Source organism: Miscanthus floridulus, chromosome 2, assembly GCF_019320115.1.
Source record: "Miscanthus floridulus cultivar M001 chromosome 2, ASM1932011v1, whole genome shotgun sequence".
NCBI classification, from domain to species: Eukaryota; Viridiplantae; Streptophyta; class Magnoliopsida; order Poales; family Poaceae; genus Miscanthus; species Miscanthus floridulus.
Genome location: NC_089581.1, coordinates 28,866,108 through 28,937,675, shown reverse-complemented (window position 1 = coordinate 28,937,675; position 71,568 = coordinate 28,866,108). Strand labels below are relative to the sequence as shown.

The window sequence follows — 71,568 nt, the reverse complement described above, 5'->3', positions numbered from 1 at the left end:
TGGATTCCTCCTGGTGGGCTCAGCGAGAATTTCCTTTATGCTGCGATCGTAGTTGTTATTTATAACTCTCACCAAATACTTTTATAAATGGAAGTTTAATAATCTGTTGTCGTAGTTTATATATCAATACTTCATCATGTCATTAATAGAGGTTTATTTCTGCTGTAACTCTGATCACATATTTATATTCCGCTATTCAAGTAAATTGTTTATAACTCTGATAATATGATTTCATTCCGCTGTCATATTAATAAATATTATACTCTGATGTTGTATTAAAAGTGATGTAAGAAATGGTTACGAATGATGTAAGCTTTATTCTCTCAGTTGTGATCCTGATGGCAAAAATGTGGATTTTCGGGTTCTCCCCTAGGGTGTGTCCGACGGAATCGAGTAATTTAGCGTTCTCCCTCGAGTGCTTAGTGTCTAATAGAAGACAAGCACTCCTGTGAGACATTAAATTAGGCGGTTCTGCCACAAAGGTGGACCGGACGCGTCCGGTCGAGGAAAACCAGGTTTCAACCCTTACTGTACTCGACCGGACGCTGAGGTTCCAGCGTCCGGTCAGTTTTAACCGGAGCGTCCGGTCAGCGTCATAGCCGTTGGAATCTGACGAACAGCGTTTGAAGGCGATGACACGTGGCGTCCATCTGTGGACCGGATGCTGAGTCCAAGGTCTGGTCAAGTGGACCGGAGCGTCCGGTCAGAGCGCAGAATACCCAGTGAAAGGGTACAACGGCTCTATTTCGTGGGGGCTTCTATTTAAGCCCCATGGCCGGCTGTGGCTCATATCTTTGGCCATTTTTCATTGACATAGTAACCTTGTGAGCCTAGCCAAAGTACTCACACTCATCTACATCATTGATTCATCATCATAGTGAGATTGGGAGTGATCCAAGTGCATTGCGTGAGTGATTGCATCTAGAGGCACTTAGTGATCGTGTCTCGCTGCGGATTTGGCTTGTTACTCTTGGTGGTTGCTGTCACCTAGACGGCTTGGAGCAGCGAGGATCGTCGAGCGGAGGTGGTGATTGTCTCCGGCTCCGATCGTGGTGATTGTGAGGGGTTCTTGACCTTTCCTCGGCGGAGAGCCAAAAGGTACTTTAGTGAATTGCTCGTGGCTTGTGTGATCCTCATCTTGTGTTGGTTGTGCGGCACCCTATTGAGGGTTTGGCGTGTGAAGCCAATTAGTGCGTGAACCTCCAAGTGAGTGAATCGCCACAACGAGGAGTAGCTTGCCGGCAAGCAAGTGAACCTCGGTAAAAATCATTGTGTTTATCATTGATTCCGAGGTGATTGGTCTTCATTATTATTCATCCTTGTGATTGATTGGTTTACTCCTCTACACGGCGGTATAACTATCTTGATCACTCTCTTTACATTATTGCAAACTAGTTGACAAGCTCTTTAGTGTAACTAGTTGTGAGAGCTTGCTTGCTTGGTTGGTGTGGCTCTTTAGTTAGCCTTTGAGAGCACACTAACATAGGGTAGTGTCATTGCTCTTGTGTGAATTGACACTATCTAAACTAGAATTATGGTAGGTGGCTTGCATTTTGAGTAGGCTAGCGTAATACTTGCTTCGCTTTATAATTGTCTAACCATTTGGTTAAGTGTTGTTGTAGAATTTTTTATTAGGCTATTCACACCCCTCTAGCCATTAGGACCTTTCACCTGTCTCACTTGTCAGGACTCCCAAACGGTAAAAAATGAACGGAATATGGATGGAATGGCTTGAAGAGCAAATAAGTTTAGAGTAGTGGCATCTGTGTGTGGTCAACTTATTTAATAAATTATGTGTAATTACAAAAAAATTTTAATGACACACAGGTAAAAAAACTCTACACCTAATGCTAATCTAAGATTTGTTCTGTTCCTCTCCGCATCCGGCCCTTCCTCCCTCGTCCTCGCGGTTGGTCTAGGTTCCCCTTCCCTCCCCTTCACGACAGCACGCTGTAATTCCGCATTGGTCTACTTTACTCTCTTTTTTTAGCCTCATTGGTCTACTTTATTTACTTTAACAAATAACAACCAAACCGAGCAGTGAAAAAAACAAACCGAGCAGTGAAAATCTGCTGGGCTCAGTTAATTGTCATATTAATCCCCGCGTCGTTGTCATCCTGCCACCTTAACTCACCGGAGCCCAGCTTTTACCCAATAGGCCAAGAGACTTTTCCCTACAAGCCATTATAAAAGTTTCTAATTCCTTCTCTGCCACAGAAATTTTAGCTGCCCCTCCTTAGTCCTTCGCGCAAAGTTTTCTGGACCTGTATGCCACTTCCGTCCGTCTAAAGTACGACGGCCGATAACGGAGAGATACAATGACCCTTTTGTCCCTGTGTCCACTTAAGTCCCACCAAACACACCACAGTCTCCCATTCCTCTTTTCTCGTCTCTCTCGCGAACTTCTCTCTCTCTCAAAACCCTAGCCTTCGGCGACGGCCCACATGCCGACCGCCTACAGCCTCCGCGCGCCGCCCTCCGCCGCGCAGCAGCGCCTCAGGCTGCCCTTACCGCCGCCCCCGCCACAGCTGCCGTTTACCCCGGCGGGTGGAGGGGCCGCCCGTCGGAGGAGGGTTGTCGGGGTGGCGGCCGCGTCCGCGTCGCCCTTCGACGAGCTGCACGCGCGGGGGAGGCCCGTACATGGACCCTCCAAGGTGAGCCTTCGCCTACCTCGGGGACATCGCCCGAACGACCAGCCTCATCCCCCCCACCCCAATTAGTATAGTTGGTGGTAGTATCGATCGAATACTACTGCATGATTAGCATCCATGGATTTCGTTGGCCCCGATTTTGAGGTTTCTATGCTGGAAAGCCGCTACCCGTAATCATTCCCTGTTTGAAATTTGATGTCTCATGAAATTCCGGGCCTTTGGGACTTGGGTCAGGAATAAGATCTACGTTCCAGCAAACGGTTCATATTGTGATGACTACCTCCTGTGATAGATCATCGCTCGCAGCTCATGTTCGTCTGTTAATTGAATAGAATACCCGCAAATAAGGTGGCAACGTTACTGCCAAGTAGTCTAATACACGACACGAGGTGCTTAGAAGCAGCTATTTGTTAGCTGCGTTCACTGGTCATCAAGAGAAACAAGAATTCGACGCTCGTGCAATTCTAGTTATTGTCGAGGTTTAGTTTCTGTACATAAAGTTGTGGTTTGCGCCACTCAGAAGGGGGAGGGGGTTCTGTAAGAGTGTACACTGTGAAGCAATGGAGGTTTAGCTGCATCTGCATGGACATAACTTTAGGCTTGGTAAACGTCAGCAACAATGGTCCTTTAGACATATGTTGGTTGTATGATGCCTGCCTGGATCATGAGGCTGATGACAAATTTTTTGTTTTGAGCTCCATTTTTCACCTTCTTTTTGAGGTCAAGGTTGTGATTTAGGAAGAATGATTGCTTACTAACAGCCTGCTGTCATAGGGGTCATATAGCATTGCAAAAAAAAAAAAAAAAAAACTGTTTTGTGAGCCCCATGTGACCCCAGGAACCATGGCGCTTAAGGATTCAGTGTTCCACCACTGTTTTTGTTTATTGCTAGGTCGAAACATTATATACTGCTAACTATCTTAGCAGTAACATTGGTACTACTGGCTAATACTGAGCTAAGTGGTCCTTAACATAGCAAACTCTTTATTTGTAATTCGTACTCACTGAGCTAATTTTTGGACTGAAGACTTATGACCTTCAACTTTAATATCAAAGTTCTTTTGGATAGCTCAAGATGATTTGTCCATATTGAGCTGGGTCATTCTCAGCATTGCGGCGTACTATGTTTCTGTAGACGTTTGCTTCTGTATATCAGTTCACAATGTATTTGTCAGATGGAGCAACCTGTGACCTGTCATTTATTCTAGCTAAATGTAGCAGCTGTTGTTATGACCAGTAATAATTTTTCTAAGAAATTTTGAAATACTGTTTGCCCATGGATCATTTCTTAATGAAATTGTGGGATTCTTTGAGGAGGATTTTTTACTGATTAGCAGCTATTTGTCTTGTATGGTTTAAATATGTTGATCTGGCTAGTTTTCCTAGGCTAATAGTCACATCACAAAGTTAGCTGCGCTTGATAGCTGCTTCTGAATTAACTGTTAGTTTCTTTTTTCCACTTTCCCAAAACAAAGAAATGAAAATTCCTGCTCAATAGTTTAGTTAATTCTGAATATTAGCTCTACTAAACTCTGTCCGAGATCCTGTCTTATTAAACATATGAACCTACTTCCCATTCCCATGTGATAACTCTTATTATATTATTTTCTGTAATAGCTACAGCTATGTAATTTATTAATCGAAAAGCTGAGATAACAAGAAGCAATGCCTTGTTTCATGGAAATACAGTTCACATGTATACATTGTACGATAGATTGGGTAGGACATGTATCTTGTTACTCTTGTACAGTTGCACATCATAAATGGGAACAAAAGCCCAAGCAGGGCACAAGTAAGCACAGTGTGCTGCTCAAGGCGCCGCGCGCGTCACGCGGGTGAAGCTGCTCAAGCCCCGCGACACGCTGGTGCTCGGCCAGGCGTACCGCCTCATCACCGTCGTCGAGGTCACCAAGGCGCTGCAGGCCAAGGAGGAGGAGAAGACCCGGAGGGCGCAGCAGCAGCTGCTGCTGCAGGTAGTTCAGACGAAGCACGCCGGCGGGAGGACGGGCTCCGGTGACGACTCGCAGCCGCAGCAGGTGGCTGATGGCAGCCTTGATCAGGTACTACTTTTACTCCTAAGCAAACTAAGGCACTAACTAATTTATGATGCCATAGGGTTAGACACTACATTAAGCTTTCCATGTCACTGAAGAAAACCAATACAGAGGCTCATGTTCTTGACATTTTCCTTGTACTACAGGTTTATAAGTCAACTAACCCTATACTTTTTTTTGCTTTAGAAGATCTGGAACAGGCTCCAACCAGCCAGAAACTGGAAGCCTGCAGCCTGTGCCTTTGAGCATTGTGTTCCCTGCTAGGCTGGAGCCAGAACCTGAGCATGTCAACACTGCTGACGATATCAACACAACTGAGAACAAAGGGAGACCCAAGACAGCAGTGAATAAGAAAATGAAACTTGACAGTCCTGCTATGAATACAAGAGCCAAGGTATCTACAACTCCAGATAGTCCTGCTATGGGTACCAGAAACAAAAGGAAGCTTGACATTTAGTTGTCTGTGGGATGACTCAAAACTCCAGATATTTTGTAACTCATGTGGTCTATCTATTGACCATAACCTGCATTTTGTAAGACCAAAACAGTGGTCTGTGCATGACCAAAACAATGGTCTGGTCTATGTCATGACTGGTTTGTGAAATGTTGTTATGGTTTGTGAAATTTTCGTAACTGGTTTGTCAAATTTGTTGTTCTGGTTTCTGAATAAGATCTCTTTCTGAATCTGTGTTAACTGGTTTGTCAAATTTGTGGCGTTAAGGGCAAGTGAAAAAATTCTACTCCTGACGTCTAGACACAGGGGCAAAAAGGTCTTCCTATCCCTCCATTACCGGCCGTCACTCTGTAACCTGACGGAAGTGGCACACGGGACCAGAAAACTTTGCGCGAGGGACTGAGGAGGGACAACCAAAATTTCTGTGGCAGAGAAGGAATTAGAAACTTTTATAATGGCGTGTAGGGAAAAGTCTCATAGGCCAATACCCACCTCTCTCTCTCTCTCTCTCTTCCTCTGCACATTCGCTCGCTCTACCCCGCAAGTCGAGGCCTTCCGCTGCTCTCGCTCGCTCGCTCGCTCGCTCCGTGACCGGTTGCCTCTCCGCCCCGCCGCCAGCCCTGAGACCGGAGGCGACCGCGCCCCGCGGTGGCACTGCGACCCGGCGCTACGGTGCGTTGCTCCGTCCCTCCATCCCTCCTCTCCTCTCGACCCGCGCCGCAATGCGGGTCCCCGCCTCGGCCCACGCGGCGGCAGGGCGGCCTTGCTCGATCTGTCGACGCCGTTCGCACTGCCCGGCGTGCCCCCTCTCCTTGGAGCCGCCGGGGTTCGCCCGAGGTAGCAGCCGCCGTGGATACGCGCGCTCGCTTGCGCGATTTCAGCCCGGTGCCTGCGCAGCGGTCGCGGCGGAGGTCTATCCCGTGCTGTGATTGCTTTCCGTTCGGTGTTTTTCTCGTCTGTTATTAGGATTCGGTTGGTTTCGTCTGCTGCTCCGTTCAAGTGATTAGTTTGCGATTTTTTTAATCTGTTTCTGCTCTCGCGCCGGACGTAATTCCACTCCCGTCACGCGTCGCACTGCCACGCCCTGCCGCAGTGGTGCCCGTCGCTGTCGCGCATTTGAACCGCGTCAAATTCAAAGCTTTTTATGCGTCTGTTGAGTGTCTGGCTGCCTAATCCAAAAATTACGTCAAATCCAAATTTTCTTTTCCGTGTATGCTTGGCCGCCTAATCCAAGTTCCTAAGGTTCGGTGCGGGTGAACCGAATTCCAAGCCCGTTTCCTCCAACAAGAGCCCCCGAGATCGGAATCGGCGAGTAAAATAAACCGCAAAAGGGAGCTTTATTTAAAGGGGTGGTGATCTTTCCTCTTTGTGATCTGTCCCCCACTTCACTTCACTGCTGCTGCTGTTTCTTCTTCACCTTTGGGCACTGAAGGTTGGCTTACTTGGACAGGAAATTCCTCGTTTAATTGCATCTTGTACAAGTCTTGGGGCGTTTGGTGGGAGAATTTAATTCTTCCCAACGATTTCCGTTCTTGGGGGGCTTCCATCTTGGTTTCAGTTCTGCGGGCTGTGTGTTTGTGGTAGGGTTTCCTGCTTACTGATAGCTTCTTATAGTGATAGGGTTGTTTCTAAGGACTGGTGTTCTTGTTTGCAGATCAGTGTGACTGAGAGGGGAGGAATTCCAGTCAGTCCTTTATGAATCCTGAGGCCTGTGCTTATTAGAGGGAGGGCAAGTCAAGTTGGGATCCGAGATGAGGGGGAGAAATGACTCGGGGCACAGCAAGAGGCCGGTTGTACCGTGCTGTGTGATGATTGTGTGCCTGTGCCTCCTCTTCTTGTATTTCTCGGGCTCCAATGGACAGGCTGGGACCACCGCATTTGAGTACGGGACCAAATTCTCACGGTCACTTGGATGGGGCAGTGATGACGGTGAGGATGGCTCTGAAGAGTCCATTTTTGGAACCGGGGATGCAGATGATGTCAAGCCCAAGAGCTTTCCTGTAAGTTCCCAACAAGTGTTCAGTCCTTTTCTTTTGTGGATTGTCTGTTGATGATTTTAATTGTTTGTTTTCTTGGGTGTTTAGGTGTGTGATGACCGGCACTCTGAGCTGATCCCCTGCTTGGATAGGAACTTGATATATCAAATGAGGCTGAAGCTGGATTTAAACCTGATGGAGCACTATGAGAGGCATTGTCCTCCACCTGAAAGGCGTTTTAATTGCTTGATTCCTCCACCACATGGCTATAAGGTCACTACTGATCTAACTCTTCTCTCAAAATGTTCTTTTATTCCAATTAGATCTTTGAGATATATCTCACTTGACTTGAGTTCATAGACTGACCATTTCAAGCTTTCAACCAGTCGTTTTAATGTAATAATTGCAGCAACTGCATCTTGTATATAGTAGTGTGTGCTTCATTCAATCAATAGTATAAGCTCTTTTGCAAGTTGACTAAGACGATTTTGTCTTCGTTATCTCTAAGACATGGTTATATGTTTTCCCTGTGCTTTTCTGGTTTATTCATATTTTTCTTGTTAATAACACGTGCACTGACCTTCCAATCTATACTTATCTGAAATTAGTTCTGTTTGATTGGATCCTTGCTGAGCTGTATCAGATCCACAATTTTTTTTCAGGTTCCTATAAAATGGCCAAAAAGTCGTGATGTAGTGTGGAAAGCAAACATTCCACACACTCACCTTGCAAAAGAGAAGTCAGACCAGAATTGGATGGTTGAAGCCGGTGAAAAGATCAAGTTTCCAGGTGGTGGGACCCATTTTCACCATGGAGCTGACAAATATATATCAAATATTGCAAATGTAAGCCTTCTGCCTTGACTCCTTTGTAAGTTGCCCTGAAATTCTTTTATCTGATCATCTCTACTATTTGGCAGATGCTAAATTTCAAAGATAACAATATAAACAATGAGGGGATGCTTCGTACAGTTCTTGATGTTGGTTGCGGAGTTGCTAGTTTCGGAGGATACCTACTTTCTTCTAATGTGATAGCAATGTCTTTGGCACCAAACGATGTGCATCAGAATCAGATTCAGTTTGCACTTGAAAGAGGGATCCCTGCATATCTTGGTGTTTTGGGAACAAAAAGGCTTCCGTACCCAAGTAGATCATTTGAACTAGTCCATTGTTCACGTTGTAGGATCGATTGGCTTCAAAGAGATGGGATTCTTCTGCTTGAACTAGACAGATTGCTACGACCTGGAGGTTATTTTGCTTACTCCTCTCCTGAAGCATATGCACAGGATGAGGAGGATCTCCGAATCTGGAAAGAAATGAGTGCCCTTGTGGAAAGGATGTGCTGGAAAATTGCAGAGAAAAGAAACCAAACTGTTATTTGGGTGAAACCCCTGAACAATGACTGTTACAAGAGACAAGCACATGGTACAAAGCCACCTCTATGCAAAAGTGGTGATGATCCAGATTCAGTATGGGGAGTGCCAATGGAAGCTTGCATTACTCCGTATCCTGAACGTGAGTAATTATCCTGTTCCCACCTAGCCCTTTGATAGTAAGGGTGTACCCTGCTTTTTCCTGAGAAAAAAAAAGAACGTACTTGTGACATTTTGCTTCTCTCATTTGTCATACACGATTTCTGACTTTGGGATGTGAATATAACATTAAATTAGTTTCTTTATTGATTCATGGTCTTTTTTTTTTTTGCTTATGTCAAGGCATGATTCCTTTTTTGTAGATAAACAATTCTGGAAACGATTGTATTTTTTTCAATATATACTTTTAATGTTTGTCAGTAATAGCTAGCCATAGGGTAGAAATTCCCTCTGCCCCTATTATTTCACTCTCTAATCTTTGGGATGCAAGAAGAATACTGAATAAGTCATTTTATGTTTTCAGAAATGCATAGAGATGGGGGAACTGGGCTAGCTCCCTGGCCTGCTCGATTAACAACCCCGCCTCCCCGTCTTGCTGATTTGTATGTTACTGCAGACACATTTGAAAAGGACACGGTTAGTTGACCTTACAATGTCTTTATGATCATGACATACCATTTACATTCAGAACTTTCTTATTTGAGTCTTAAGAACTGCATAAAGATTGCTGATGTAATTCTTGATGTGCAGGAAATGTGGCAGCAAAGAGTAGAAAATTATTGGAGTTTGTTGGGCCCAAAGGTAAAACCAGATGCTATTAGAAACATCATGGACATGAAAGCAAACTTTGGGTCATTTGCTGCTGCACTCAAGGAAAAAGACGTATGGGTGATGAATGTTGTGCCACATGATGGACCAAGCACCCTCAAGATAATCTATGATAGAGGGCTGATAGGCAGCAATCACGACTGGTATGTGTTAAGCACCTATAAATTTATCCATTGTTATTATTGAATTTTGTACAGCTAAGAGATGTCAACACAGTACCACTTTGTCATGCCTTTTTCCCTTATGTTTTAGTGGTAATTAAAAGTGCAAATTACAACTTTTTATTGACGGTTAATGCTGTATCTCACAGCTATATTCTGATCAGACTTCAGGTTACAACTTACAAGATCACGGATGAATTTTTATGATGAAACACTGTTGAACCTATTAGCTGTGCTGACCTATGCAACTATAACTTAGGAGCGAATTCCTTCAATACTTTGGAAGGAGTGTTTCCTTGTTAGAATTTATTCTTGGTATTTTAGACATAACAAGTACCTTTAGGATGAAGCTCATTAGAACCATTCTGCTACTGTTCTACCCTTGATGCATCTGAAAATACTGGGTGTCTTGTGTTAAAGGAAATCTGTTTTGATTGCTGCAATGGTATTTGGCCCATAATGCTAACATTGTATGTCTATTGGTTAGTCTCTCTCTCCCTCCCTCCCTCCCTCCCTATGTTGTCTGTGTCTATTTTTTAGCTTCTCAAAAAGTGTTGTGCTGTGCCTTGTATGCTGTACTCTTTGTTGTGAAAATTAGTATGCAGTTTAGCAGTACGATCATGAGCCTCATGGTTGAGCCCTCTAAAGCTCTATAAGAGCCAGATCCAGAGTTGGGCAACTGAAACTATATTCTTGAGTTACATTTCCTGTTTTTCTGGTTTGAGTGAAGGTTTTGTTGCATTGCCATTGCAAATGTTAATCATTTGGCCCGCATTGTTTGCAATCAAGATTGTTATTATTGGCAAGTTTCCGTAGAAGCTGGAACATTGTGCTTCCACATTTACAATTTACTCTAATACAATAATTTGTTTGTAGGTGTGAAGCCTTCTCGACCTATCCTCGAACATATGATCTTCTCCACGCATGGGCAGTCTTCTCTGACCTTGATAAAAGAGGTTGCAGTGCTGAAGACCTGCTCCTTGAAATGGATCGTATCCTCAGGCCGACTGGGTTTGTCATCGTGAGGGACAAGAGCACTGTCATTGAATTCATCAAGAAGTACCTCCACGCACTTCACTGGGAAGCAATAACTGTTGTAGATGCTGAGCCCAGACCAGAATCAGAGGAGAACGAAATGATCTTGATCATCCGGAAGAAGTTGTGGCTACCAGAAGCAGGCTCGCAGCATTCCAGCACGTAGTTCTTTTCGTTCGAGTCCCCTGTTCCTCTGCCAGCATCTGCAGCTCAGAAGCCGTGAAGCGAGGCGCAGCTGCACCATCCGAAATGATTTGACACCATAGCTCCTGAGATCGAGTCCAGTCATGATTTCTAGCCCTACCGCCCACATGAAGATAGATTATTTATGAGGATACGGCAAATATGTAGCAGGCTTGGATTAAGAAAAGGCCTTTTTTTGTCTCGACACATATGGGATTGATGTTTGTTCTCTAGTTTGGTTAGGAAATAAACATTCTTTTTCGTGTTAATCTTGAAGCTCATTTAGGTGTTTCATGTCCATTTGTTGAAGTCTGCTGTAGTAGTATGGCCCCGTTCACGTGCCCTTAAACTCGGCTTGATTCGCTTCTTTTTTCATCTGGAACGGTGTTTTCCTCTCATAGATTTATCCAGGTTCCTTCAAAATTTCTCCAAACGAACGGGGCTATATTTGGTGTTTTACTTGAAAGAACTACTGTACGCACATTTTGGGATATGTGCTTTGCCCTAGAGCCTTAAGGCTGTGGGTCCTCAACTCAAAACTACTCATGTGCAAATCTCAACCGGGAGAGCACTTCAATATAAGCAGGTAAGTTAGAACACATTGGATAAAGGTGTCCTGTGGTTGCATGGATTTATGCCATTCGTGGTGCGTATATGTTGAAGAATTGGTTGTAATTGTTGTTAATACATTTTCTGGTGAGAGCATCCGCACCCCTCAAATGTACTAAGTAGATTCGCCGGGGTCAGCCGACCCCAACGACCTTGCGCTAATCACTTGTACCCTGCGATTTTTCAACACTTGTGACCCCGGTCAAAAATATTCATGACCCCGGTAGCCTGATAGCCCATCTAATGATAAATTAATGATCCAGTCAAGGACGCATGCAGCAGGCCCAGTAGCAGTCCAATTTGATCCCCTTCTACTCTGATCTCTCCGGTTGTCCAACGCGTTTTATTTATTGCATGCATTTTAAAAAGACAAAAATCAAGAGTTCAGATTTATTTGAATCTTACCTCATCGGTGGAACGGTAGTACCATAGCAGGGTCATTTTGTTGCTTCAACAACAACATAGCATTTTAGTCCAAAACAAGTTAGGGTAGACTAGAGTTGAAACTCATCAAAAGCGTTAGGGTAGACTAGAGTTGAAACTCATCAAAAGCTCCGAGTCACGGTTCAGGCACTTTAATAGTTGCTTTTCAAGCACTCCTATTCAAACATAAATCTTTAGGTATATCCTAAGCTTTCAAATCTCTTTTTATTGCCTCCTATGTCAATTTCGGTTTTCCTCTACCTCTCCTCATATTATTAGTTTGGCTTAAGACTCCACAATGCACTGGTGCCTCTGGAGGTCTCCTTTGGACATGGTCAAACCACCTCAACCGATGTTGAACAAACTTTTCTTCAATTGGTGCTACCTCTAGGCGATCACGTATACCATCGTTCCAAACTCGGTCCATTCTTGTGTGACCGCAAATCCATCGCAACATACGCATTTCTGCAACACTCAGTTGTTAAACATGTCGAATCTTTGTAGGCCAACATTCTGCTCCATACAACATAGCCGGTCTAATCGCCGTTCTATAGAACTTTTAGCTTTTGTGGTACCCTCTTATCACAGAGAATGTCAAAATCTTGTCGCCACTTGATCTACCCTGCTTTGATTCTATGGCTAACATCCGCATCAATATCTTCATCCATCTGTAGCATCGATCTCAGATACCGAAGGGTATCCTTCTTAGGCACTACTTGACCTTCCAAACTCACATCTTCCTCCTCCTGTACAACTCCACCAAAGTCGCATCTCATGCATTCGGTTTTAGTTCTGCTCAATCTAAAACCTTTAGACTCAATGGTCTGTCGTCATAACTCTAGTTTCCTATTTACTCCTGTCTGGCTTTCGTCCACTAACACTACATCATCAATGAACAACATACACCAAGGGATATCTCTTTGTATGTTCCTGGTAACCTCATCCATTACCAAGGCAAAGAGATGAGGGCTTAAGGCTGATCCTTGATTAAGTCTAATTTTAATTGAGAAGTAATCTGTGTTACCATCGTTTGTTCGAACACTAGTCACAACATTGTTGTACATGTCCTTGATGAGGGTCACGTACTTTGATGGGATTTTATGTTTGTCCAAAGACTACCACATAATATTTCTTGGTATCTTGTCATAAGCCTTCTCCAAGTCAATGAAAACCAAGTGGAAGTCCTTCTGCTCTCTAAACCGCTCCATAACCTGTCTTATTAAGAAGATTGCTTCTGTGGTAGACCTTTCGGGCATGAAACCAAATTGGTTTGTTGATATCTGCGTCGTTCCTCGTAGGCGCTGCTCAACGACTCTCCCATAACTTCATATTGTGGCTCATCAACTTAATTCCTTAATAATTAGTACAACTTTGGATATCTCCCTTGTTCTTGTAGATTGGTATCGATATGCTTCTTCTCCACTCATCAGGCATCTTGTTCGATCGAAAGATATTGTTGAACATCTTGGTTAGCCATACTATAGCTATATCCCCGAGACATCTCCATACCTTGATTGGGATACCATTAGGGCCCATCACTTTGCCCCTTTCATCCTTTTCAAGGCTTCTCCGACCTCCGATTCTTGAATCCTCCACACAAAGCGCCTGTTAGTGTCATCAAACGAGTCGTCCAGCTGAACGGTGGTGTTCTCATTCTCACAATTGAACAATTTATCAAAATACTCTTGCCATCTATGTCTGATCCCATCCTCCTTCACCAAGAGCTGCTCCCTCTCATCCTTTATGTACTTGACTTGGTTGAAGTCTCTTGTCTTCCTATCGCGAGCTCTAGCCATCCTATAAATATCCTTCTCTTCTTTCTTCATACTCAAACGTCAGTAAAGGTCCTCATAGGCCCGCCCCTTTGCTTTACTCACCGCTCGTTTTGCAGTCTTCTTTGCCACCTTGTAATTCTCTATGTTGTTTGCGCACCTGTCATGATACAAGCACTTATAACACTCCTTTTCCTTAATAGCCTTTTGCACATCTTCATTCCACCACCAAGTGTCTTCTGAGTCGCATCCGCTTCTTTTGGTCACTCCAAGCACCTCTGAAGCAACCTTCCGAACGCATGTTGCCATCTTCTCTCACATGTTGTTTGCATCGCCTTCATCATTCCAAGAGCCCTCTTCAATGACATTTTTCTTAAAGACCTTTGATGCCTCTCCTTCTAATTTCCACAACTTCGTTCTAGCAACCCTAGCTTGTTTGTTCCCACGAGCTTGCACCAGAAAGCGAAAGTCAGCCACCACCAGCTTGTGTTGAGCGACCACACATTCTCCAGGTATCACCTTACAATCCACGCATGTTCGTTTATCCCTCCTTCTTGTAAGGACAAAGTCGATTTGACTAGAGTACTGGCCGCTACTAAAGGTCACTAAATAGGACTCTCTTATGGAAGAAAGTATTAGCTATCATCAGATCAAAAGCTATGGCGAAGTCTAAGACTTCCTCTCCCTCCTAGTTCCTACTACCATATCCGAACCCCCATGAACCGCCTCGAAACCTACACTTGATGTACCTACATGGCCATTAACATCACCTCCTATAAAGAGCTTCTTGCTACTAGGGACAGCTCTAATGAAGCGATCTAAGTCTTCCCAGAAAAGCCACTTAGCACTCTCATCATGGCCTACTTGGGGGGCATACACACTAATTAGGTTTGAGACCATATCACTAATGATAAGTTTAACTAAGATAATCTTATCTCCTTGCCTTCTCACCTCCACCACACCATCCTTGAGTCTCTTATCAATCAAAACTCCTACTCTATTTTTATTTGAAGTTGTCCCTGTGTACGAGAACTTGAAGCCGGTATTGTCCACCTCCTTCGCCTTCTGTCCCTTCCATTTAGTCTCTTGGACGCATAAGATATTTACACGCCTCCTAACCGCTGTGTCCACTAACTCACTTAACTTACCTGTAAGGGACCCTATATTCCAGCTACCTAAACGGATCCTAGTTGGCTCGACTAGCTTCCTTACCCTTCGCACCCGCCGAGGTAGGTGTGAAGACCCTCGCTTGTTTTGCACCACACCCGGATGCCGATGTGGCGCGCCACTAAGGATGCGACGACCCGATCCTTGCTCACTTGACACCGTGTCCAGATCGCGACACGGCGCATCACGGGGGTGACGACCCGGCCCTTGCTCATTTAACACCATACCCGGGTTTCGACATGGTGCATCGCTAAGAGGGTTACGCCCCAACATGATTCTTTTGGGTTTCATCTCCATTAAAATAGCTAAGTTTTTACATTGGCTCGTCGCGCCTAACACAACCCTCCTCTTTTATCAGAGCTTGGGACATGCTACGCTGGGACACCAAAGACGCCCCACCATAGGCGGAGTTTCATTTTGTTGCTTGTATTGGATTAAAAAAATTCTCCTAATTCTTATTCCAACAAAAGTTAAAGAAAATTAGTGATTTTTTATGTATGTCTGCTTGCAAATTGTCAATGTAAAAAAAGTTTATTAGAGCACCGACTAATTTAATAAGCAACCAAAGTACACAGTCATTTTTCACGATATGTCATATGCTGTTTTATCGATTATTGGGGTTATGTTATGCATGTTATTTTATTATACTATTATCACAAGCTAAAAGTGCCCTTGGCAAGGCTCTGGCTCCGGCTTCTTGTGGAACGGGCCTCTAGAAAATGGCTCCTTGCAAAGAGTCCATAGCAACCGGAGATGTTTTTTATAGCCGAAAAATAGCTTCTTCTCGCCAACCTAATAAAAATTATTACAAGAGTTGTTTTTATGCCAAACTTCTGAAACAGCTATAGCTTCACCAGACAAGCTGCTTCACGTGAGGAGGTCAGAGCCAACCCTTTTAGAGGACCCCGAGCCCTACCAAAGGGTATAATTTTGTACTGCCATAGTAAGATGCATGCCCATGCTTTTTCTTTTTTACAGAAAGCCTGTGTTGTGAAATCATGCGTGCTTGCCTGTGTTGGGCCAGCCCGCATGCGTGCGAGTTTATACGGAGACCACCAGTGTGGGATCAGCCCATTTGCCTCCAGTAGTACCTCTTGGATAGAAATGATTGCATACACACTGATGTGTCTGTTTGTTGATGTAAATATAAGATGGTTCTATTTGTAGAAGAAAATAAAATATTGACAACTCTAAGTGGCGCTAAAAGTTGAGAACGTGGCTACCTAATTTATTGTAAAAGGTGCAGATAATTTTAGAGTAAGGAAAAATTGAACCATTGACTCAAGGTGTGTCAGTAACTGAGAAGAGAAGAATAAACGAACTGTGACTAGAAGAGAAGAATAAACAAGTTGTTTTATGTAAAAGGGATTGCCCTGCCCTTTCTAGGAGCAATTCTAGGTGTTTCCTATAATTAACTTGTTAAACCAATAAGTTTAACTGAGTTAACAAAATAAATAGCAACCTCAATTTATTTCTCTTTTCAAAAGTTTCCTATACTAGCTTTCCAATGATTTTGCAACCAACCAAAGCTTCTTACATAGTTTCTTTTTTCTTACCACTTTTTCATCTGATACCTTTTATGTTCTTAATTTACTCATGTGTCCAATTTACTCCGAGCAAAACACCGAACATGGAGCGGATATAGAGTTCCTAACTGAGGAAACTTACGAGTTGGAGAGGCGATTTACCAAGTTCTTACTTTTAAGGAGTAGCTTTACCAAACTGTTGGAAATATCTTTTTTATCTTTTTGCCAAAAAAAAAAATCTAAATTGGGAGTTCATTTAGGAAACTCCTGGAGTTCAAAGCTTGCAAGTGTACTTGCTTGCTCACTAGCAAGGACAACTGGAAAAAAAATAGAGCTGATGGGCCTAATCCTTTTTTATGGTGTATTGAATGGAGGCCACTTGTGCAGGTTGGTTCGTAGAATCACGTACAGATGCATCAACAGAGACAGGTAGGTAAAGTCAGGGAGATGATAACCAAAAAGGCAGTAGCAGCAGCAAAGAGATCAGAATTTTTGTCAAGGCACCATCAGTGTGAAGTGCAATTAGGAAATCAAAAGAAAAGGGTAAATCACTTAGTACTGGGTGTGCTCTGTGCTGCTGTTTTTTGTTTGTAGCAGGGTGACCCTGAATTACTGATCCGTTGTGTAATTACAATGGTGTACTCTGAAATTTCTTGTAGGTAAGGAAGCTTGAGGGACGATAGTATGCTTCGAGCTCATATTCAATAACCAATTCGAAGTAAAAGATTATTTCCCTAGCAGATGCATTTGAAGGAACCTTTATTACCAACCAGGTGTAACAATGTTACCTAGGCCAATCATGGAGAATGGTCATGCAACATCTACAGTTTGGTGCATAACCAACTGAAAATGGTATTAATAAAGACTAATTCGCTAAAAAGGTTGAGCCACACTTATCATAATTGGAGTGAAGAGCACCAAGAAAATGTGGTACAAAAAAAGAAGCTGAAACTGCAAAAAGGAAAAAATGCATTCACATATGAATGCCAATAAATGAGCAAAGAATGTTTCAATGGCACTATGTTCAAACAAATTGCAGAAATCAATTAAGGAAGAACTGAACAAATGGTCGTAACCATTATTTTCAGAAATAGTGCAACCAGTCTGTGGTTGCATATTGTAATATCTATCAGATAATCTCTTTAATAGGAATCTTGTACCAAAAGCGGGTGATCATAATCCAAATTTTACTGAAATTCAAATTAAAATATGCATGCAAGGTCATAGAATTTAGAAGCTTGTTAGAACAACCTATTTATACATTTGTATTACAACAGGGTGACTGGAACCTTCAAATATATATGTGTGTTGATAATTGACTACAGGTGCATAACTCTAATCAATGAGGCATTGAGCTTGATTTGCCCCCAAAATATTAGTAAAAATAATTACTTGATAGCTAAGATATTTTTTTCTCGAAAACTTGATAGCTAAGATATGAAATAATTTTAATACTTGGCCTCTGATTGGATCTCTTGAGGAACCTGCATTATAAAATCAATAACTTTTCTTAGAAGCATGAATTGGAAATTTTTTTTTGGCAAGACTGAAGTCGGTGCAAAGTTAATTAAAAATGTGTCCCATGAGTTGCTTCACATAAATCTGTAGGAACTGAAAGAGGTGTATTATCTATATAAGGTGAACATAAATCGTATCTCAAATCCTCTAGAATGGTGACAGGAAGAAACATAGTAGAACAGTACTTATTGCCTGTTATCCTAGTTTATAGAATAATTATAGAGTACAAAAAATAAGAAAATACTGAGGGGAGGTCATAATATTTCTCCACCAAAAAAAAAAAAGAATTCTTCATTGGAATTTCTATCCGTAGACTTATCAGTAGTTTTTTTTGTCTTCGCTGTCTCTAATATGAAGGATGCATACTCTATTTTATTTGAAATCAGTGTTTTCTTAGCAAATCAATATACTCAAAACATGCAACAATGAAACTTATAGAACATTAAATAACATGGGAAAGATGTATACCTTGTCCAGTCTTGATTGTTAGATTGTTACTTGAGCCTTCGTCTCTTGCAAATTTGTGGAAATATACTGCAAAAATCAGTATTTACAGTAAAAAGCTCCAGATTCTCACATGAAGCTGGTCATATCTGTTGCCCTGGCTCCCAGGAGAGCAAACTGGATATACACGGAAGTGTTGAATGCTTCAAGATGGTGACATTGATTGCTGATACCAGCCATAACTGATAGTGCAAGTGTGCAAATGTCACCAGGCCGATATTGGTGTACCTAAACACAATTTTCATGGCATACATGATCCACAATTTTAGTCAGTTCCCTTCTTTTACCATGCATCTCTGCAGCTGCATGTACCATCCTTAAAATGGTGATAGGTGCAACCATCTGAAACGATTATTTCCCGGTTCTTATCCCTTGAGATGAACTTGATGGATGAATGGCACTCCATGCACATTCTAAAATTCTTTGAGATGCGTATTGGTTGGTGATCATATGTGGAGATAAGCCCATAACACACCGCAATCTTCTCTGTGTGGTGGCATGACAGTGGATCAACTTCTACATTGTAATAGGGGCCAATATCTTCAGTGGAGTACCCAGATTGCTCCATCCTGATAGTTAAATGTTTCCATGTACTCAAAATTGCATCAATTGCAGGATGCAACAAATTTCCAGCCTCGAAAGAGTGCACAGTTGTACCATTGTATAACCAGCTGCATTGTCTCTCAACATGTAATCCTTGCTCTGTCATGGCATCCCTCACAGCCTCGGTGGCATCCAACAAGCCTGTGTCTGCATATATATTCGAAAGCACCATGTAGTTTGAAGGATTATTTGGTTCAAGCTCGAAAAGAGCTTTTGCTGCCTTTTCCCCAATCTCTAGATTTGAGTGCAGCTTACAAGCTTTAAGCACAGTAGACCATAGGCATGCATCTGGTTTCAGCGGCATCTTCTGGATAAGTGTCAGTGACTCCGCAAGTAGCCCGGCTGATCCCATGATGTCAACCATGCAAGTATAGTGTTTTAAAGATGGTTTTATGCCATATACATCTTCCATATTGTAGAAATAGCTCTGAGCTTCCTCGAACAGACCTTCTTGCTTACAAGCTGAAAGAAGTAAAATGAAAGTAATGTGATCTGGTTGAATACCAGACTGTTCCAAATAATTGAACAGATCTATAATATCCCTAGGCATCCTATGAAGCAAGTAGCAACTCATCATTGCATTCCATACTGCTATGTCCTTTGGAACCGTGGACTTGAAAACCAACCTGGCATCCTCAATATTACCACATTTGCCATACATATTTATCAAAGCACTTGCAAGAGTAGTTGGGTAACCACCAGGCCAGCATTTTGTGATGTAGCTGTGCAGTTCTCTACCATATCCCAATGCCATTGTCATACCACACGACATAAGAGCTATGTGTACTGTAACCAAATTGGGATGCAAATTGGACTGGAGCATTTCACCGATCAGCTTCAGTGTTACTTCTGGCTTCCAATTATGCTTGTAGGCTGCCATCAGACTGTTCCATGTGACAACATTCTTGTTCCCAATTCTCTGGAAGACATTAGCAGCAGACGTCATGTCACCAGTCTTACCATAAAGGTCGACTAGTTTGCTTGAAATATAGATGTTTGATGTCAAACCATTCTTTAAAGCATAGCAGTGTACTTCCTTCCCAAGACGATCTAATTTGAGGTCTGCCAATAACGAGAGGACACCAGTAATGGTTGTGCCAGTTGGTTGAATTGGGCCACAATTATCAAGAAATGTCCAAACCTTTGCTTTTCCATCACTGGAACGCTGCATGTATCTGAAAGCTTCAAGTGCATCTGTGTAAAGGCCATGTCGATGCAAACCACAAATTAATGCATTTATTGAGACCACATTAGGCTTTAAGCCGACATCAGCCATGCGTGAAAACAGTTCATATGCTTGTTCATTCTGACCCACTTTAGCATATGCAGCAATGAAACTGTTATAGGTGACAATGTCAGGCTCCAATCCATCCTCCTGCATCAAGTCAAAAGCCTCCCAAGCTTTGTTCATCCTCCCCTCTCTGATATATGATTGAACTAACTCATTCCACACATTGACATTCTTCTCCTCAATGGTGGAAAAGACAACTCTCGCATCATCAAATTCTCCGCACTCAGAGTACAAACTAATCAAAGATGCTCCAACATAAACATTGATCTTGATTCCACACCGCAAAACATAAGAATGCAGCTGCTTCCCAATGCCTAGTGCCTGCAAACCAGCACAAGCAGGGAGAATACTAGCCACAGTCACCGCATCAGGCCTCTCACTCTCACACATCTCCTGAAAAACCTCCAAAGCCTCGTCATACAGTGCATTCTGCACACAACCCGAGATGATGCAGTTCCAAGAATTGACTCCCGGGTCGACACCTCTTTGCCGCATCTCGTCAAACAGATGCAGAGCAGCAACGAGGTCACCACTTCTTGCAAATCCAGACACCAGCGTGTTCCACGAAATCATGTCCGGGCGAACACCGCTCTCTTGCATCTCTTCAAACAGGTCGAAGGCCTCTTCCAGCTCCCCAGCATCGGCGTGCGCGCTGATGAGCGCGGTCCACGCCACGACGTCGCGGTCGGGCAGCGACGCGAACGCGGCGCGCGCGGAGGCCACGTCCCCCAGCGCCGCATACATGGCGACGATCGCGTTCCCGACGACGGGGTCCCCCGCTAGCGCGGCCCCGCCCTTGGCGGCGAGCGCGTGCGCGGCGGACGCAAGGCGGGGCGCACCAAGGCTGGCGCAAGCGCGGAGCACCTGCGGGAGGAGGAACCTGTCTGGCGCGGCTCCCGCAGTGCGCATGGACGCAAACGCCTCGCACGCTGCGCCCCAGCGCCGCTCGCGGACGCAGGCGCCGATCTCACGCGCGTAGGAAGCGGCGAGGTCCCGCACCCGCTCCCGAGGGGGCCGCGCGCGCGCGTGGCGCGGCGACGCATACCCCTGGGGCGCGCCGTTGAGAAGCTGGCAGTGGTACATGTAGGTCGATGGGTTCTGAAGGGCGGTGCAGCGAGGCGAGAAGGCGGTGCGCGGGGGCGGGGGCGGGGACGGGGACGGCGGCAGCGGCGGCGGCATGGTGGCCATGGTTTTAATGGCGTCAGTTCGGCTGAGCCTGAGCTCAGTCACTTTTTCCTTTTCGGGTATCGTATCTTACTGTACAAGTTTTTTTTTAATAGAAAAATCCCACCGTACAAGTGAGTGTGTGGACTGTGGAGGATACTAGCTGGGCTTCATGGGCTGAAACTAAGTTTTGCTTAAATGAGCCCGCAGAGTGGCGGAATCTCTTCGCGATCATCTTTTCCACTTGGTTTGAACTGGAAGAGAAAGTGGACCCACGACGAGTCATCAGAGGTGAAATTCTTGATCAGGTAACGATAGGATAGGGGCGTCCTGCGCTCCGCTCGACTCTGCCACCGTATCTCTAGAAAAAATCGCTCGTCTTCTGTTGCGCATGGCTGCTCGCTGCAGACAGCGCACCCGCCCGCGCCAAGGCCTTCTTCTGTACGGCGGCACTGCACCTGCGTCCCATTCCTGGCTGCTCGACACCTCCATCGCCGGCTAATCCACGGTCCGTGCCTCCATCTACGGCGGCACTGCACCTGCGTCCCATTCCTGGCTGCTCGACACCTCCATCGCCGGCTACTCCACGGTCCGTGCCTCCATCCACCTCGCCCATCGTGGAAGAGGAGATAGCAAAGGTATGCGCTTGCATCCCATCGCACGTTGGCATGAAGGGGAGACCTACGCCTACGCCTACGTCTGGGGTACGCTAGGCCGTCCTCTGACCAGTATATGTTGCAGGAGTATATTTTGAGTGTTTCAGATATTTTAAAGGTATGTTGTAAGTGTTGTATATTGATGTTGCAAAAGTAAATCAGGATGTTGCATAGTTGTAATGGCTATACATGTAAGTGTATGTTTCAAATATTTCATACGTTCCAAACATATGTTGGTGTTTTATCTGGATGTTGTAAAATTAGATGTGGATGTTGCATATACATACTTACTGCAAGCCTATGTTTTTAGGTATTTCATACGTATGTTTGCAAGTGTTTCATCTCGATGCTGCATATGTTTGCAATGATTTTTAAATGTTTTCAGGCATTTTCGCAAGTGTTTCATCTGTCTTTATTTTGTATGTTGCAACTGTTATATCAGGATGTTTTAAAAGTAGTTGGGTGTTGTTCTAGACCTTAGCCTTCGAACACCAGGTTGCCGTGCGAGCAGATCAAGCAGACCGGACACCGAAGCGAATACAAAGTGTGGAAAACACGGCAGATGCATTCATAGTGAAACGGTTTTTCTCCTCTTACAATTTCTTCCCCAGGGGCTATTTATACACGTCCGTAGGCTTTTTATGGACGGAACTACCCTTCTACGTGCTACATAATCGAGGAATATTCTCGTCCGCCCAGGGCTTGTTCGTCTTTTCGGAGGTATCGCCCGCCTTAGGTAGCGTCGACCCTCTGGTCCCGCGCCGTGTCACCCTTTTGTCGATCGAGCGATCCCCAGCGGACCAAGGTTGTCGACACCCTATCCCTTGGCAAGCTCTCCTCCAAGCAAAAACCTGCAAGGTCAGATACACAGACAAGCGCCACACATTTGACTAGGTGAAATGGCCCGGACGACTACCATACCTACCAGCATCACCCGCACCTCTTCATCCGGGAGAAAGGAGCGTACCATGCGCCTGGATTCCCCGGACCCAAAATGCACGACCAACCTCTCGCCTTGGCAAAACAACGATAGTCTCCGCTTGATTCAGTGTCATCTTTTTGCCTTGGCGAAAAGACCACGATCCCTACGGGAAATGGGGCTAGCCTCTTCACTTCAGTGAAAAGGTAACATGCCCTCGTGTAAATGTTAGGCCACCATTTTGCCTTGGCGAAATGTCAAGTGATACGTGAGCCACACGTTTCGAGTCATTTCGCTATGGTGAAACGGTGGCGACATAGGGGGCGGCAACGTATGAGCCCTTTCATATTTTGGGCATAACTCCTAACTTCGAACTCCAATTTTGATGATCTAAGACTTTTTGGAAAGCTAATAAAATGCTCTACAAGTCTGAAATGGTGGATCTCAATTTGGAGCAAGTTAGGGTCATCGGACTGTCCAGTGACCATGGCGGTGTGACACCGCCCCTTTTTTTCTAGAGAGGGGGGAAACTAGTTGGGGGCACCACCACCCCTAGGGCGGTGCACCACCCCCTATGTCCGGTGCCAGGGTCCCAACGACTAGTTTGAAATAGCTATTGCTATTTGACCGTTGGGCACCACCACCCTATATCCGGTGCCCGCACATTGATATCCGGTGACCGCGTAGAAATGTGCTACTTGGCTCCAACGGCTCTATTTGGCTTGGGGGGCTATAAATAGAGGTGGAGCTTGGCCTTGGGCTGGTTGCTGAGCATCCTTAAGGCTTGGTGGCTTGTGTAGGTGTGCTTGGGAGCCCTCTAACTCACATACGTTTGATAGTGATCATCCAATTGAGTGTGAGTGCGATTCTAGTGCGATTGCATTGTGAGAGTGTATCGAGTGGTAATAGATGTTCATGTTGTAAGCTGGTGGTGTTTGTTACTCTTGGAGGTTGCCACTTCCTAGATGGCTTGGTGGTGGTCTTTGTTGGATCATGCAAGGAAGATTGTGCGGTGCTCCAAAGAAGTGATTGTGAAGGGTGTTGTGCTCGCCTCACGGGAGCCGCAAAGAGCAACTCTAGTTGAGCATGTCATTAAGCTACCCTCACTTTTGGGTAGGTTCTTGCGATGGCCAACGTGTGGGCTTGGCGGGTGATGCCAATTAGCCACCGAACCACCAAGTGAGCAGTCGACACAATGGGGACTAGCTTGGTGGCAACCAAATGAACCTCGGGGTAAAAATCATAGTGTCATCATCTTCCCGTTGGTTTGCTGAAATGATTCTGATTTTCCATGAAGGGAAAATCCACATATATGAATTATAATGTGATAGTCCCGGAGATCGAGCCATCACATTATCAAATAATAGTTGATAGCACAATTCATACATAGCGGAAGTACAGGTTTATAAGGTATTACAACACTTGGTTACACACCTAAATACATCGTTATACTAGCGGAAACGCACACAGGACTTCATCAGAGTAGACGTGACACACCGGTGGGTGAAGGCTCCTCCTTCATGGACTATCGTCAGAGTCAACATGGAGCATCGACAGGTGAAGGCACCTCCTTCATGAGCAATCATTAGAGTAGGCGTAGAACAATAGTGGGCATAGACTTCATCTTCATCTCCTCAACCAAACTTGAGCGTAGGCACGAGACCATCTAATCCTTCTAATCTTCATTGTCGTCGTCGTAGATGACATCCAAAACCTGCCAAATATCTTTTAGTATGATTTGTACTAGCCACTGGCTCCCACCCTATGCTTTGCGTATGCTTTGTAGTAAGTGGAATGCAAGGGTAGAGCAAAAGGCCTATATATGGCTGTAGGTTTCCTATGCAAGTTCATCCATATTTTATAATAGTTCATCAAGTTTTAACCCATCTCATCCACACATTCACCCATCCCATCACACACACCTCACCACACTCTCACTCTCTAGGCGGCAAGGACGACACTCGCTCGTACCTTGCCTCAATGGCCAAAGCCAGAAACCAACACCAAACTCAGGGGGGAGAAGAACAAAGGACACCTCTCACTAGTCAAATGAAGCGGTAACACATGAAAGGTCCATAGCCAAAAGGATGGCCTATGTATCGATCGATCAACTATACACTCTATAGAGGTTTACACTACCCACAAGATACACCATCATCACCAGTGGCCCCCGTCTAGGCCGATTCTAGGCTACCTTCCAACTAGGATGATGCCACCCTACCACTCAGCCCTGGGGCACCTCGGAGTCCACCAGCACGCTGAGACTATGAGACATAGTACCAGGCTCCCAGAGGTCACTATGTTGTCTTAGGAGGGTGTGGGTCCCATGCCCGTACCTCCCTACACTATCCGCTAACAACCTAGTAGCAGTGGCACTGCCCTAGCTAGTTAGTCATCCATCTTTCCCCTGATGGAAAGCAAGTGGGGTGCAAGGATTCCTATGAACTAGTTCCCAGAATGTATAAGTCCTTAGGGTGACCGAACAAGACATCTTCTCGTGAGTCCAACCAATGCCTCGTGCCTCAACGGCACCTCCATCCCAGGGCTTCATCCCATAAAGACACTCCACCCTAGGATCTCCCCATCTCACATGTACCCACCATAGGTACCTCTTGTAGGGAATGCCTAGGTCGCATCCCCCTAGCAAGACTCATTGTCGATAGAATATCGTCGGCAGTCCTCCGAGGGGTATCCCATGAAAGTAGATTGATCGACAGAGATGCGTGTAATTGAGAACAAGAAGGCAATAGAGACACACAAGTTAGATAGGTTCAGGCCATTAGTATGACGTAATACCCTACTCTTGTGGTCTATTAGATTGTATTGGCTATCATATGATATTGCGTGAGTTTGGAGGGGGTCTCTGCCCACCTTATATAGTCCAAGGGGTAGGGTTATAAGTCGGTTAGATCTGAGAGATAATCAGAAAGTAATAACAGATTACATGAATTATGGGATCATACGTCTCCTAACAGATCTCGTAGTATCTTCAGGATATCTTTCCAGTGTCTTGCGGGAGGCACCAAGCAGTGTCATGCCCTGCAAGGCTTCATCTGGTGGGCTGGGCCGCCCCTAGGGGCACAGCCCATGTGGTCTGCCTTGGGTATCTAGGGTCGTACCCCCCATAGCTAGTCCCCAAGTGCCTTTTACCCATTGTGCAACACTGTCTTGAGCTTGTCCGAGCAGGTACGAACAAAGCTGAGTAGTCAAACTCATAATTCGACCATCGTGATGAGTTGCCGAGCAGTTGTGAGCAGTTGTCGAGCAACGTGAACTATCGCCGAGCAGTGCAAACCGTCGCCGAGCAGCGTGAACCATCGTCGAGCAGCGTGAACCATCGCTGAGCAGTGTAACCCAAGTATGGCTTGCCATAAGGGTGTAAAGAGCTCAAGTTTAGAATCAAAAATTTCTTTGTAGTGGACCAAGTGTGCCCACTTAGAGTCTAACCATGAGAAAGGGAGATAGTCTTCTTTAGCTTCAAGAGGTGCGAAGTCTTCCAGAATAAAGCAAACACATTCACCGCAAGGTGAAGTGTGCCTACTTAGTCCCCGAGCCTGACAGTAGATGATGTAGTCATGTGATGCCAGGGTCCAAAGTAGAAGAATAGTAGAAGATTAGCCGAGCAGGCTGGTAGTCCTCGGGCGTAGCCCTGAAATGAGAAAAAACACATTCACTGCAAGGTGAAGTATGCCCACTTAGTCCCCGAGCTTGACAGTAGGTGATGTGGTCACGTGGTGCTAGGGTCAGAAACAGCAGTCAACAGAAGAAAATCCCCAATGTAGTGAGGAACCGAGACGTAATGCTGATGCAGTCACCGAGCCATAAGAGGAAATCTTGGAGAAAATACCAGAGTAATGGCTGTACAGTAGTAATTACTAGTCCGCAATGGTTGGTGGAGAAGTCGGCAAATATTCGGTGAGCCATAACATATTGCGGAGATAAATGGGCGATATGAGCCGTGGTTGCGCAAAAGCCTAGGTAACAACCCACCTTGCTGTTGTGGAGAATTCGAAGAGGCACAAATCATGGGAGAGGTTTCCCAAAAACCCTTGAATGCGAAAAGGTGGGGGAGTGCTTTATAACTATGCCACCGCACCCCACGCTCCCACCTTTGCCACTTTGCCATTTCATCTTTCTCCTCAGCCCTCGCACTTCCAGATTCATATCCACGCATGCTTCCGCCGCCAGCCCTAGTTTAGATCTAAGAGATGGTGCCTAAGAGGGGAGCTATGAACCCAAAGAAGGCGAGCCCAAAGAAGGCGAGCGCCGGTGCTAGCCGTAACGAAGAGTGGGTGCCGTCGTGCACGGGGGAGCACTACACCACAACACTAATATAGCGTCACACGTGTGTCATTATAAATATACTAATAACATTGAACTGTTGGTCGGTATAGCTAGCCAACAGATCAAATGTCGATAAATATGCTTTTTGCAATGGACTATCGGTCGGTATAGATATTTGCCTGTAGAGTCGAACCATGAGTCGCGATAGATAAGCAAAGACGACCAACCTTCGGTTGGTATAGGTCCGTGCCTCTGGCGCGCTAGCTCAAAACGAGAGAAAACTCATTCGCGGGAAAATGAAAAGGAAAAAGGCCCGTTCGCGGTAATTTTTTTGGCCCAAATACCACTCCCTACCCTCTCTAGTCCTAACCCTAACTCTTCGTTGCTTCAGTCTGCTGCCACCACCTCCATCGCAGTCTTGTGCCCATGAAATCCCTGCACGCCCGCCCAAATCCCCCTCCACCGCCGCCTTCCAACTTCGCTGCCGCCGCCACCGCCGCCGCCCCACTCTGCCGCTGCGTGATTAGCATCGCTCGCCAACCCTACACGGCCGCCTAGATCCGCAGCTGTGCGACATGCAACCAAATCCTTCATCATCCTCCACTTCCTTGCCGAGCCTTCCCTTCCATGCCAGCCCCCTTTCTCTGTACCCAAGCAGCAGCACCTCGTGACCCTAGATCGAGGTGCAGAAGGAGGGAGCAACGCCAGCCTCCTTCCCCTTCCCCTGTCCCCAACCAGCAGTGCCTCATGACCCAAGATCTAGAGAACGCCGCCTGCCTGCTTGGACCCCTGAGAGTCACACCGGTCTGGTTGATTGACAAGGTAATTAAGCTGTTGCTTGTCCTTGTCTTCAACAATTTGCTTATGTTCTTCCCTGGCATGTGAATACCCCCTCTGAATCATTGTTTGACCGTCCGCCATGGCTGATGTTCGGCTCGTTGTAGGAAACGCTGGAGGAAGACGACGTGTTACACATTGGGCTGGCGAGTACTGGTGAAGCTCGACTCCTCTGATAATACAGTGCCTGGCAAGGTGCTATATTGCTCATTACTTTTGTAAATTATTTTGTATTTGGTCATATGCCAGGAGCCCATGATGCTTGTTCAGCAAAATATTTTTTTTAAAAGCATCTGAGTTTAGATGCTATGTGATTTAGATGCACAACTTATCTTCTGTTCGTGTTAATTTGATTTGTGTCAGTATTGTAGTTCTTTTATGCTTTTAGGAGCGCCTTCCTCATTATAGCCATGGTGCTGAACTGCTGATTTACTCCAACATTGCAGTTCTTGTCAACCTCCAAATAAATGCTTTTGAAGTAATCTTCTGACTGCTAAGGTCCGCTGGTTCTCCAAAAAAAATTCCCTCCAGGAGCCACAATCGATCAGATTTCAATCATTTCAGGCCCAAAGAGGAATCTTCTGACTTCTACCATGTAGAGGCTAAGGTCCGCTGCCTTTGCAATAGCACAATGCTAAATGACAATATGATCAAGGTATCTTACCCTTTTATATATGTGCATGTATTTTGTTTTCATTTGAAAAGCACATAGGACGTGAAACAATTTATCTTAATGGCAACCTATTTGTTTTGATGTCATGCGCCTTGTTAATCTTTTTTCTTGCATCTTGTTTCCTGCAGTGCGAAGATGGCAAATGCCAGGTTTGGCAGCATATTACCTGCGTACTCATTCCAGATAAGCCCACAGAGGGTGCTGGCCCTGATATTCCACCTCATTTTTATTGTGAATTGTGCCGACTTAGCCGGGCAGACCCGTATGTTCTGCTACAATCTGTTTGGCTTTCTTTGTTTCACTTTTTTTTTCTTTTTCAAGAGTGGCAATAGTTTATCGTACAACAATAATCATTCACTTACCTAATGTGCATTTCTTTAATTGTTTCTTTTTTTGGGGGGGGGATTGTCAATACAAGTACATTACACGTGTCATAGTTAATGTCAATTTTAGGTTTGAGGGGAAATTGACGCTCCATTGTTGTCAGGAATTATTATTTTAGCCATATGGATATCTATATTATGCCATTGATGCTGTGCTATACATAAATATATCCTTGTTACCCAATCAACAAACACTAATATCTTCAACAACAGTCATATATACTTCAGTTCAGGATCTTTGGTTAGTAATTAAATTCCTCTGTTAGATTTGACATGATAATCCTCGCAGTCTTGTCGATTGGTAATACAAGCTTTTGCTCATTGATATGAATGTATAACACTAGTACTCATTTGCATGTAGTGCCGTACAATGTTCATTGGTCTATTCTTAAAAGATGCATTATCAGTCTGACACAGCATCCAACGTATGATATATGTGGTTAAACTATTCTGCTATTTTAGTTTGTATACTATCTGCATTTATGTTACTGTGTTGCTGATGCATAAATGTTTCCTTGTAAAACCTTCATATCTCTAGAGCAAGTGTACCTCAAATTGTGGAGAAGACCTTCCAACTTTCCCGAGCAGATAGAGAAACAGTCCAGAGACCAGAATATGATCTCCAGGTTTGCTCTCTCCTCCACAACCTAAGTTTCATTTGCCTCAATCCTGATTAAAATCTTGCACACTTTATTAATGACATGATGCTGCTATGCCATAAATAAATCTTTTAGCTGTGGATGATTATGTTCTTTCTTTAACATAGTGTTCACACATAGTACATTGGTGATTATGCTATGCCATAAATAAACCTTAAAGCACTGAGGAAGAAAACATTGGTGTATGTGAGATTAGGTCACTCGGAGTGTCTGAACTTTGTCATTGAATCAACCTCCTTAACATAGTGTTCATGCATAGTACGCTGATGGAAAATAGCTATGTATGATTATGACCTTTCTCTAACATCAAATATCTTTGATTTCTCATGTCTACCCGACTTATGAGTTATCTACGTAAATCATTTGCAAATTGTGTGTGCAATAGAGACTTGAGTATTGCACATTGAGAGCTTCTGTCAAAAAGGTCTTGATTTGATGTATTAAGATTTCTCATGTCCTATCCAACAAAGAAAAAGCGACTGGTTCTATTGCACAGTCCTATTAACTACCGATTGTGTTGTTGGTTTGTGGACAGGTTTGGTGCATTCTTATAAATGACAAAGTCCAGTTCAGGATGCAATGGCCTCAATATGCATAATTGCAAGTGAATGGTAATGCATAAAATTTTATTGTATAACTTGGATTTATTAAAATGCATTTGGGCTCAAATCTTGGCTTATATGTTGTATACTGAGCCATATAGGTTTAATTTACATTGATATTTTTGCGAAATTAAGTGATTGCCAGTGTGATATTTAGTTCTGTTTGTTCAGGTATTCCTGTACGAGTAATGACCAGTCCCGGTTCTTAGTTACTAGGGATAAATGGACGGGATGATGGACCAATGGTGAGTTTATTCTTACTTTGTCCCGCTGGTAGGATCTGGATGCTGGTTGGACGGACATTTGGTACTACCTCTTTATTTCATTTGGTGGTGGTGGTGGTGTTTTTTTTGGGTGGGGGGGTCTAACAAGCGTTTCCATTATCTTTTGGGCATGTTCTTTTGGGTCAGTTGTACCTTTAACTGAACTCCATTAGAACACAGTACAGGCTTGTTTTTCATCCATTTTTGTGTGAAGTATATGAAGGGGTTAGTAACATTAAGTATGTCTGCGTTAAACTTGTTTTGAGGTCTTCACTCTTGTGGCTTATACTCCCTCCATTCACTTGAGGTTACTCTTATGGTTTATACTCCCTCCAGTCGTTTGTACTTGATGCTCAGACAGGGAAACCAAGCTTGATTGTTCCTTGTTTTTTTGTCTGTAATGTCAACCTATATATGACTGAAGTTAGTAGCATTCTTTATCACTATATGACACTCTTAACAAGATCTGAGCACATTAGCAATTTGACATTTTTTTTGTACATGTGGGACAGTCCTCTTGAGATTCTTAAGAGCATATGTTTTGGCATGATACAGGATCTACTTGATTTTCTTCTGCTTTCCTGAAGCCAGGAGTTATGGGGGTTGAAAAATGGCCTTTTACCCCCCCCCCCCCGCCCCTGCCTTTTTATAAAATGTTGCATGTTCTTGATTCATGGCATAGTCTTGGAAACTTGGAAATAGTGTTATGTGGGCCTGAAAACTTGAAAGGGGAATGCTATATTAAACTACTGGCTAAGATACTGGAGCACATGTTCATACTTTGTTTGTGAAGGTGCTTGCTGGCCATCACCTGGTTCAGATGCACACATTTTGGCCAAACCATTTACAAATATGGTACTGGTTTTTTGTTTCCCATTGGCTGGCTTTTTAACTCAATGTTTATAGTTAGCTAGTGAAGCGCATGGTTTACTTCTACATCGAGCTGGATTGTGGCATGTATCATGTCATTCTTGCGATGTGGTGTATGTGAGGATCCATGGATACTATTTTCTCTTTTTTGGCAGAAAGCGTCTTGCCTTAAATTGGCTGAATACACAAGTTTATATTCAATGATGCTAGCCTACAATCTACATCATAGGAGTAGTAGGATTGTAAGGCTAAAGAATGCCATTGGAAAAAAGCAAAATAACATAAAAAATAATATGAAATAAACCATGAGCATACAGAATGGCATTATATTAATAGACCATTTCCCCCAAAAAATTGAATAACACATTAGCACATAGCCCTGTAGTTGATTTGAGGCAAGTCCATGATGCAATAGCCATTGTCAGGAGCCACCAAGAGATTTCTAGTGCTGATATGAAACATGGTATGAGGTAAGATTCAAGTTATACTCTTCTATCTGTACATTCAGAGATAGAAAGCAATTGGGTGCACATTTCTAGCATATGGAGACCTAGTTTTAGTTTTGTAGTTGATATGATAATTTGATCGTAATGTTGTATTACTCTGAAATTCTTTTTTCAAGTTATGTTCATGGGTTAAATTTGTCATTCTTGTATGTTTTTGCAGGTAACCACATGCAGTAGAGAAGGGATCAATAAAATTAGCTTATCAAGAGTTGATGCCCGAACCTTTTGCTTTGGAGTTCGAATTGTTAGGAGGAGGACTGTTCCTCATGTTTTGTTCCTTTGGCTTTCTACATATCATGTAGTTGAAATGACTATAGGATCACATGATTTCCTTTTCTGTAAATGGTGTATAAAGAATGTATTGCCAACTTTTAGCTTGTTTCATGTTAAATATCATCTAGACAGCAATATTTTGTGTTGACACTGCATATTTAGTATTTACACGCTGATGGTTATTTTATTAGTTATATCAGCATGTATAGGCTATGTTTAATTCATCATCTTATATGTTAACCTCCAGTGCCAGCCCATATACTAAATCTGTATATTGCTTTGAGTTATGTACTATCAGTTTACTTATTTATTTCATTTACAATGGTTTGCGACATTGAACTTTCCTTTTTATGAAATTTGGCTATTAATTTTAGAGAACCTCTTGGAGTTGATCTTATTGGCTGTCTTTCTCCAACTTTGGTAAAAATTGTCGCTAATTGGATATTCATATTGCATTTCAGCCATCCTGCAAGGCCTAGGCAGCATACCTGATGGTGTCGACAAGTTAAAAGGGCTCATCGAAGTTGTGTTTTGTTTTGAACCTATTAGAGACAAGACTCTGAGCTCACTGTTAGTGAAATTTGAGCAGTGAGCTTTAGGTGTTAGTGAGCTAAGCTTTTGGTTACAACTGGTGGATGTATGCCTTTTGGTCACATGAGGTAGATGTAGGGATGTTGATGGCTTGCTCATGCACAAACTTCATGTTTGCGAGCTTCTAATCTATTTTGTACTTATGAACTTGAATCTGACCGACCTTACATTGGGCTACTCATATATGAATGAATCAGTTATGGTTAATATATCTTGTAATGAATGCGTGTGCATTGATAATATATTATTTTTGGGTTATTATGTACTGCTGATTAGCAACATATATATTGTCTCTATGTGAATGATTCGCGTTGGATTGTTAGTTGCTAAAAGTATTTATAGCTTCAAACTATGTGTCGGTATATGTAGCCCCTAAGGCGTCATACTGTCGGTCGCTAAAAACTTGTCGGTCGGCGTAGGCTATACCGATGCCACTTTCAGCAGCTGCAAGTAAGTGTCAGCATAGATCTATACCGACTGACGGAGCGTCGCTATATCGACCTATACCGACCGACGGTATGTCCCTAGTCTGGGGCTGTGGTGTAGTGGAGGCAGAGCTCAACAGATTGGTGGAGGCAGGCGTTCTTTCAGACCGCGTCACCACCGGATGGCGGCCAGCCAGCGGTGAAGCCTTCCTAATGCCTCATACTGATGAAGTAGTGGTGTTTGAGGATTATTTCTGGCGTGGGTTGGGATTTCCTATTCATCCTTTTTTGACGGATCTATTGGAGTTTTGGGCACTTAGTTTGTGCAATCTCTACCCAAACACCATCTTGCACATCTTGATCTTTTATCCACTTCTACAAAGCATATCTAGGGATTCTTTCACACTTCAACCTCTTCAGACACCTGTTCTGGTTGAAGAAGAAGGGTGGCGACGGTTCCAAGGTGGTCGGCGGTGTATATCTACAACTTTGGGATGGGATGGCGAGCGAGTACATCACTATACCACTGAATACGTCACTAAAGGGGTGGAACACCAGGTGGTTCTACATGAAGCAAAGCCGCCCTGCAATCCGCTACGATGTCGACCAAATCCTAGAGAGCCAAAAGAGCTGGTCGGAGAAGCCAAGCAGTGTTAATATGGAGTAGGTAAGGGAGCTCCTTGGCTTAATAAAGGGCATGAAGACCAACGGTGGACTGGTGGCGGTGAGCTTCATAGTGTGCCGCATCCAGCCCTACAAGGAGAGGGCCCACACAACCTTTGAGTTTAAGGGGGAGACCGACGGCACCTGGGAGAGGACGAAGATGCTATTGAGGGACGTTATGCAAGAGTGGGCCATAGAGCTATTCGCTCCACTTGCCTCGTTCAACTTGCCAGGGCAAACGAGACCCTTTCACTGCAAGAATCTACCTCCTTAGGTAAATATCTCAATTGTGTGTTCCTGATGCTTTTTATCCTTTGTCGTTGTCGTGCAGTGGACTGATTCACTTATGCAAAGATCCATTCATAGGAAAGAGCGGTGTACTTCTTGGGCATGCTGAGGGGCGATTGGCCATAGGCAGTAGATGCTCGGCCACCAACGCAGCTTGAGGAGGGAGCCATCAGCATCTTATCGGAGTCTAGAGGCGCGGACGCTGGTCGAACGGAGAGTCCATCCCTGGTGTTGGAGAAAGTCTGGGGGAAGAGGGCAGTGGCAGATGAGCCAGCCCAATAGAAGAGAAAGACGATAGGTGCTGCTCCCCTCAAGTCGAGCAACATCTTGCTTGGCGATGACTGGACCACTCAGACATGGAGCACCGCAATGTCCCAGTGGTCGGATGACGATGAAGTACTAGTGGCTCCTCCACCGAGCACTAAGGCACCTCCGCGCAACACGCGCATGGAGGGGCAATCAAAGGGAGGGGAGGGAGTCCTCGAACAGCAGGCAATGGGAGTCTTGGAGCGGTGGGCGGAGGAGAGGCCGACGACAGAGACCGTGAGACCTCCACCCTAAGGTGCAGGAATCGACCCCAAGGACATGACTGGGGACTCGAGTAGGCAGCGTCGGTTTAGAAAAGTGTACCGGTAGGCCGACACATAAGTATCCTTGCCTTGGAGTTATTTTGTTGTCGTATCCTTATCTCTTTTAGCGACTAACAAGCTGATCTGACATAGCACAAGGTGTGCGGAGGATCTGACCCCACCCATCCAAACCGATGAGTAGTCGAGGCCTAGCCCCAGGGCAGAGGCAATGCCAGTGGCTCCCATCCCAGAGTCCTCAGGTGCTTGGCAATCGGTGGAGGAGTCAACCACCCCTTCTGGTGGACTTGGTAGTGATGAACGATTGGCGTCGGCAGTGGACAGGTCAGTGGCAGTGCCCGAGGCAACGACGGGAATGACCTAGTCCTCAGGAGCAGAGGCTAGAGTTGCCAACGTTGCGCTGGAGTCTAGAGTGGAGAAACCTGTGGTGCTGGAGGGGCAGACGACACTCCCCGAAGCATCCAATGGTGTGGTTAGACATGCTGTCCGGCCATAGAGCCCCCTAGTGGTGCCTCTAGCTGCGGAGGAAGAGGACGAGGTAGAAGAAATTGAGCATGAGGAATCACGACCTCAAGCCATCCGAATCCTCCGCTAGCAGGTCAACGAAGTGGTTGTTATTGAGGAGGAGGACACCACTCGGGAGCTCAGGAGGCTGAAGTCTACCCTATTCGCAGTGATGAAGCAGATCAAGGTCAGTACTGCATCTGTAATGTTCATCTTTGACGTTGGAGATTGTTCTTCTTCATAATCTTGGTGTCTTTGCAGGGGATAACTTGGACTACCAAGCAGCGATGCTAGCTGATGAAGAGGATGGAACCCCTCACCGAGGAGAATGAAAAACTCAAAGAGGCGATGAAACTTATGGAGAAGAACATCTAGAGGGCCCAGCGCGAGTGAGACCTTGCTGAGTCCAACGCACGGGACCTAGAATACTAGAAGGGCATCCTATCTGAGCAGCTGGCGACGACATCTAAGTAGCTGCAGGGCAAGTCCGAGCAGCTAGCCACCGTCTCTGAGTGGCTGACAAGTGTGTCTAAGCAGCTAGAGCGGAAGTCCGAGTAGCTCTAAAACATCTTTGAGCAGAGAAAAGGTATGGCATATCGGCGATGTTCCTTTACATGGTTGAACAATTATATTGTTTCTAACAACCGTTGTGCTTGTAGAGCAAGATGCCAAGCTCGACTAGCTACGCCAAACCATCGAGCAACTCCAAGAGGAGAAGGCGAAGGAATCAGGGCGAGCGGAGAAGCTGTCTGAGGAGCTGAAAGGTGAGTACTCCATGGTCAGAGTTACTGTTGGAGTAATTTCCTTGCTTGATGGAACCTTGTAATGCCCGCAGACTACCATCAAAGGGTCAAGGCATAGTTTGATGTGCTAGATCAAGAGGCTGGAACCCAGTGGAACAAGCTTGACGCCATTGTTGTTGGAATCAAGCTGATGCTCGACTACATCAACCTAGAGGTGGCTCCTCAACCTGACAGCAAGCCACCGCATCCGAACACCATCATCGAGAGGTGCAAGGCAGCATGGGAGAACTTCAAGAGCTTCAACTGTGATGCCATTGTTACTGCCATTACTCATGCCCTTACGGTGGTTTAGTCCCACTACCTAGCCATTAACCTTCAGGCGATAGGGGCTGGATTCGCTGGAGGGACGGGCGAGATGGAGCATCAGTAGCTGGAAGATGAGGTTGAAGATGCGGCGAAGAAGCTGGCTAGCGACATGGACCTATTCAGCGAGATGGACAACGATGGCGAAGCTCGGTGATCTGCTCAGAGAGTTATGCTATATTAACTGGAGAGAGTAGTTAGAATGCGCAAGGGCACAAATAGACATTTATGTATATGTATAAATGTTGTAAAGTGACAAGTGCATGTTTATGCAATTTGCTAGTAGCACGGTGAAAAAATCGTTGTAGTGTTAACCCTAACGCAATTATACGTAATATAAGTAGCATCCGAGCAGTTAGTTCTTTACTGAACTCTTTGGCCCTAGCTAGCCCATAGTCCATATCATCGAGCATGGAGCCCATGCACGTGTAGGAGGAACAGACATGACCAAGGAACTATAGCCGACCACCCATAACGCAGAGCGTGGAGCTCATAGCATGTGTAGGGAGAGATCAGAGACTGGGTCTTCTCCATAGAGAATAGAGCGGAATGTATGCTGCTCGGCGGTTGATGAATTAACTTGGAGATATACGTAGTATAAGTGGCATCCGAGCAGTTAGTTCTTTCACTGAGCTCTCGGCCTTGGCTAGCCCATAGTCCATAACGTCGAGCGCGGAGACCATGCACGTGTAGGAGGAACATGCGTGACCAAGGAACCACAGCCAACCACCCATAACATAGAGCGCGGAGCCCATAGCACGTGTAGGGAGAGATCAGAGACTAGGTCTTCTCCATAGAGCACAGAACAGAATGTGTGCTGCTTGATGGTCGACAAAATATTTTGGAGATATGGAGAAACACGGTTGAGTGTTTATGGTGATCACATGTTGGAGATATGGAGAAACGTGGCAGAGCAGTTATGGTGATCACATGTTGGAGATATGGAGAAACATGGCGGAGCAGTTATGGCAATCACATGTTGGAGATATGGAGAAATGTGGCGGAGCAGTTATGGCGATCACATGTTGGAGATCATTAAGGAGTAGCTTAGAGCTCGGCGACCATAAGTGGAGATTAAATCTAATGGAGAAATAATGGAGACAAATTATGACGACCAAAACTTTATTCATCATGGAGTGGAGAATACATATCTAGAGCGTTTTAAGGATAGAAACATATAAGGTGCTCGATGTGCCACGAATTGGGGATATCGATTCTGTCCTAGTCACATAGGTGATAAGACCCTGGTCGGGTAACCTCTTTGATGATGTAAGGCCCTTCCTAGGGGGAGGAGAGCTTGTGCATCCCTTTGTTTTTTGTTTTCTACGAAGAACAAGGTTGCCGACAGCAAATGAACGACCTTTGATATTGCGGTTATAGTATCTCTGCAAGCCTTCTAGATATTTGGCTATGTGGACGCAGGTGATTAGGTGTTCCTCCTAGGCCCTGTTAATGTCCTCTATCCGCACAGCTGCGGCTTGCTCTTCATCATAATTTTCCACCCTTGGTGCTCGGAAGACAACGTCAGCTGGTAGTATGGCTTTTGAGCCATAGGCCAAGAAATATGAAGACACCCGATGCTGCGACTAGCTTGAGTGTGCAGTCCCCAGACCACAGCTGGTAGCTCTTTGAGCCATCTGCCTGGATGCTTTTCTTCTTTCTGATATAGCCTCTTTTTGAGGGCATCAAGGATCATGTCATTTGTCCTTTCGACCTGGCCATTGGCTCTGGGGTGGGCAATAGAGACATATTTAACAGAGATGCATCGGTCCTCATAGAAGTCCCAAAAATGATGATCAGTGAATATGGTTTTGAGGTCGATGATAATGCTATTCGGGAGACTGAATCTGTGGATGACATCTTTGAAGAGCTCGACTGTTTTCTTTGCAGTAGCCGAGACAAGCAGTTTGTACTCGATCCACTTAGAGAACTTGTCGATGGCGACATACACATACCAGAAACCACCTGGTGCTGGCTTGAAAGGCCTGATCATGTCTAGTCCCTAGCATGCGAAGGGCCAGGAAGCTGGGATGGTCTGCAGTTCTTGTGCTAGCACGTGTATTTGCTTGGTGAAAAATTGGCATCCTTCACAACATCGGACAAGGTCTTCTGCATCAGAGATGGCCGTGGGCTAGTAAAAACCAGCTCAGAAAGCTTTGCCAACCAGGTTTCTCGAGGCCACGTGGTTGCCGCAGGAACTAGAGTGAATTTCGAGAAGTAGTTTCACTCCCTCTTCTTGGGTGATGCATTTTTGTAGTATCCCTTCCTTGGCACTTTTCCTCATCAAGTTGTTGTCCACTAGCACGTAATGCTTGCTTTGACAGATTAGGCATTCGGTTTTAGTCTTGTCGGCAGGTACTTCAGCACTGGTGAGGTACTTGATGAACTGTTCCCTCCAATTGGTGGCCGGCGAAGGTACCGTAAGTACTAGCTGCTCGGTGGTGGGAATTTCCTAAACTTCTTTCTCTTCCTTAATGGATGGCGCCAAAACATCTTGAATGAAGACCCTAGGCAGAATCATAGCATGAGAGGAGCCTATCTTGGATAGGTGGTCGGCGAGCTGATTTTGATCTCGTACCACATGGTGGTACTCAATACCATAGAAGTTTCGTTCAAGCTTCCTGATTTTGGCGCAATATGCATCCATGTTTTCACTAGAGCAGGACTAGTCTTTGTTGAGCTAGTTGATGACCAATGCAGAGTCCCCATATACCATGAGGCTTTTGACACCAAGCTCAATAGCTATACGGAGTCCATGGAGACACGCTTCGTATTTGGCGGTGTTGTTGGAGGCCAGAAAATGTATTTAGAGAACGTATTGAAGCTTATCCTTGGTTGATGTGATAAACAGAATGCCTGCACCAGCACCGTTGATGTTGAGGGCACCATCGAATTACATCACCTAGTGCTCGGGGCAAGTAGTGGCGATGGGCTCTTGGATCTCGATACACTCAACAATAAAATCAGTGAGCGCCTGAGACTTGATGGTAGGCCTGCTTCTAAATTCGATGGAGTAAGTGTCGAGCTTGACAGCCCACTTGGTGATGCGGCCATTGGCCTCTTTGTTGTAGAGAATGTCCCCTAGAGGGAACTCAGTGATCACGGCGATCTTGTGATACTTGAAGTAATGGCAGAGCTTGCGTGACATGATCATAATAGCATATAGCAATTTCTAAACTTGAGGATAATGAGTTTTGGGCTCGTTAAGGACCTCGCTGATGAAGTAGACCAGACATTGCACCTTATAGGTGTGCCTAGCCTCCTCGCGTTCGATGACGATAGCTGTGCTAACGACGCGAGAAATGGCGGCGATGTAGATCAGTAGAGTTTCATCTGGTCGAGGCACCGTCATGATCGGAGGCTTTGTTAAAAACAACTTGAGTTGCTTGAAAGCTATATCTGCCTCCTCTGACCAGGAAAAGCGCTTGGAGGCTTTGAGGAGTTTGAAGAAAGGTAGTCCCTTTTCACCGAGGCATGATATAAAGCGGCTGAGAGCAGCCATGCAACCTGTAAGCTTCTGTATATCCTTGATGCATATTGGCCATTTCATGTTGGTGATGGTGGAGACCTTGTCGGGGTTGGGTTCGATGCCACATGCACTGATGATGTAACCCAGGAGTATACTGGACGGAACTCCAAAGGTGCACTTTGAAGGGTTTAGCTTCCATCGGTACCTTTTTAGGTTGGCGAACATTTCTTCAAGGTCGGCGACGAGATTATTAGTGGTCTTGGACTTGACGACCACATCATCGATGTAAGCTTCGACGTTGCGGCTGATCTGATGATCGAGACACATCTAGATGGCCCTTTGGTAGGTCGCCCCGATGTTCTTGAGTTTGAAGGACATGGTGGTGTAGCAGTACGCACCAAAAGGCATGATGAACGACGTCTTGATCTGGTCTTCTTCCTTGAGGGAGATCTGGTGATAGCCGAAGTAACAGTCAAGGAAGGAGAGAAGTTCGCAGCCGATGGTGGAGTTTACAACCTCGTCTACCCAAGGCAGACCGAAGGGGTCTTTAGGGCAGTGTTTGTTAAGATCAGTATAATCAATGCACATTCTCTATTCTTTATTCTTTTTTGAATGAGAACAGGGTTTGCTAACCACTCATGATGATACACTTCTTTTATGAATCCGGTAGCTAGGAGCCATTTTATTTCTACCCTAATAGCCTCCTTGTCTAGCGTGAATTGTCAGAGTTTCTACTTGATCGGTTTGGCGATCGGCAAGACATTCAAGGAGTGCTTGATCTTCTCCCATGGTACCCCCGGCATGTCTATAGGTTTCCAAGCAAACATGTCGACATTGGCATGTCGGAAGGAGACGAGCATGCTTTCCTATTTGGGGTCGAGATGAGCCCCAATCTTCATGGTCTTGGAGGGGTCATCGGGGCCAAGGCCAACCTCTTAGTTTCCTTGGACTTGGTGAAGGCACGAGGAGGCTCTAGTGACGAGATCTCTAGGTCATTGGTGGACACCGGCTTGGCGTCGGTGACCACACTGGCCATCTAGATGGAGAGGTCGGTGGCTTCAGTGAGGGCGAGACTCTTTGTCTCGTAGGCATAGGCGATAGAGAGGTTGGCTCGTAGGGCTAGGAATCCTATAGGCGAAGGCATCTTTAGCACTAGATAAGCATAGTGCGGTACAACCATGAACTTGGCTAGAGCTGGCCGACCAAGTATGGCGTGGTAGGCGGTGTTGAAGTCGGCGACGTAAAGGTTGATGTGCTCGATGCGGTAGTTGCTTGTCGTGTTGAACTGTACTAGTAGGGTGATCTCTCCAAGTAGTTTAGATGCCCTGCCAGGTACCACATCCTATAAGGAGGAGTCGGAGGGTGTGTGATCTGTTATCCCAAGGCCTAGCTCCTTTAGGGCTTCGGCAAAGAGGAGGTTTAGAACACTCTCAGCGTCGACGAGCACTTTTCTAAAAAGCACTTTCTGGATGGTTGCATCGATGAGGAGGGGGAAACTCCCTATATAGGGGATGTCCGCCCACTGGTTAGCCCTACTGAAGGTGATGGGGACCTTAGACCAGGGGCGATAGCTAGGGTTGGCGGCAACATCTTCTGCATTAATGGCGAGCACCTGATGGACGGCGAGCTTTCGTTCTCTTCTGCTCTTGGTGGGGGCGAGGCCCCCAAAGATGGTCGGCTGCCTCTAGTGCCGTCGTTGTTGTCGTCGTCCAGCTTTTTGGCCTGTAATTCCTTAGCCTAGCCAAGGCAGTCCTTCATCTTATGCTTAGCATTCTTATGGAGAGGGCACGAGCCGTCGAGGATCTTCTTGTATTGCTCATCGTAGTTGCGCTTGGCTCGAGGCTCATCAACAGCGGCGATGATATGGTCTAGTCAGTGGCGGCGATATTGACTAGACTTGGAGCCTTCTGGCCGATCATGGCCACTGTCCTGATGGTGACTGTAGTCATCGTAGCGGTGGTCATTGTTGCGTCTGTCGTCGGGGCGATCGTCGCTGCAGCGAGTTGGGCGATGAATGCCCACATCCTCATTGAAGTGCACTTTGGCTTCTTCGGTGTCAGCATATTGGTTGGTGGTTGTAATCATCTCACCAATCCCTATGGGTGGCTTACGGTTGAACTTGGAGCAGAGATCGTGGTGATGGAGTCCTCGGACAAAGGTGGTGATCACCTCAACTTCCGTGATGTTAGGAATAGACTTCCTCATCTCGGAAAAGTGTCTGATGTAGCTATGGAGGAGCTTGGATGGCTTCTGGTAGATGTAGTTCAGATCATGCTTGGTGCCCGGCCAAGTACACGTAGCCATGTAGTTGTCAGTGAAGACCTTCTTCAGCTCTTCCCAGGATCCGATGAAATCTAGGGCGAGGCTTGTGAACCAGTTCATGGAGGTTGGCATTAGCAAGATGGGAAGATAATTCACCATGACACTAGTATCTCCTCTAGTGGCGCACACAGTAGTGGCGTAAGCCTATAGCCACTATGTGGGGTTCATCCTTCTCTTGTAGGGCTCAACCCCAGTGATTTTGAAACCACGGGGCCACTGGAGTGTTCGGAGTGCCCTCATGAATGCTGGAGCCCTTTGGGGTTGTTGGCGCCATGATCTGTAGTGTTCCTAGCATTGAGCAGCTTGAGAGCTAAGTCTGGGTTACCGTACTCTTGCTCGTACTATTGGCCGCAGCGTACTTCTTCATGGCGACCGAAGCGGTGCTCGTCAATACATCGTCGTGTGTCTTGAAGATTATTAAGGTGCACTCAGACGTCCTGGTCGACCTCCTAGTCCTATTAGCAATGATGTTTGATGTGGTTGCCCCTAGCTCCCCCCTAGTGGGGTTGCCTGTCATCGCAGTGCTGGTCGGTGAAGCGACTTGGGCGGTGATCTGATCTTGGTGTGGCTGATCAGCGAATCGAGATTGTGGAGTATGAAGGTCTCTGATCCTGGTGGATCTCGTTGACTTGATAGTGCACCACTTTAAGCATGGTGACTTCCTTGGTGACCTCTGGTGTCTGTGGGAGCCAAGCGAGCTCATTGGCGGCCACTGCCAGGTTGGGGCTTGGAATCTTGTAGACGTCGTGGCCGTCAACACAGACAAACTCATCATTGAGGTTGCATTGGACTGGCTTTCCTTGCGAGTCAAGATGAGCCTCGGCCATCGCAAGGGCAGCCTTATTTTCTTGGTGTTATGCATGGTTGATGTTCCTATTGATGTGGGTGGCATGGTCCTCCTCAGTTTCCCCTTCCTGTGGGGGGCTATCGATGCTAACGTTGAAGATTGTGCCCCCTTGGAAAGGAGGGAGAGGAAGTTGCTCAGTGGTGGTTTTGGCGAGAGTCTCCATAGAGCCCTAGGACTTGGAGTCCGGATTCTCCTCCAGGATGGTCTGGAGGGATGCTCTAGGGCATCGGCTGATGTGTAGCATGCTGACAGCCGGCGAGAGCTGGTCGATGATCTGGTCGGCGAGAGGATGGACATCTCCAACCTGGTCAGCGAATTTACCCCTTAGGGCATCTTGGTAGGTGGCGGCGACATTGGTGAGCCTAAAGGGTAGGGCCATAACCCCTAGAGTTTCTCAAGCAGCCTCCGATAGATCTAGATTGGAGGGTGGTCGGCGCTGAATGAGAGTGTCCAGAGCTGATTCGGTGATGGAGAGGCAATCAGCGAGCTTCTAACCAACCTGATTGATGGATGCGATCAAATCGTCATTGTTGATTTGCCTCCTCTGGTAGCGAGGATGCAGGCGGTGAGTTGTCGATGAAGGCAACCTCGGAGGCGGTTCTGAGATCAGATCTGTAGTCATAGGTGTTGGGGTGATCGGTGCAGAATCGATCTACATTGGCTCGATGAGCTCTCCGACTCCATCAGCGTTGATGATCTATGAGATCAATCCAACCATGAAGATCTGGCCAGGCTATGGGAGGGATGAAGAGCCTATGAAACATACCATCTTATTCGATATAGAAACAACTTGCACACCTATACCTAGCATGCCAACTGTCGACATAATATCATCGGCAGTCCTCCGAGGGGTATCCCACAAAGGTAGATTGATCGGTAGAGATGTGTGTAATCGAGAACAAGAAGGCAACAGAGACACACGAGTTAGACAGGTTCAGGCCATCATTATGATGTAATACCCTACTCCTATGGTCTGTTGGATTATATTGGCTATCGTATGATATTGCATGAGTTTGGAGGGGGTCCCTGCCCGCCTTATATAGTCCAAGGGCAGGGTTACAAGTCGGTTAGATCTAGAAGATAACCGGAAAGTAATAACAGATTATAAGAATCATGGAATCATACGTATCCTAACAGATCTCTTAGTATCTTTAGGATATCTTCCTAGTGTCTTGTGGGAGGCACCGAGCAGTGTTGTGACCCACAAGGCTTCATCTGGTGGGCTGGGCTGCCCCTAGGGGCATAGCCCATGTGGTCTGCCATGGGTATCCGGGGTCATACCCCCCAAACTCATCCAAAGACTCATCGTAGAATCCTGCTTGGTCGACTCAACCCTCACCACACACCCAAGATGCACGCCAAGATCTCTCCAAGTTGTTACTAGTTTTAGCGGCACCACGTGCCTTAGCGACTAACAAGCAATCCTCCACCAAGCATCACATCACAGATATAATGCATAGTAGAAGTAAGTAGTAAGTAGTATGCGTGCGTCTATCCTAACAGTGGGTGTGCAGGGGTAAAGGTTGCATCAGGGTAATGGCTTTCAAGCAATTCTACCATGCATCCTATCATAGATCATTTGCATAAAAGTAAAGCACTAGTAGCTACATTGTTGCATGTCTAATAGGATTCTATGAGGTTGGGTGGGATGTGGCACCTGTTGATTGGTCATCTTTGAGATCCTCAGTGCACTCATAGCCATTCACCTTAAGGTCTTAGTGTCATCCGTGTTTCCTTCCTCCAATGGGTTCTGGTCCGATCAACGCTATCCTTGATGTAACTACCTCGATAGAGTAGGAACAAGGTAAAAGAACAATCAATCCACTAAACCTATAAAGACTACAAACAAAAGAGGCAACAAGACACAGAAGATCGAACAACACCAAGGGAAGAAGACTTAGCCCTCTTGACAGAAGTTCGTGTGGTAGAACCGCCTGAAATAACACACTTACAGAGGTGCTCGTCTTCCACCAGACACTAAGCACCCCGAAAGCACGCCACAACAGGTGGGTTCCGTCGGGCACACCCCAAGGGAGAGCCTGAATAGTCCACATTTTCCCCCAAGGATCCAATAATGAGAACAAGTTACAATACTTAGTCCATTTCATACATCCAGAGTTCTTAGAAATTCATTATTACATTGCCAAATTCAGAGTGCGAAATATTAAACAGGGGAATGATAATAAACATCTATCGATAATGAACAAGGATCCATCTGTGCCCACCAGAAGAATCCTTCACCCAATGGGTACTCCTCAAGTTGAACCTGCAACAGGGGTAAATAAACCCTACGTACACAATATACTCGCAAGACTTATCCGACTAGTGGGAATAATTTCCCGACTCCAAGGGATATGCAAATCTTTATGGTTTGCTGGGTTTCTTTTTGCAGAAAGCAATTCTAGTATTGAATCCTTATATATGTTATTATTAGCAGTCATGATTAATTTATTATCTAGCCATTCTATGTAAGCACATGTTCTACTTTCAAGCAAGGGTTGAGCAATCAATCTATTTCATCACCTTTCATCTTTCAGTTCTTACTACGGTGCTAGAGTTTAGACAAGCCGTACCAGATTGCCTGGCAATTCATGAATCAATGCCCCTAGCTAGGTACCCCAAAAACACACGCCCTGCTTGTACCCCAGGCACAGGCAGGACCAACCCATCACCCTCCTATCACGGGGTCTAGGTCCCCATCCAAACTTGGACTCCAAGCCCCCTCTCCTAAGTCCCGGACTTAGTACGGTGCAAGGACCTCCACCATCCCCGCCTCCAATTAGTCGTTCCGGAAAGAGCCAAAATCCATGATAAGAGAGCAACAAGTCTTCCCTACGCCCATACCCAAGTATGTGCTCAGGATAATAAGTCTATGACTTGTCTAGCGTCCAATGCAATGGTCGGTCCTTAACCGACACAGACAGGGAAAAAGTGTAACCAAGATATGCCCTGTTGGCCACAGGACATAACCTCTTACACCCACCAATACCCAAACCATATCCCTGCCCGGTCACCAATTTTCCTTTCACCATTTTATCATGAGTGATTATAATTATCACCTATTGTGAGTAACGATAGGTTACTCATGCTACCAAAATCCTAAGCATAGCAGCTACTCTACCTATACTAGTAGGACTCATAGGTAGATATATTTATGCATGTAGTTTCCATAAAATGCCTATACGTAAATGCACATCATATATATTCAGTGATCATTCAAAATAAGGGTTATGCACCGAGGCTTGCCTTGGGCAGGCGGTGTGTCAACAAAGTCAGCAACGAATGGCTCTAGGGCTCCCTCCTATACGAGAACCTCCTCCTCGTACTCCTCAATAATCTCCTCATAGTTCTGTTCGTCCATAGGCATGAACTCTACCAACTCATGATCTACATGCATGAAATGATGATGCAATACTTAGTAATACGGCAACAACAACTCTTAAAACAAAATACATCTGTCAAGCTACTGAACTAACTCTACCGATTAAGACGCTATGTTACCTATCATTCCCACTAACCAGTTATGCAACATTTCATGTATTAACTTAGCAACTATAGGAATCCCTATTCTTAATATCGATTGACTCTATATATGATAAAATCGGGTGTACTAGCTATTATATTTATCAACCTACTCTAGGGCTATAAAAATTACAGTGAGCACATAATAATCTAATGAGCCTACTATAAAAATTCAATGGCTAAAGATATCATTGATTGGCCACAAAAATTCCTACAAATATTAAGCTAACTAATACCAAGCTTTCTAAATTGAATTTATGAATCTATCATTATCATAGCTAACTGTAAACTAACTACACCAACAAATAGATAGCATTTTTGTGAACCTAACAAATTTTATTTCACTATTTTTGGACACCTACATAATTTACTATAATTTTACCAAGATCAGCTCAAAACTAAATTGAATAAACATTTGTTAATTCACTAGAAAAAGGAAACTAAAATTCACCACGCGACCCACTACCCGTGGCTCGGCCCATGCTCACGTAGCGCGCACAAAAGCGAGCCACCGGCGCGGCCCACGCGCACGGCACAGGCATGGCCCACGCTACGTGGCCCATGATAGAGCCCACGCGTGAGCTGGCTCTTTTGCTAAATAGCCCCTGTTCTCTTTCCTATTCGCGAAGCTAATTCGAACACTATTCAACCGAGTCTTGAACTTGCATCTAGCACCCTGCCCTTAATCTAATTCCTATTTTCCAAGGTCCCTGGCAAGAACTACTAAAGGCCACAGCATCTCCAGCCAAACGCTGATGAGCAGGGACCTCCTCGGCATCAACCAGCACCACCATGACACTCTACGTGCAAAGCGCAACCGATCGAGGTATCAAACGCCACAAATGGTGCAGCTCGAAGGCATGGCCATGCGCCATGGCAGGGTCTCACCATGGCAACACCAGCATCGGTGAAACCACCTAGCCCAACACCTCTACCACTACCCTTTTATCCATCTATAGACTATGAGCAACAAGATAGAAGCCCTACTTGAACCGCTACTACACCCAAATGCGTTGGCCATGGGAACGACGTCCAACCCAGTTCGCCGGTGGCAGCGAACGCATCCCGAGCGACCTAGACCTCAACCGGTTCAATCACCTACCCTAGGAGAAAGAGGGCCTCACCAGAGACATGTAGGACAGACTTGGCATGGTCGTGAGGCTCGACAAGGTAGTTGACCACGTGCGCGGGAGTACTTCGGTTCATGACAACATGGACGTCGTCCCCAGCGACCTGCTGCTCCATCGGTGAAACTGCTACATGGGCGAAGCAACCAAGTCAAGGAGATGCAAAAGCACTGCTCAATTGAGACAATGAAGCATGGAGCGATGCCCTAGCTAAGCACCTACCTCGATGGCCATGGCGGACCGCCATGAGGAAAATGCCCTGCATTACCTCACTGGAGGATGAAAGCTCGTCGGGTTGACTCCAATCATGAGCTAACTACTAGAGCTAGTTGGGTGCATGGTTAATTGGATGGAGGTGGACGGAGCGAGGCCAATTGGGTGGATGACACCATTCAGACTTAAGGGGGTCGATGGTGGGGGAAAACTCAAATTGACGCCCCGATCTTGTACGGCTATAACAGTGGCAAGCTTGGCGTGAAGCTAGACTCCAAATCAACCTCTAGACATGCACAATTACAAGGATGGGGCTAGCTCTACTATTTGGCCTTGGCACAGCTTGGTCGGCCGGCATGATGCCATTCAAGGCGACGTGATTGGAGCATGGCGTGGTGCAATCACTAATTGGGAGAGGACGGCAGCGCGACGGGTGATGGCTCCACATGTGTGTATGAGACCGGCACTACAATGTGCGATTGTAGCACCTTGACTCACAAGACAATGGCGGCCATGCCAGGTGATGGCATAGCAGGCGCGCGTAGCAGTGGCAGCGATGTCACGACGCAAGTGACGTGAGCGCAAGCAAGGTGACAACGCGATGCAGAGGCACGCGCCAGTGCCAGCGATGATGACAGTGGACCAACCAGGCACCGGGCCTACGGTGATAGTGGCGGTGGTAGAGCAGCCAGGCAGACATGATGGTGGCTAGTGGAGCAAGGCTAGCAATGATGCAACGTGGGTGGCCCAAGGGCACCAGTAGCGACATTGATAGGAGCGCATGCCGTGGCAGTGGGAAGGAGCAGCCGCACGCCCTGGGCAGCCGACCACCGTGGCTAGCCGGGCATCGCCAGGCACACACGTGCATGGCTAGCGCACCGACAATGGCACAGGGCAGTGGTGACCGCGTCCACATGATAAAACTGGTTGGAAACGTCATGCACACAACTTTTAAAGCGTTCCAAAAATCAAACTCGATGATTCAAATGCCAAACTAGTTTTTCTATACTCAAGAGGGTATGTTAAACTATTGAAACAAGCCCTAATACTACACCATTACTTAACCCAAATCTCCTACAAAAATTGTCGAACGTAGCTTCGTCAAAGCATTTTCTGACTTAGGAAATTCGACCAAGTCTCGATTGGATTCACGTCAAATTTGATTTCCAAGCTACCAACCATGCTAGCTAGGGAATTTCGTTCTTGACCTCAAGTATTTCACCACCACCTATGAAGTTTGTACTACAAATTTTATTAAAGTTTTGTATATGTGTTCTATAGCATTTTTGTTCAATAAAAATTCATCTAGAACCCTAAGTGATATAACGTGACATGAAATATAACATTCGTTTCGCGTTTCCGATGAACGTTTCAAGTTACGTACATTGCTTTACAACCTATATTACACACATTTACACACAAATCTGATGCTCATGCAGTGTTTTAGCAAAAGGTTGTATAGTGTAACATCAAGGGTGTTACAGTCCGCTCCCTGGGCCAAAAGAAATAGAAGTGGTTGTTTGCTAAGCACAAGCTTAAGTCTTAGCCTAGCCAGTACTTCCTGAGTCGATCATGTCGACCTATATGACTTCAATAAAAATGGCATAGACCCTAGCTCATCTTAGGTGAACACCATGGCTTGTGGTCTTTTGATCCAGGTGTCATGGAGATTGACAAGAATCAAAAAGAGCGGCTAAGGAGGAAAAGAAGCAGTTTCAGTCTCTCAATCCATCCGCTATTATAATTGACGAGAACCAAGAGAGGGTGGAATGGGGGAGAGAAGAGAAGGGAGGTGGTCTACTCCTCCTAATCCACATGCCATGGAGAGGGACAGGGAATTGAAAAGGAGCGACATAGAAGAGAACACGAGTGCCCAAACTACTTGTAGGGTACTATGACCTAGGTGCACTAAATGTACTAAGACATCCCTAGGGTTCTTAGCGGTGTGGTTGTCACTGCAAGAACCAAAGAAATGCTATGGTCTAAATAGGTACAAGCATACAAGGGCTTAAGCACGATAGAACCAAAATTGGGAGACATGGGATTCAGCTTCCTTTGATCCACTTGCCATAGCAAACAACAGGAATCAAAGGAATGGAATCAAGAGAGCAATAAACACCAAACAATGAAGGGCTCAATCCACATCTTGCTAGATTGATGAGGATTGAGAACAAGAGAGGAGAGAAGAATGGAATCCGCACTCTTTTGACCAACTCGTCATTGAACAGACGAAAGTTGGAAGAAAGGGGACATGATCCCATGATCCAAACCCGCTCATTGGGCACCATGACCGTGCAACTAAATCAGCACAAGGCTATCCCTAAGGTCTATAGTGATGCGGTTGTCATCGGTAGATCCGAAGGAACGCTATGGTCAATGTGGTATAAGCATACGAGTGGTTAGGATAAACAAGTGAGCAAAAGAGGTAAAGCCCGATGGTCATGACAAGTCATCTCATGGCCATGAGTTTCACCTAAATGAGTTGGCTTCCATCGGTTCCATGAAGGTTGTCCCCTAATTTGTATCCCACTAGACTAGGTCACATGGGCCTCGAAATGTGCGGGTAAGAACCACATCGATATCGACATCAAGTCCACAATGGTCATGTCCTAGGGACATGGATAGGAGCTAGCATTCATAGTACTTCAAAGCCATCTAAGAAGCAAGGGAACAAGTTACGCTTGATGTTATGGGCACAGCGAGATGAACCCACCACCAAAATGATCGAACAAAGTATGATCCCTCGACCGGCTCAAAGGCATGATCCCCAAACGGTGACAAACAACACACAACCGGCAACACAACAACACACGAACAAGAATTAAACCAACATGACGATGGCTAGACAGAGTAGCACATATCCATAGCACAAGAATAGACTGGTGTGAAGGCACGACACAGGCATAAATATAGAGATAGGTCATGTATATGACAGGTATATGAATGAGTATGTGAAAAGAAATGAAGAGCAAGAGTTTTGTCGACATCGAGGATGACATCAACAAGGTTCAAGGGCTCGACCTTGGTGGTGAAGAAGGCGGAGGTCTACTATGGCATGCTTCGATAGGCTACGACTAGCTGCTGGCCACCCTTGGCTGGCTATGGCTCGCTGCTGGCCAGCTATGGCTTACTGTGGCTGGCCAGAGGCTTGCTGCTGCTTTCTATGGCCTACTGGAGGTGGCTGGACATGGCTCCAGCATCGAGGAAGGGGTCTAACAAGGTCGGCAGTGATGTCTGGCTCCTGAGCGGTGGCACAATAGGGCTGCAGCTCCCCTACGATGGTGTAGGACTGCGACACGAAGGTCGATTCAGCAAGGGTAAAGGTAGGAAGGGGAAAAGGAGGAGACTTTGGGCTATTGGTGGCTCACTCGAGATGAAGGAGAGGTGGTCGCCAGTAGCGAGGTAGGCATTGATGTCCATCAGCTGCTGCTCTTGGTGGGCGTCTAAGGTGGAGGTCACAGAGGCGCTGCTGGATGGTAGCGTGGAGCAGAGGCACACCATGGTCAAGGAGTGGAGGTGTGCCTTTCCTATGGCAGTGAGGAATGGTAGCACAGAGGATGGGCTAAGGCGAGAATAGTGGCAAGGAAGGGAAAAAGGAAGGAGCTTGGCCTTGGGAGCTCACCGGCGGTAGGGGAGAAGCTCTAACGAGGTACAGTGAAGGTGGTGGTAGTTTCCTGACGTCAGGGGAGGGCTCCAGTGAGGTAGCGGTGTCCATGATCTCCATCAAGGCATGGATAGAGGAGGAGGCATGACGTGCTGGGCTCAGAGTAGGGGAGCCGGTCCAGCGAGGCAGAGGCGGGGCGCAACATGGATGGCATCGGGTCTCGGCGAGGAAGAAGAGGTGGACGCGGTGGTGGAGCTCGTGCTCGGTGTGGTCATAGAGGATGACATCGCGGTGGCAAGGCATGGTGTCGGCAAGGAGGAGCATGACAAAGCTTGCTGCTCTAGGTCGGGGTGCAGCTCGATGGCTAGGAAAGGTGCCGATGGCATTGCTGTCCATGGAAGAAGACGACGACACCACGGTCACGGTGGGGAACAAGCTCAGCATTGTTGAGGAGGTGCGGCCATAGACGAGGTCAAAGGCGGCGTGGATGGAGAGGTGCATGGTGTTGCGGGCTCAGGAGAAGGCTGAGATGGATGGAGGCGAGGAAGAGGTGGTGGACGTAGAGGCTGGTGGGGCAAGGTTGTCATGCTCCGGGGAAGGGTGTGGCTGCTCGGGCGCATCCTCGCAGCGAAGGGGACCAACGATGCATGGTGTTGGCTCGGTGGCATGGCATGATGGGCACCAGGTGGCGTTGTGGTGGAGGTGGATAGATGCGAGGGTGGCATGGTGGCTAGCTGTGGCCACGATAGTAGGTGGAGCAGTGGCCATGGCCAGCTAGAGGAAGAAGGGGAGGCGCAAGGTGGAGCAGTGGTGGCCTAGAGGGAGATCGAGGGAGGCGGCTAACTATAGCTTTTATAGCGGCGCGCTAGGGTTTTGAGGTGGCCGCGACTACTCCTAGGTGTCTGTCCCCATGATGGGACACATGGCGGTAGATCCCGTGAAGCGTACGGACACTAAGGCACCGAGGTGCAACACGAGTGCACGGAAACAGCGGCGGCGGCTCTAGGAGCACTCGGGAGCACACGATCGGTAGTGGTCACGCCTAGGGTTTCATCCAAGGGGGGCGCATGTATGGGCCCACCGGGGCTGGTGGATGGGCCAGTGGGGGCCGACGCATGGGCCTACATGGGCCGCGACATGCTAGCGAGCTGCGTGTGCTACTGGCTGCATGGGCCGAGTAGAAGGAAGGGGCAAGCTAGGCCGCTCAGGATGGTGAGGTCGAGGCCCAGGTGGTGGCTTGGGCTACCGATCGTGCCAGTGGCAAAAGAGAAAGGGGAGGGGAGTTAGGCCACGGGAAGGGAGGAGGAGAAGGGTTTTGGCCCAAGCGAATGGAAAAGGATTTTCCATTTATGATCTAAGGATTTTTGAGATGGAATTTTAAGGAGAATTTGAGGAGAATTCAAAAGGGTTAAAGGGAGGGAACCTGTTATGGATTTGTGCACTCCAAACTCCAACAAGACTCAAACACCAAACCAACTCAAGAGCAATGACACACTTGTACAAACAAATCTAAATGGAAGCAATGATTCATTAGCAGGTTAGACTCAGGTTTGACCTAGAAGCTACATACTTCACACAATTGTAGGAAAAAGTTTAAAAAGCTTGCATTTTTGGATGCTCAAAAACCCAGGTTGTTACTTTTGCGATCCCCTTACACATGCTTGTAATTACTTTCATATACATTGTGCTTGTGTAGTTGCTCTTGTAATTAGTTAGCTTGTGTAGCTTGCTAGTTACCTTCTTGCTTGTGTAAGTATGGAAGTAGCTCCCTTGCGTGACTAATTCGGTTTGAGTAACCTTATTAGTCACATTGCTTAGTTTGTGTAGTTAAGTGATTTGCACTCTCTAATTTGGCTTGTATAGCCTTGTTATTGAGCATTGCTAGTGAGCTTAGGAGCTTTGTGCTTTTGCATCACTAGTTGTGTAGGAGCTCCCCCGATTGGTTAAAGTACTAGTTGCATAGGTTTGTGTGACCCTGCAAGCTAAAATTGTTTAGGTGATCCCTAGCTAGCCTGACATTTTTTTGCCTAATTAGGATCTTTGTAAGGTGCTTGAGAACTTAGATAGTGGGATGTAGTCTTGGCTAGACCGATAATTTTAATTCCACACTTGGTTTGGTTAGCCAGTGCGTTTAATTATTAGAAAGGACTATTCACTCCCCTTTAGTCCACCATCTCGACTCTACATGTGGTATCAGAGCTAGGTCTCTCATTTGTGGTCTTCATCAACCCGAGAGGATGGTGACTTATGAGATAGATGTTGATTGTCCACATATTTTTGATGGCACACACTTTGCACGATGGAAAAATTGGATGACATGCAATTTTAAATTTATTTGCCCTCAAATGTGGTGGATGGTAGATGTAGGCTTTTCTCATGTGTTGGATAAAAATAATCTAACTTAAGCACAAGAGAAATGCCTAGATCTCGACATCCAAGCTACTAACATCATGTATAGATCTTTGGATGATTGCATATTTGGTGAGATAATTAACGTGAAGACCACCCATGAGATTTGGATTCATCTCAATGAGAAGTATGGGATGGTCTCCAATGATGATGATGAGCCCAAGGAGGAGGCGTATGAGGTTGTTGAGAATGACCACAACTGGGTGATTGTGGAAGATTGCTACACCTCATGGTCAAGTGATGATGATGACTATCGACCCACTACAAGTTCACTTGACAAGGTTGATGATGATGCGACAAGTGATGCAATTGTTGATTCTACTCCATGCATACATGATGGTGATGATGATGATGGATCATGCTTGGGCTATGAGGGTGATGCTTCTACAAGCTCTCTATCTACATCAAATTGCTTCATGTCACAAGGTGACACCAAGGTATCTAATGCAAATGTGATTGATCTTGATTCATATGAGGAGCTTCTAGATGGATTTGGTAGCATGATCAAGGCTTTAGAAAAAGAGATGGCTAAAACCGAGAAATTAAAAAATAAAAACTCTTTTCTAAAGAAAACATGTGAACAACAAAATCATATACTTTATGTTACTACTTGTTCACATGAGAAGCTAAAATTGGCTCATGAGGAACTTAGTGTTGCTCATGATAACTTGGTACAAGACCATGTTTTTCTCACTAAAGAGCTTTCAAATGAAAAATCTAAAACTAGTGAGAGCTCATCACATGGATCAATTGATGAATCACATATTGTTGCCAACCCTTGTGATGTAGGCAAGAAGCATATATCCACCTCTTGTGATGATTTATTAGCTATGCCATGTTCTTCAAATATAGATGCTTGTTCTACTTCCTTGTCTTGTCAGACTAACCTTTTGAAGGAGAACAATGAGCTCAATGAACAAGTGAAGAAGTTGAGCAACAAGTTAGAGAGGTGCTACAACTCAAAAGTCACCTTTGAGCACATGTTGAACAACAAAAGAAGTTATGGTAATATGAGTGGCATTGGCTTCAACAAGGGCAAGATCAAGGGCAAGAGATGGGGCAAGAGAAGATATGAAAGAGAGATGAAGAAGCAAGAACAAGAGAAGCTCTCTCATTTCATGTGCTTCAAATGCCATGAAGTGGGACATCTTGCCAATGGTTGTCCAAATGAAGAAAAGCTCAAGTTGAAGAGAGAAGAAGAGAGGATCAAGCATGTCAAGTGCTTCAAGTGCCACACATGGGGTCAGCTCACCTCTATGTGCTTAACCAAGCAAGTGGTGAAGCAACAAGGAGAGCCTCAACCAAAGCCACAAGTTGAGCAAGAAGAGAAGCCTCAAGTTCAAACCAAGATCAACCATGAAGATGGTAGTGATTTGATGAAGAAGAAGAAAACAAGAAGGGGTGGAAAGGCAAGAGAAAGAGAAATGTGTCCAAGGATAAATCAAGATGCAAAGAAAGTGAGCAAGAACAAAGAAGAAAAGATGAAGATGATTGCTCACATCAAGTGCCATAGTTGTGACATATTGGGCCACCTAGCTTTGGGTTGTCCAAACAAGCTTGAGAAGAAGGCTCAAACAAACAAGAAGAAGCAAGGTAATGAGAAGCACCACATGAGCAAGAAAGAGAAGGCTCAATTAAAGAGAAAGTGCTACTCATGCCCGAAAAGGGGACACATGGCTAATTCATGTCCCATAGATAATAATTGTAAGCCCATTTTAATTCATGATAATTGTTGACGGACACTAACACCAATTATAAACCATCAACATAACCTACATTTATACTTAATTCCATCACCAAACATAGGTATAGGGGTTTAAACTAATAAATTCTATGAGTTTTAGTAAAGCTATGTTTTCAGTAGGGTTTATCCAGAAAACCATCAAGGGGGACCTATTCATCAAAGGAAATTATGGAATTCCGCCACGTAAACAGCTTGGGATGATTCTAGAAGACTCCAGGAGGCTCTCCACCGAAGCAGACCTTGAGGGGCTGCCATGTGGGGCCACCTGGCCCCACTTGTAGGCTGTTTGGCCTATGGGCCCCACCAGTCAGCCTCCGCTTCGAAAGTCGGTTTCCCACTGCCATTGAGATTTAATCTTCACCGTTTATTCAAGTTGGTTTGATCCGAGTGCTCAGGATTGATGCTTCGGCCTATATATATTAGCCCCTACCCCCCTCTCTCAGCAGATCCCTAAAACCCTAATTCATATCTTCAGGATCAGAGCCAGCTATCAAGAAAAGATTAGTCCTCCATAGGATCTAGTCTTATAAATAATAGTGAGATGGAGAGTGAGGGAAGAGTTTGGAGGAGATGCCGGCCTGTCAGTGCTCTCTCTATGGCTTGTACTTTGGTGGATCCAAGTTCTATCTAAGCTTGCCTCTGAGATTTCTCTGGTAATCAACTTCTGATTCAAGTAAGTTTCTTGTTTATATTGTTCATCAAGGTCACAACTCGTTTAAGTGCTTTATTCTTTATCCGGGAAGATTAAAGTAGTAATTGTAGTGTAAACGTGGTGCTTAGACTCTGGTTACTTGTGGATGCATCCTGCATTCTAGATCGATGGTAGCTCATGAGGGTGACTCTTATAGCCTTGTTGAATCCTCTGTAGTCCACCTCCTGTTTGTAGGGCAAGTAGGACACATTTACTATGGGAAGCATCCTCTGCTGGTGTCTTTTAATAAGTAATGTCCCTTGTTGAATAGTAGAAGACATAGCTTACCCAAGTCAGAACTAGAGGACCTTAGTTTTCCTCTCTATGCTCCTATTTATCATAACCTTGTTGCTACCCCTAGTTAAGTTAGATCGTAGTTAGTCTCACACGTTTCCCTGTGGATATGATACTTGGAATATTTTCGAGTGAAAGCTATAGCGGTATCTGTGTGCTTGCGGATTTATATGTGTACGTTAAATATACCAACAAGCTTTCTAGCACCATTACCGGGGAAACGGTTGCTGAATTAACTACGAGCCTAGCTTAACCTTTTATCTTTTATTCTTTCTTTTATTTTATTCTTTTTCTTTCATTATGGATTCCACTCCTATCTATCAATATGCTACACCTACGAGCACACACCTAGAGCCACCAAAATCTATAGAGCCTATCCTTACACCTGGTTATGTGCTGCACCTGTGTTGTATAAAACTGATTCGGGATCAATCTTTCTTGGGAGAAGGCAATGAAAACCCATACTCACGCCTACAAGAGTTTGAATAGACATGTGCATGCTTGCATATCGCTGGCATGTCTGACAAAACCTTAAGATGAAAGTTGTTTCCATTCTCTTTGATGGGAAGAGCTAAGCAATGGTACAGTCAAACCATAGAACGTATGCAAGGAGATTGGGAAACGCTATGCTCTAAATTTTGTTTATGTTTCTTTCCCATCTCTAAAGTGGTTAGCCTTCGAAAAGAGGTTCTAAATTTTAGACAACTAGAAGAAGAATCTCTTGGCACATCGTGTGATCGTTTTAATGACCTCATCATCACTGGCCCGGACATTGCTATTCCAGACCCAATGCTTCTTCAACATTTTTACATGGGTCTTAGCAAGGATTCCATGGAATCCCTTGATGCAGCCTCTAGAGGAGCTTTCTTTCATTTGTTTGCTAGTGAAGCAAGGTCTATGCTTGATAAGATTAGTGGAAAAACTCCCTGCACTAGCATCATAATAAACTCCTCAAGAAAGAGAAGGAATCATCTCCCGAACAGGAAGAGGAAGTTTTCATAGTCAAATCACAACCACTTTAATCCCAAGGTTTTGCTATCAATCCCAAACTATCTGTACCCCAAAATCCAAATACTCTAAAGGAAGAAGAAATTCAGCCTTTTGGAATTTCTTATGAGGATGATCTTTTTGATGATTTTGGGAAAAGCTTAAACTTTTGGTTTCACAAGAGACCTTCGAGTGAATATAATTCAATCCTTTCAAGAAGGGATCTCTTAGGAAGCATCCTTATTCTCATATAGAACATTGGGAAGAATTCAAGGGTGGCATGTCAAGTGGTGCTATAGAAGAAGAGCTGAGTCATTTAGCCAATCCTATCTTCTCCCCTTCTATGACCACATTAGATGTCTTATCTAAATCCATTTCTCAACCCATCCTTGATCCCAATGATTCCTTTTATGCTCTTTCTCATAAGTCTCATGATGACCCTAGAAATCCACTAAGACAACCAAAGCATTAGAGTCATGAAGACCACAAGGATGCCCAAGAAGAGCAATGACAATGGCTAGAACGTGTTAAGAACTTATATGCCATTGCTAAAGAATGGATGGTTAAGGATGAAGCCTTATGGGTAGAATCCAAACTTGGCTTATGAAAGCATCTAGGCCCCCAGTTGGGTTTTAGTGATTAATGATGACACGAGATTACTATGACTAACGTGTGTTTTGCAGAGGCAATTTGAGTTATGTCATGGTAATGGAAATTGATTGGGCAATCATGGTTGTCATGCCCCTGTCGATGGAAATCATTTTAGTTTTCAAAGGATGGATGACAAGGTTATGGACGGACTAGTTCTAAGTGTCATTTGGTGTTGGAGAGACACTTAGAGTAGTTTAGGACTTTGTTTTTCCTTTGACCGTACTATTAAGGGGGTATGGACTAGTAGCTTAACCTAGGTGAGTCTAATGGATTAGGTGTGGTGCACACTTATCAAACTTAGCGCTAGGTAGCTTAGGAATAGCCCTAAGATTGATAGAAGTCAACTTCATTCACAAAGAATTTTGAATTGGAAGTAAATGGAGAGTCAAATGACTGACCAGACGCTGGTTTAGTTGTGACCGGACGTAGCTTTGAGAGTCTGGTCAGTTCATTTGATTGGTAGCAACAGTTAGAGTGTGACCGGACACTAGACACCAGTGCTCACCGGACATGGCGCTAGCCGTATCTATAGCAGCGTGGATAGGCTATTGACCACGGACCAGACGCTGAACAGAGAAATGATTGGACTCTGGGTGCTAGTGTCTAGTCAACAATAGTAAGGTTCCAGAGAGGGTTTTTGATGACCGAACGTGTCCGGTGGGTGCTGACCGAACGCAGGCCAGAGTCTGGTTAGAGCAAACGTCTCTTTCTAACACGTTGACATATTACACTGACCTATGCATCCCGTCACCTTGACCAGTGCGTTCGATCATCCCGATACTTGCTGAGTTGGACCTCAACTATTATGTTTTGAATGGGGGTATAAATACATATCCCACTCGTCCATTTGAGGTCTTTTGCCCATTTGTTCAGCTGAGAAACACCTTTGGAGTGTAAGGGTGAGCAAGAGCCTTGTGGGGTCATTGAGATTTGATAATCCAAGATTAAGGACCTCATTAGTGTATAGGGAGTAGCAAGTGTGCATCCATCTTTCTCATTAGGCTTGTCTTGGTCAAGTGAGAGTTTGTGCTTGTTACTCTTGGTGATCGCCATCTCCTAGATGGCTCGGTGGTGATTGGGAGCTTGGTGATCATCTAGCAGAGCTTGTGGATGACCCAAGTTATGTTGTGAGCAGTTGTGGGCGATTCACCGTGATGGAGTGTTAAAGAATCAGCCCGTAGAGAGCACTTGATCCTTGCGTGGATCAAGGGGGAGCTACAACCTTGCGCGGGTGCTCCAACAAGGACTAGTGGGGAGTGGCGACTCTCCAATACCTCAGGAAAATATCACCATGTTCCTTTCCCTCTCTTTATTTTGAGCATTTACATTTGAGCAATTCATTTCATGTCTTTACATTCCTAGAATTGCCATGCTAGAGTAGGATTGGGACCTATGATGCAAAACTTTTGTATGGAAGAACAATAGAAACACATTCTAGACACAAGGGGTGAAATGGGATATGTGTAGGGCTTAATTATTACAAAATTTAGAATTAGCCCAATTCACCCCCCTTTCTTGGGCATTTTGATCCTTTCAATTAGTATCAGAGCCTCACGCACCCTAAATTAGGCTTAACCGCCTAGAGCAAGATATCCCACGGGGATGGACCCCCTTCTATCTTTGAGGGAGATGATTTTTCTTATTGGAAAATTCACATGGTGGCATACCTAGAGGATTTAGATGTTGGAGTTCTTAGAGCCGCCTCACAAGGCTTCCCAAAACCTAAAGATCCCGCCAACCTTCAAGGCAATGAGGTTAACTACGAGAAGTGGAATGCAAAGGCTAGAAACACCCTCTTTAGATGGCTTTGCAAGGTTGTCTTTATCCATGTGCAGAACCACAAAGACACCCATGCACTATGGTAAGACATTTGTGCGCTCCATGAGGAACCAAGAGTGAGCGTGAGGAACGCTATCACCTTGTGATGAAAAAGCTTAATTCATTTTAGATGCTTCCTAGAGAAAGTGCTAATGAGATGTATTCACGCTTGAATGTTCTTGTAGAGGAAGTCAATGGGCTTGGACTCACACAAATGCAACCATCCGATGCTGTGAGAAAGATCTTGAGTGTCCTCCCCATTGACAAGTATGGGCATATTGTGATGGTGCTTCATCAAGGTGATCTTTCCACCGCTACACCAACTCAAATATTGGGGAAGATCAATGCACATGAGATGTACATGCACATCACTCCACAAGATGGTTCTTCCACCAAGAAGAAAGATTTGGCATTCAAGGCTAGCCAAGAGAAGAGGGGCAAAGCAAGAGTTGATCATGATAGCTCAAGTGATGATGAGATTGATGATGCAAGTCTTGCTCTCATGGTGAGAAGAACCACCAAGATGCTCAAGAAGCTAAACAAGAATGGTGTCAAGTTTGATGGCAAGAAGAAGAAATTCTTCACTAATAGTAGAAGGAAGCCCATCTCCAAAATGGGTTGCTATAATTGTGGAGAACTTGGTCATCTAGCTCATCAATGCCCCAAACCCAAGAAAGACAAGTACAAGAAGTACAAGGGCAAGAAAGATGACTAAAGTGATGAAAATGATGATGAGAAGAAGAATAAGCCATATAAGAAGAAGGATTGCAAGAAGAAGGAATTTCACAAGAAGAAGAAGAATGGAAAGGCATACATTGTTGGTGATTGGCTCATGGACATTGAATCTTCAAGTGGCTCATCTGATGATGAAAGTGAGAATGAGAAGGAGAAGGCGGCCGCTCTTGTGATTGATTCTTCACTATCTTCACCGACACCACCACCATCATCCTCTACACACCTATGTCTTATGGTCAAGGGCTTCACCATTGGGAAGGTCGATACCACACTATTCACCAAGAAGCTTGATGGAGATTTCTTCATTTGTCAAGTATGTGTTGATGATATCATATTTGGCTCATCAAATGAAGATTATTGCTAAGAGTTTGGTGAATTGATGTCAAAGGAGTCCAAGATGTCTATGATTGGAGAGCTTACATTCTTTCTTGGTTTTTAAGTCAAGCAAATGAGAGAGGGGATTTTCATCTCTCAAGAAAAATATACCAAGGACCTTCTCAAGAGGTTCAGAATGGATGAACGTAAGCCAATCAAGACACCAATACCATCTAATGGACATCTCGACCTAGATGAGGGAGGTAAATCAGTTGATCAAACTCTCTACCATTCTATGATTGGTAGTTTATTATATTTGACCGCATCTAGGCCCGACATCATGTTTAGTGTGTATGTGTGCTAGATTTCAAGCTAATCCTAAGGAGGCTCACATGGTTGGTGTTAAAAGAATCCTTAGGTACCTTAAACACACACCAAGCATTGGTCTTGGTATCCCAAAGGATCTAGATTCTAACTAGTTGGCTATTCCAATATGGATTATGCCGGTTGCAAAATTGATAGAAAAAGCACATCCAAAGGGTGCCATTTGCTTGGTAGATCACTAGTGTCTTGGACCTCAAAGAAGCAAAATAGCGTGGCATTGTCCACTGCCGAGGCGAAGTACATTGCCGCAGGTGCTTGTTGTGCACAAATTCTTTACATGAAGCAAACTCTTCTAGACTATGGTGTAGTTCTAGAAAAGGTACCTCTCTTGTGTGACAATGAGAGTGCGGTAAAGCTTGCTAATAATCTAGTTCAACACTCTCGCACCAAGCACATAGATATCCGCCATCATTTACTTAGAGATCATGTTGCTAAAAATGATATATCACTAGAAGGTGTAAGGACCGAGGATCAATTGGCAGATATCTTCACTAAACCGCTAGATGAGGCTACATTTTGTCGGTTGAGGAATGAGCTAAATGTGCTTGACTTTAGTAACTTCACTAAAAAAATGAGCTTATGTTGTCCCTTGCATTGCATTGTAATATAAAACATGTTTAATTTTTAGTAATGCACTTAGGGCTTGTCTAACATGGTTAAGATAACTGCCAAAAAGCGTGTGAAGAAGCTTAACCTTGGATCAAACTTGACAAGCAACTAGACTTACTTTCAAGTATTGCATTGCATGTGCATGTGTGTTGCTTTGTCATTTCTTTTCGGTTATCTTTTGAGCACCCGCTATGTTTATCCACAAATAGGGAGAGCATTTGAAGCTCCTATTGGTCATAAAACCCTCTTGCGTGGTCACATGATGCTCCTCTCCTCTTTTGTTCCTATTTTCTTAAAAAGAATTATAGCCAAAGGCAAATTATTTAGATAAACTTGAGGGTTTGAGAGAGGTCTCTCATATCAGTCCTAATTGGTGTTTATTTGGGTCTTATTGAAGTTTGGGACTTGATTGGGAGAAAGCGTCGCGAAGAAAGGAGTATCTGTAGTTGAAGAGGGACCCAACGCAGAGACTGGACTCACCTGTTGCAGTGTCCGGTCAGTACATCAGGAGGAAATATAGTTGCTAAAGAAAGACTAGAAGATGAATAGTATTTCATGCGCGTCAGGTGTGAAGTTGAATCCGTGTCCGGTCAACATGAGGAAGTTAATAGAAAAGGATTGGACTCAGAGCTACGTCCAGTCACAGTGCATCGGACGCGTCTGATCGCCATTTGGGCATTTCTAGACCTCTTTATACTCGACCGAACTCTGGTTTTCTACATCCGGTCGTTTTCACTGGTGCGTTCGGTCGCTTCAACTCATGTGGATTCGATCCACTCCTTCTATAACTGTCATGGGGGCCCTCGTTTATTTCACCATGCCATCTTGCCCTCACCGCGCCTGCATCTCTGCCGCTGCACCCATGCCTACGCCTGCATGTTTGCCGCCACACTCGTGCCTACATCTCCACCACCGCGCCTATGCCTACGGCTCCACTCACCATGCCGCGATGCTGCTCGTCATGCCCATGCTTGGCTCATCACCACCGCCGGACTTCTTCTCTACACTGGCTCATCGTCGTCACCACTCTCTCCTATGCTCCCACCCTAGCCTTGCTCATCCTCTATTGTAGATGCTCTAGAAAATTCATTGGCCATCAATGCCTTTCCCTTTTATCCTTGCCGTGAACTCATGGTGCCCTATTGTGCTCTGTATACTCATCATTTCATAGGAGTTTTTCCAGGTAGCAAGACATTCTTCTATCTCTTACCCAATTGCTTGCTCCAATAGGATTACTCTCTTATCTCTAGTTACATAATGTTCTTATTTATATCCATCTATTCCATCTATGTAGTGAGTCAGTGTGCTTGAGGTTGCTTGGTAGTTAACAGTGGTAGCTTTACTCGGGGCCAAGCCCGTGAGTACGGATTGAGGCCAAGCTTCATGAGTGTCAGTTGGCAGTTGTTTCTTGTTAGTGGCAGTGATTCTTGTCAGCTTCTGAGATGGCATGTTGCAAGAATGTTGGGGGTGGTCTCGGTAATGAGGATCCAACACCTCCACCTTGGCTGACTACTCAGCAAAAAGGAAAGGCAAAAAAGACTTCAAAGAAGAAGTGCAAGAGAGATGATGTTGAGGCAGAGAGAGCAGCAACAGTGGCAAATGTCACAGAGCGAGCTAAGATAGGTGGATCTAGCAGTGGCATTCGCATAGGCGATTAGTTGTCATCGGCTCAGAGGGCCGCCATCGAGAGGATTGAGGCTAGTCTTGGTAGTCCACCTAGGACCATCATGCTTGGAGGACGGCATGTCTCTTTAGAGGAGAGTTAGACTCAGGGGGTGGCTGAGCAGTAGACATAGTCGACACAACAGATAGAGGACGCTCAGTAGGGAGAGAAGGTTGAGGAGGCAGAGCGAGCAGCATAGCCATAGCTTCGACGCTCTAGTCGCACATGCACTTAGGTGTCACCGAGGCCTCAGACATAGAGGCGGGCTCTCGTCCACCTCCCAGACTATAGGGTCCACCTCCCATTATTCACCTTGACCTAAGGGCAACCACAGCCAGATAGGTACAATAGCTACGGTTCATATAGTTTGAGGATTGGTTTCTGCCAAGGCGGGATGAGCATGCCTTAGAGCACTTCTACACTATGTTGCAGGAGGACTTCTATAGTGCATATCTCAATAGTGGTGTTGCCTTTAGATCTTAGTGGGTCTGCTCCTTAGAGTCTCTAGTTGCAGCTGCAGGCAAGCAAATCCATCCTCACCTCACTTATCTGCCAGGCTTGTTAGATCTCCTTGGATGGACTGGTCGGTATATTCCATCTTGGGTCTGTGAGTTCTACTCCTTGTGGATTGACCCAAGACATAGGTTTATTCATTTTGCTTTCCGAGGGTGTGACTATAGGCTCTAGAGCTTGAGGGTCAGAGAGATACTAAGGATTCTAGAGTCACCTATTTGTCTTCACAAGGCATGCTATGGACAGACAGAGCCTCCGAGATGCCCTCATGGCAGACTTGTGCCACCTATAGATCTTGTCAGACCATGCTTCATAGAGCCGTTTGGCGAGGGGTCAAGCAGGACACCATGTGACCTTACACCTACAGCTCAGCTCCTTGATGCTATTATGAGGAGGACTCTGCTTCTAAGGATGGGCTACCATGAGGGCCTGACTTGAATTTAGCTGTGGCTAGTGCATTACCTAGTGTCTCAGACTATCTTTGATATTTGGGATGTGATGCTTTTAGAGATGGAGGACACACTAGCAGAGGGCTTCAGAGGTCACTATCAGCTGCCTTATGCTCATTAGATCACTTTCTTACTCTAAAAGGTAGTTCCACACAAGTCCCTAGAGACAATGGCAGAGTGGATAGGTGCTACTACTAAGTTTCCATAGTATGACATGAGCCAGATGCTACATCACAGTTGTGCGAGGACACCTCACCAGCCAAGTCGTTGCCCAAAGGTACCAGAGACAGCAACTCAGTAGGATGAGATCATCATGGGCATCGCAGAGACAGAGGAGGAGGAGCTTGATGCACAGTAGGAAGATGAGGTCGAGAGCGACCTAAGTGATAGCTCATACGATGACTATCAGTCAATTCCATAGATGGCACCTCGTCCACACGACAGAGAGGCCAGTGGCTCTAGCTTAGCTCCACCACAGCCACCGCAGATAGACCCAACACTCCTAGTTGTACTTGAGCGAATGAGGCAGGACCAGGCATGCTAGGCATAGGAGACCGCAACTACACTTGCTTAGGTTCAAGCACGACAGGATGAGTTTCAGTGGTAGCAACAGGCCATGCAGCAGCAGCAGCTTATGATTCAGCAGCAGTTACTCGGCTTCATGCCACATGTATTCACTGCTATTGGGGTTGATCCTCAATAGTCTATATTTTAGATAGGCCAACCTGCCACCACCACTCCAGTGACTCCAACTATATAGCCTAGTGGGCTTCCGAGTCAGAGACAACTAGCTCCACAGTTTGCCTCACTGACAGAGTAGGTGTCTTAGTGGTTTCCTTCACTAGGGATAGCTTAGGGTCCACACTTTACTCCTATTGTTATAGGCTTCACTCTGACTAAAACTTCTTCGACGTTAGTGATGAACACCCTAGTCTCCAGGAGTCTCGGCGCTACCTTTAGTGAGCTAATAGGGCAGGCTACACCTCCAGTGTTCTGAGTCTTAGTCCCTACCATAGCTGCTCTAGTTACCAGGACTACCGAGACAATTCCATTGTCTGTTGCATCATCCGAGCCACCTCAGACAATCACTCCTACACTTGAGGCTTCAGCGATAGTGATAGCAGCAGATGTGGCTCCCCTTCCTATAGTGACACCTACAGAGTTATAGGTCGCGTCAGTTACTGACCAGACCTAGACCGTTTCACCCTCACTTCTGGCTATAGAGGGTCAGACTCCTCAGAGTTTAGGGTTAGAGGATGATGCAGCTCAGTTTCAGGTCTCTCACTGCACCTCAGCGCTTGACTTGACTGCTCCTGTCCCACCGTCTGACCTTTAGGTTTTGGTGCTTGGCGCCAAAGGGGTAGAGGGACCGAGAATGTTAGGGACCGAGTATGTTAGATTTAGGGGGAGCATGTGAGATTGACTCGATTCTTTTGGTCTTTCGTGTGTGATACTTCATGCATTCACGTTTACTTTCATGCATTATATTATATACATGTGATGGTGAGACTTATGTGACATGTGTGCTCTCTACATTGTTTTATATATGTCATGTCACTTGGTTATGCTCATTGGCTTTGCTTCCGCGTTTTACTCTAATTCAAATGAGCTTTACTTCATGTACTCATACTTAATTCATATTTTTTAGTACACCATGTTGGCTTGGGTCATATAAGCATGCCTAATCCTTTTGTTCTTATTATCAAAAGCTTATATGAACCAATCATGTTGAAAACCTCACTCATCTCTTTTACATACTCGAGGTTGTGTTGTCATCAATCACCAAAAAGGGGGAGATTGAAAGCATCTAGGCCCTCAATTGGGTTTTGGTGATTAATGATGACACAAGATTACTATGACCAACATGTGTTTTGTAGAGACAATTTGAGTTATGTCATGGTAATGGAAATTGATTGGGCAATCATGCCCCTATTGATGGAAATTGTTTTGGTTTTCAAAGGATGGATGACAAGGTTAAGGACAGACTAGTTCTAAGTGTCATTTGGTGTTGGAGAGACACTTAGAGTAGTTTAGGACTTTGTTTTTTTCCATTGGCCATACTATTAAGGGGGGTATGGACTAGTAGCTTAACCTAGGTGAGTCTAATGGATTAGGTGTGGTGCACACTTGTCAAACTTAGCACTAGGTAGCTTAGGAATAGCCCTAAGATCGATAGAAGTCAACTTTATTCACAAAGAATTTTGAATTAGAAGTAAATGGAGAGTCAAATGACTGACTGGACGCTGGTTTGGTTACAACCAGACTAGCTTGGAGAGTCTGGTTAGTTCATTTGATCAGCAGCAGTAGTCAGAGTGCGACTGGATGCTGGACACCAGTGCTCACTGGACACGATGCTAGCCATATCTATAGCAACGTGGATTGTTGTTGACCATAGACCAGACACTGAATAGAGAAATGACCAGACTCTGGATGCTAGCGTCTGGTCAACAATAGTAAGGTTCTAGAGAGGGTTTTTGATGATCGAACGCGTCTGATGGGTGCTGACCGGACACAGGCTAGAGTCCGGTCAGAGCAAACGGCTCTTTCTGACACATTGACGTATTACATTGACCGATGCGTCCTGTCACCTTAACCGGTGCGTCTGGTCATCCTGATACTTGCTGAGTTGGACCTCAACCATTATCTTTTGAATGGGGGGTATAAATACATATCCCACTCATCCATTCAAGGTCTCTTGCCATTTGTTCAGCTAAGAAACACCTTTGGAGTGCAAGGGAGAGCAAGAGTCTAGTGGGGTGATTAAGATTCGATAATCCAAGATTAAGGACCTCATTAGTGCATAGAGAGTAGCAAGTGTGCATCCATCTTTCTCATTAGGCTTCTCTTGGTCAAGTGAGAGTTTGTGCTTGTTACTCTTGGTGATCGCCATCACCTAGATAGCTCGGTGGTGGTTGGGACCTTTGTGATCATCTAGCGGAGCTAGTGGCTGACCCAAGTCATGTTGTGAGCAGTTGTGGGCGATTCACTATGATGGAGTGTCAAAGAATCAGTCCATAGAGAGCACTTGATCCTTGCGTGGATCAAGGGGGAGCTACACCCTTGCGCGGGTGCTCCAACAAGGACTAGTGGGGAGTGGCGACTCTCCGATACCTCGGAAAAACATCATTGTGTTCCTTTCCCTCTCTTTATTTTGAGCATTTACATTTGAGCAATTCATTTCATGTCTCTACATTCCTAGAATTGCCATGCCAGAGTAGGATTGGAACCTAGGATGCAAAACTTTTGTACGGCAGAACAATAGAAACACATTCTAGACACAAGTGGTGAAATGGGCTAAGTGTAGGGCTTAATTATTGTAAAATTTAGAATTAGCCCAATTCACCCCCTCTTCGGCATTTTGATCCTTTCAGCTTAGATCCAAACGGTGAGCTTAAATCAATCTCTTTAATAAACAAGACTCATCTAAGTTTGGTGGAGGCCTTAGATGAGATCAACCCGAGAGCCACCAATCCATGAGAAATCTTGGACAATAAAACATCCAATTAATGTCATAGGCACGGAATGATGGAGACAATGTTTCTGCCTATAGACATTCACGAAGAAACACCCCTGGAGCTTGAAAAGGAAGATGACATCGATGAGCATAGAAGTTATTTCATGAACACCTCATCAAATCTATGCTCACATGAGAAATCTCCTAAATCAATCGGTCTTTCCAACATTGCCACACATGAGGTCTTCAACCCCCTCATACTTTCTGTTCATAAAGACTTTGAAAGGGTGGTTGTAGATGCATATGTTTATCATAAATGTTCCAAATCTCGTTGGCATAAATCTTGAGATAGGCACCCAAAGGTTGGTGTTGGAGGGGAAACCACTTCACCAATTAGAAACGCAATTTGAAGGTTTCCCAAGGACGAGCTTCTGTCCTAAAACAAGCACTTTCGGAAGATAATATGAGTTTTCACCTTCTGCTATGATACCCTTATGAAATGAGCATAGAAACATAATTGTGAAAATATTCCTTTGGGTATTATTGTCACTAACCATTCTAGGTTTGAAGCAAAAATGACGAACAATGATGACTCAAGGTATGTCCAACCAATCATCATGCAACATTGAATCACATCCATCCAAACTTGATTTTGCCTTGCAAAATTCAAGTGTGGGGGATGAACTTCTCTGGAAAATCTTATGCCATGTTGCTAATTCATCTTGGTTGTCTCTACCTTTAAGTCATGCTCAATTTGCTAAATAACAATCATTCTCTTTCATCTCTATTTGAATAAATCTCTATAATGCTTTTATGCTACCTTTGTTTAATATAGTATTCTTAAGGTTTGGAGTATGATCTTACATCTTCTAAAATAGACATGGTGCTTAGTTTAAACCATTTTTGTGAATTAAATTAGACATGGTGTATAGTTTGATTCTTGAACCAAAAGGTGTGCTGATTTTACTTCTAAATGCTTTTTAAATTAAGCGTGGTGCTTAGGTTAAAATGCCTTCCTAAATCAAATTAGATGTGGTGTCTAGGTTGATTTTTGAGCCGATGGTATGCTTTAGTAGGCACTGGATATTTTGTGGACTAACCCCTACAGGAAACTCTCACATTAATATTGGTAAGTCACAAGATGAATTCAAATCAGAGATGAAGCCAGGCACATGATGAACTCCAATAACATTGTTCAAAGAAGACACAACTCATTCATGATGGATGGAAGAACTAGATGAATGAATATGAGCCACGCCTGTTCATGGTTTGATATGAATCTACAAACCTAGCCACCACTACAACTATGGAACAAAGAGGAAGAAGACGAGTGCATAAAACAAAGGGTGAGGCAGAAGGACCAACGAAGTGGCAAGATCAAAGAAGCAAAAAGATGGCATGACAAAAGGATGAGAAAGAAAATGTGCGATCTAGGAAACAAGAAGCTCATGAATAGCTCAAGATGCGAGACTAGCCGAGCATGGAAAACTTCAAGCAAAAGGGAAGAACCATCACAAGTCATCTACCCTTCGTCATATTGTGTCTTCACGCTCTAATGATAAAGATAACATCCTAAGGTAAAGGATCATTATTTAAAAAACTTTTTCTTGGCTCTGGTAGGCACACAAATAAGAAACAAACATGTTTGGGTTACAACTCCATTACTTGATTCAACCTGATTAACTCAACATGTTAAGCTTGTTCCTAGCACCACTTTCTTGATCTCATAGTCTTAACCAAATGAGTTAAAAAGTGCACATCTTATCTCTGGAAGATGATAGTCATAATCATGTAAATATTGATACATTATGTAGAAAAAGACAATCCTTTAGTAGGTTAAGCAATTTAAACATATTGGCCAAATGTACTTAAATGCTACATTCATACACAATCTTCTGATCTTATCACCCATGTTATAATTGAACAAAGCACATAACATCAACTTCATCTTGTTCAATGTACCTAAGGATAGAGAGGAATAAGTAAAGTTTTGGTTATGTTGGTGAATTCCCACCAACAGAGTCCATGCACTTGATCTCTACCTTGTCCTTATGAGCAGGACACACTTCAAGCAAAGTATGGGAGAGTCAGTTGATTCTCCAAATTTCTACAAGTGTTCTAAACCTGTCAAACCAAAATCCAAACATAAAACCAAGATGGGTTTGACAGAAGAAGGTTACATCACCATTAGAGGCACCACCTCAAGAATTCTCATCTTTAGAGCAAACCAAGGTACTTGATCAATGAACTTCACAAGAAGAAGTCTGGTTCAAAGGACTTACAATACCAAACCCTCACCGAAAGACTGAAAGAGCTAGCTTAGGGGAGAAGCACTCCCGTGTATCCAGAAAAGTATTCTTTCCCCTTTTTGTTTTAATTTTAGTTTCTTTTTAATAGTTAAAAAATGATGAATGAAAAACAAAATAAAAATTATCTTTACATTAGTCATCTATAGTAATAATGTGTGATCTAGTAAAATTGAAAACAAAATAAAAAGGTGTGTCTAGTTTGCTTTAATTTATTTTTAAGAGTTGAATAAAATAAAGAGAACTCAAAATAATCTCTTAGAATGGAAATGATGAATAGTTGCTCTATTGTAATTCCTTTCAAGTACCTAGTTTTTAGCCTTAAATTCGTCCGAGTTTTGGATAAGATTGTTTTGACATAAGGATTTACTCTGAACTTGAAACTTGTTGTCGACAAAAGATGCTCGGCACTCCTCCGAGGGGTATCCCATGAAGGTACATTGATCAGCAGAGATGCGTGTAATCAAGAACAAGAAGGCAACAGAGACACAAGAGTTAGACAGGTTCGGGCCGTCTGCACGACATAATACCCTACTCATGTGGTCTGTTGGTTTGTATTGGCTATCATATGATATTGTGTGTGTTTTGAGGGGGTCCCCTACCTGCCTTATATAGCTGGGGGTAGGGTTACAAGTCGGTTAGATCTAGAAGATAACCAATAAGTAATAACATATTATAGGAATCATGGGATCGAACATAACCTAACAGATCTCGTAGCATCTTCAGGATATCGCCCTTGATGTCTTGTGGTACACGCCGAGTAGTACCATGCACCGTAAGCCTTCATCTTGTGGGCTGGACTGCCCCTGGCAGCACAGCCCATGTAGTCTATCGTGGGTATCCGGGGTCATACCCCCCACACTCGTGGGTAGCATATGCTTGATCTAAGTCTAACTAATTGATGGATATGATATGAGATGGTCTGAGCTATTGTTTATCTTGTTCCAAGTGACACTAAAGTTCTGGAGATTTATCTTTTGAAAAACATAAAAATGCTATATGATGAGTTCCTATATGACAAAGCTTGAGTTCCCACCAGAGCCATATATGTTATTTAGGCTA

At 45.0% G+C, this 71,568-nt stretch overlaps 3 protein-coding genes across 5 annotated transcripts; 2 read left to right on the top strand and 1 right to left on the bottom strand.

Moving 5' to 3' along the window:
- The first annotated feature begins 5,675 nt into the window (after positions 1–5,675).
- On the top strand, positions 5,676–10,983 carry LOC136520716 (probable methyltransferase PMT3). 3 transcript variants are annotated; one of them, XM_066514372.1, is made up of 9 exons: positions 5,677–5,831; positions 6,610–6,739; positions 6,814–7,159; positions 7,244–7,408; positions 7,798–7,980; positions 8,055–8,649; positions 9,031–9,143; positions 9,258–9,478; positions 10,373–10,983. In XM_066514372.1, the coding sequence occupies exons 3-9, from the start codon at positions 6,911–6,913 to the stop codon at positions 10,695–10,697; spliced, it is 1,851 nt and encodes a 616-aa protein (XP_066370469.1). In that variant the 5' UTR covers positions 5,677–5,831; positions 6,610–6,739; positions 6,814–6,910; the 3' UTR covers positions 10,698–10,983. The 3 variants fall into 3 exon arrangements, with proteins under 3 accessions (XP_066370461.1, XP_066370469.1, XP_066370472.1); XM_066514364.1 differs by lacking the exon at positions 6,610–6,739 and having other exon boundaries at positions 5,676–5,831; XM_066514375.1 differs by lacking the exons at positions 5,677–5,831; positions 6,610–6,739 and adding an exon at positions 6,173–6,591.
- A 6,448-nt stretch (positions 10,984–17,431) lies between these two features.
- LOC136538315 (pentatricopeptide repeat-containing protein At1g08070, chloroplastic-like) lies at positions 17,432–21,332 on the bottom strand. Its single transcript, XM_066530300.1, has 2 exons — positions 18,198–21,332; positions 17,432–17,695 (listed from the first exon to the last, which is right to left on the bottom strand). The coding sequence occupies exon 1, from the start codon at positions 21,313–21,315 to the stop codon at positions 18,517–18,519; it is 2,799 nt and encodes a 932-aa protein (XP_066386397.1). The 5' UTR covers positions 21,316–21,332; the 3' UTR covers positions 17,432–17,695; positions 18,198–18,516.
- A 6,435-nt stretch (positions 21,333–27,767) lies between these two features.
- On the top strand, positions 27,768–30,551 carry LOC136538314 (E3 SUMO-protein ligase SIZ1-like). The gene is made up of 6 exons (XM_066530299.1): positions 27,768–28,182; positions 28,434–28,642; positions 28,789–28,922; positions 29,582–29,669; positions 30,238–30,313; positions 30,476–30,551. Exons 2-5 carry the CDS (start codon positions 28,619–28,621, stop codon positions 30,298–30,300), a joined length of 309 nt encoding a protein of 102 aa, XP_066386396.1. The 5' UTR covers positions 27,768–28,182; positions 28,434–28,618; the 3' UTR covers positions 30,301–30,313; positions 30,476–30,551.
- The last annotated feature ends 41,017 nt before the right edge of the window (positions 30,552–71,568 follow it).

Coding starts and splice junctions, on each gene's coding strand:
- LOC136520716 (XM_066514364.1), top strand. CDS start 6,911: ATGAGGGGGAGAAATGACTCGGGGCACAGCAAGAGGCCGGTTGTACCG. Junction 7,409..7,797: donor CTCCACCACATGGCTATAAG/GTCACTACTGAT, acceptor ATTTTTTTTCAG/GTTCCTATAAAATGGCCAAA. Junction 7,981..8,054: donor ATATATCAAATATTGCAAAT/GTAAGCCTTCTG, acceptor ACTATTTGGCAG/ATGCTAAATTTCAAAGATAA.
- LOC136538315 (XM_066530300.1), bottom strand. CDS start 21,315: ATGGCCACCATGCCGCCGCCGCTGCCGCCGTCCCCGTCCCCGCCCCCG.
- LOC136538314 (XM_066530299.1), top strand. CDS start 28,619: ATGCTAAATGACAATATGATCAAG. Junction 28,643..28,788: donor TAAATGACAATATGATCAAG/GTATCTTACCCT, acceptor TGTTTCCTGCAG/TGCGAAGATGGCAAATGCCA. Junction 28,923..29,581: donor CGACTTAGCCGGGCAGACCC/GTATGTTCTGCT, acceptor TCATATCTCTAG/AGCAAGTGTACCTCAAATTG.